Here is a 72089-nt window from a genome sequence, read left to right as displayed (position 1 = left end):
AATTCTTCTCTCACAATTTTATCTCATTGCTATTCATTTGACAAAATATTATAAGGTGAACAGTAAAATACACTTGAATTTGTATATTGATTTAAGAGATTAATTGTTATGCATTGTCAGTGTAAAAAAATTTACATTGTCAATGCATCACAATTATCTGTCTTTATTATTTTTTAAATGTTTAAAATAAAAGTCAAATTTTTTAAATAAATTAGTGGTTGTGATTAACTCACCGTATAAAAAATCTTTAATATATCAATTAAATTCTTGATTTAATGTATCCATCCACTTAAATAATATTACATCACTACTTATTCAAACAAAGGACAATGATCATTAATCAATTAATAATTTTATTTATATATTTTAAATAAAAATAAAAATATAATTTCTAATATAAAACATACTCAAACAATTGTGTGTTAAAAAATAACCACAATTATTATTTTTTAAATGTTTTGATATAAAAGCTATCAATTATGAAAATTTTATATTTCATTGTTTTCCATTGTTTTCCATTGTTTTTATGAAAATTAGTCACTAAAATATGAAGTTTGACGTACAATTCACACATGAAACAATTATTTATAATCAATTAATTAATTAATTAATTGAAGTTTATTATAACAATGATATAAAAAAATATTTTAAATTCATATTTTTTTTATATCTTCAATTTTAAAAGGAGAACATTTATAATACATTAGGTATAATTTTATCATTATATTTTGAAAATGAGTTAGCTTTTATTTGAATCGATGGAATATGATATAATGGAGTAGCAGACACAAAAAGTTCATACATAAGTTCGTATATGGGATAAATATTTATCTTTTAATTGTAAAATTTAATATTTGTTTTATGCCTTTTAAATAAAATTAAAATAATTATAATTTAATAATTTGAGTTTATTATAAGAAATTTACATAAACAAATGCTTTTGATAATTAATTAATTAGAATTGATATCTTTTTAATATTTTAAAAATAAAAATTCAAAAAATTACAATATATTAACTATAATTTTTTGTACATCAACTTCATTCAAATTATTTCTATATAGACAAATCTTTTAAATAGTCGGCGAAACACACATCATACATGAAATAAACAAATGTTTATCACTAATCAATTAATTTAACTTTTTTTTTGTCTTTTAAATAAAATAAAGATAATTATAATGTATTAACTAGATTTTATTTTAAATTTAACAAAAATAGATATCAATAATTCACAAATCAACTTTTTTATATTGTTTAAGTTATTGTCTCAAGTTATCGACATCAATTTGTACAAGTTATTGTCTCACTCAGTTGTATAGATTCATTAAAATAAGATATAAAACAAATATTTATTGTGATTAATTACTATACGCTGTCAGTGTAAAAAGTTTTACACCGTCGATTCATCACCATCATCCGTTTGTATTACTTTATAGATTTTTAAAATAAAAGTCAAACTTGTCTTAATATCCGACGTCTATGATTAACTGACGGTATAAAATTCGTTTACACTGTCAGTGTATTTCAATTAAACTATTGATTTATATTATAAAAAAACACCTGACATGTCGCTGAAACTCATATAAAAATATATATTGTGTTTTGTAATTGAGACATAGACAAAATTTAATAACTTATAAATATGTAAAAAGCCGTGAATAAATATATATTAGTAATAAAAATATAAAAAAATATGAGACAAAATATTTGGCACGAATTAATATAAAAATATGGGAAAAATATTTTATAGTAAATGAATATATTTTTTAATTATAAATGTGTATAAAAAATATAAGACTCATATTTATCATTAATATATAATACAATATATGATAACGATTTGTCATTGATTTATATTTTAAAAATGGGTCAAATTTGTAATTAATAAATATACAAAAATATACTGAATAAATATGTAAAATAAACACCAAAAAAACATTTTTCATAAAATATATAAAATTACAAGACAAATATCTAAACTAAGAAATTAAATCTGCCTCAATTTTGCAAAAGTTAATTCTATCGTGCACATAATAAAAAACTAAACCATAATGACCATATTCATTTTTATTCAAGTGCATAGTCGTTTGCATATAAAAATACATCTTTTGATATTAATGTTGATTAATTTTTTTTTTAACTATATAAGTTACAATCTATATTACATTATTTAATTAATTAAGTAAATTTTATATTTTGTATTTTAAAACACATAATATTACAACAATTTATATATAATCGCACTGGTATTTATCTAGTTAAAACGAAAAAAAGAAATTAAAAATTAGTCACACTAAATTATCTTGTTGAAAATCAATAATTTTCGACAACTGCGACCAAAATTTGATGACAAAATTAGCAAGTGTATTAGTAAGTATCAAAGTAATAATAAACAAAATTTCTCCACGAGGATTGATTTTAACGAGGAAAACGAGTCTGCGTTAACGTAATACGAGGGGGGATTGTTTGAAAATTGTTTGTTTGATCCAAAAACAAGAGAAAATTAACTTTGGAAAATATACGATGATAAAGGAGATTAGGTCTTTTGTTAGAATCCCTTACTTCTATTATATTGATGAAATACGCATTAACAAAAATGCAGAAACATAAGAGTTACGCGACATATTAACCCTACCACAACATCCAATCCCTTGGTGTGGAGCTCACTAGTCTAAGCATTAATTCTCCGATCCATCAGGCCAATTAGAACGTCTGACTAGGCACTAAAGTGCATTAATACATAAGTCACAATTCCTAATTATAATATCCCTACTTAATTAGAGACCAAACAATTATCCTATTTCCGAAATGAATACAATTGATAATTGAATAATAATAATATGTCCAAGCAATAACATTAACATCAACCACTCATATGTCCCAATAGAATTAAAGTAAGTTCAACATACAAAAGTACATAACCTATAAGAAATCAAGCTACTCATGATTTAAAATAAATATACCATGAAGTTAGATTCAGAGTACATAAAAAATCGCTAAAGAAAATGCTCTCCAGTGGCTCTAATGACATCCAAAAGAATCTAAAATCGTCCTTTGCCGTCACTCTCAGTCTTGAAATTTGAAACCCTTTAAAAGAGGAAAAAATGCTTTTAATAGAAAAATGTGTGTTAGCTGAAAATCTGTATCGCGTCCGATGTAACACTCAAATTCCCCGACTCAACATTTCGTAAAATAATTCAATTTTAACTCAACACTTAGCGAGTCATGCATATTTCATCAAACATAAAAGTCAACAAAATATAATATTGTGAATTAAGCAGCATAAACAAATAAAGTTTGACATATATAGTCTCAAACAACAAATGAATAACAAAGTGGTTCAACAACTCCAAAATGAATAAGACATGTAACAATGAAATATAGAATAACCTGTCCCCAATGCTACATATCAGAGCGACTCCACTAAAGACTAGAATGATAAATAACTAAATAATGAAAACTTCTCTGATCGCTTAAAATCGGCCACTAACGCTCATGACAGGCGGCCCATCACTAGGATGACGACCGTCACCTAACTCGTTGTCTCTCTCCTCACAAACCCATCATCAGGGTGACAACTGACAAGAATTTTGGGTCTCGGGGCCATGACAGTCTCCCTGTCACCCAGCTGACGACCGTCAACTCACCCAAATGCGTGACGGTCAGCCCTTCATGCCAGTGGCGTCCATCACCGCGTTGCAGAAAGTCCAGAATGTAATTTCTACCATGGGAGCTCATTCTAAGCTTCAATTTAAACACCCCCTAACCCAAATCGGTTAGAAAATGACAAATACATGTTATATTATAATTCAAACATCACATGTGCACTTATTAACATCCAATTTCATCAATTAATCATGAATCTAAGGTTATGTTCATGAGACTAAAAATACATCAATGGCAACTGTTAATACCTTAGGATTGACATTAATTTTGTAAAACAAATAATGTAATCATCTCTGTTGTTTTAATATGTTGGGTTGAAGAAGTTCAACATCTGGACCAACATGTCATGTACGATGTCACGACATCATGCCTGTGACATCGTACATGTGTAGAAAACTGAATTAATTAATTCAGTATGTATTCTGGGATTAGTGAGGATATTTGGTGAATATCCTAACTTCCTTGTGGAGGTCTTAAAGACTCAATTAGAATATATAGGCTCTAAATATGGAGATATATATGGAGATATTTTAGGAACTAAAAGATTGAAGACCTTATTTGTAGCAGAAATTTTCTGCTGACTTTGTAACAGCAAAGAAGAAGTTTGCTGCGATTTCTGAAGACCCAAATCCAGTTGGGTGCTTAGGTTATAAATAGCAAATTGTAACTTAGGATTCGTGTGCCTCAAATAATGAAAAATTAGGGGTATGTGTGAGGTAAACCTCCCAACCTGTGGGAAGGTTACCATGTGTTTCTCAGTGTTCAAAGCTGAGAGTATTTGTAACTCAAAGCCTGTAGGCAAGAGTTGTTATGGTCTTGAACGAAGCTGTGAAGCAAGTTCAAGTTGTTTAACATTACATTGTTTTTGTAGTGATAGGAATGGAAACTAGAGGTTTCTATCTAGGAGTTCCTAGGTATAGATTGCATTGGGTAGGGATTAAGTGAAGAGTTGTAAACGGGGGAGTTTAACTCTGAATTAATACTGCTGATAGTGGATCTTCTTCCTGGCTTGGTATGCCCCCAGAGTAGGTGATGTTGCACCGAACTGGGTTAACAATTTCCTGTGTATGTTTTCCTTCTGCATGTTATAATCATGTCTGCCTTAACTTAGCTTGTATTTCAGTCTGCTTATCAAGATAATATCAGACCTGGTACATAGCCTTCTGCTTGAATGTCAATCAGAATGTTTTGACATTCATCATTAACAGTACATACTGAATAATAGGCAAGTTGGTTTTTCTACTTCAGTTGAGTGTTTCAGTCTGGTCTCCAAGAGGATAACAGACCTGCCCAAAGGATCACTGTGAAATTGTCAAACTGGATGCTTTGACAGTTAGTCATGTATGCTGATACTGAAGTAGAGACTGGTTAGTCTTTTACAGTACAACAAATTTAGCACAGACTGTTTTTCTGGAACATAACTGAATCAGCATGAGGTATAAGTTTTGACTGTCAAAAGGAATGTCGTGACATTCATTCTTGACAGCATGTGATAATTGTAGGATGGTTAGTTTTTCTGTTTCAGCATTTTTTTAGGCTATTCTTCAGGAATCCAACAACTGAGCTAAAATCCAGAAAACTAACAACTGTACTACATTAAATGAACCTAACAAATAGCCTATTTGTTAGCACCCTACTAAGTGGAAATTAGATTAACTTGTTTAACCTTTATTTTAGGAAATACAAGTACAAGGCCAGCAGACTGGAATAATGTAACAAATGATGTTCAAATCACTATTGAGACATCTTGCTGATTACTGTGTAGGAAAACAACAGAAGTTAGTGCTATGGTTGATTTCTGCTGAGTCTTTCTACCAGATGCACAGAACTAGGTGTTCCTCCATTCTAGGGTGATATAGAAGCAGATGTCGTGACATCTGTGAACGTGAGCATATTAGTACAGGGTTTAATTTGTATAACTGTCTTGCTGTAGTAGTTACAATGTTGGATCAGATGTCATGACTTGGAGTAGAACATCTGAACTCTGACTACGCCAGAATTTCAAATGGTATCAGAGCAGGCATCCTGTTCTGGTTCTAGATGAGATCCATGGGTGATACTTTCTGGTATCTTGCAAGGAGTTATGTTAGTACTGAGGTTGGAACCTGTGGAAGGTTCTGTGATGTCCCTGAATGGTCCCTTGAAGTAGGTGGATGAACTATTCATGACAGGAACTGTGTGCACCTGCCTCTGGAGATTGGCAATTGGCCTGTGTGTGGGATAACTGTGCTAGTATTGAATCATATTCAAACTTGGTCTGCTCTTGGAAGCTAATCTGGTGAAGTGTGTGTTCATAGGTTGAGTTGTATTATGATTTCCGCTGCATAATACCTGGCAAAACTCAAACTCTGATGTAGTTTCCCCTCATGTGGATGAAAGGCTGTTGTACTCAAGATTTCATCACAACCTACTGAAGATGTCAAAGATACTTGAGTCTCCTCAAGTCCACTCATCATGACGTTCCCACTTCAGGATGGTATGAAACACCTGATCACTGATTCTTTTACTCTCTTGGGTAGTGTATATGAAGACCTTGAAGATTTTCAAGGAGGGTTTGTTCCAAGGAGGTGGAACTAATGTTCTATGTGATGTTAGAACATGTTGTTCAACAAGTATGCAGCTACTGGTTGAAGAGCAGATGTTTTTAGGTGTCAAACAAAGGGATATTTTTGTTTGGAACCTACTCCTGACCTGGAAGAGGAGACATCTGTGTGTGCTAAGTTGACAAGGGTAGGGTCAACTGTGTGTATGCTCAAGAAGGTCACTCTTAGAAATCTGCTCTCTAGAAGTGGAGCTGGTTGAGATGTGACATTGTGCAATTGCCTACTATTTGCCTTATTCCTGTGACTTGATCAGGATTGGATAGTTGTTCCCTGAAGTACTATGTTGTGCTGGAAGACAAGTCCCCTGGATGATGGAAGGCAATAATGGGGTAACCTGACTGCTAATTCATTTAAGAGGATTGGGACCATGAATCTTGTTATTCAAACACCACGATCAGAAGTGGCAGTTCTTTCAAGGAGTGAGAATATGAAGATTCAGAGGTTGGTTGAGGTAGTATGCTCTGGCAATGCATATCAACCATGGACTGGTGTTGTTGTCTTTCACTAGTACTTATGGTCAGCTGGGGTCTGATTGGTGTGATTGGAGTAAGTATAGGTATAACTCATAGAGTTAGTTGCCACTGGTAGGGTGGTGTATGTCATGGTGAGACATGTGTGTACAATGCATGGATAGTGGTGTGGAGTCTCCATGATTGTTAATTTGAGGGGGAGTTTTAGCTAACCTCCTCACGTTTGGTCAGCCTAGGGTCTGGTTGGCTGTTGACCTGTGTCACATGGGTTCTGGCTGTTGTGTGACACATATGCAAGGAAGGATTCATCTCTCTCATTCCTAAGGGTGAATCTAATCCGGAAAGATTCTCAAGACTGTTGAGGTGCTCGCAAGCAGATGATGTTGACACAAGAAGAGTATTTCCAAAGTATTCTTATGGTGGAAGTATCTGAAAGGATAATTGGGAAAGGATTTAAGATCCATGTCTACTTGTGCCAAGTACAAGTATTTAATTGATTATCCTTGGAGCTCAAGATAACTGATGTTCTTAAAGATGTTGGAACATCTCTTCTTCAAGACCCTGTGAAGAATCACAGGAAGGATAGTCCATTGGTTTATGATCTATATCATTGGTGGCAGCACAAACATATGATCTCTGAAAAGGTTTCCTGACAAGGAACTTGTTCAGCCTTGGTATGTACAAGAAGAAGAAGACATCATAGTCTTGATGATGGTTACTTGGATCAGTTTATGTCTGATCTAGGTAAGGAAGTGCATTGACTAATGCACACTGTGGAGTTAAGAACAAGTGGCAACATTCTTGACATCATGGAAACAGCCTTGCTTTAGGAAGTGGAATCCTAGGTATAGCTGAAGGGGTAGTTTCTAACTGGTCCTTCTGAAGACTCATGCATCAGAGTGTCTGATGTCTTTGGAGAAGAAGCAGGGATTCACCAAGGTGTGAGCTTGGATGACTTAACTACAAACCTGCAGGATGGAGGTTGTTTACTCAAACTTGGTTCCACAATCAAGTCTATGAGAGCATTGAACTCTTGTTCTGTGTAGGGAGGAAGTTCTTTCAAGTGGCAGAAGAAGGAGCTGAATTCAACAGCTAGATGTTAAAACACAATGTTGTGACATTTGGTTCAACATCAGAATCTTAGTTGGTGAAGTGGCACATCAACTTAAGATAGAAAGGTCTACAGAGTTGTAGATTGGGTACTTCAAAAAGATCGGTCTCATTGCAGTCCTTTGGAGTTGCTGGATGGAGAAGATGTTACATGTTCATGTCTTAGAGAATCTAAGTTTGGTTTAACATGTAGCTTGAAGTTCAAGTCTCACTTGGAAGGTCAGAATATCTTTGGGAGAAGTCTGATAAACTTGTTGAGGTCAAAAAGTAGCATTTGACTTTTTCATATGAGGATTCATGAAGGAGGTAATCAACCAGTGGCAGTTGGTCTATCTCAGAAGTGAGTTCGAAGAATCAAGATAATCAACATATGGCAGCTGATTATTCTTGAGGAAAGTCTGAGACAAATTACTTTTGAGCAGAAAAGTAGTAAGTTGAAGCCAAAAGGAGGTGTTCTCTATTCATCTCTTGGAGCTTGTGGTAGGAGTTCTGAGCTATCTATGGAAGATTATCTCGTGTAATGGGATGAGAATGTATATGTCCCAATTTGTGTCTAGTTTCTTTTGGATCAAGCTGGTGACTCAGTGATATCTGAAGATTATCAGATGGTGTTCTTTGTCATGTTGTGAAGGATGTCCTAAATAATGTTAGAACATTGTGTGAAGTGGTTTTCTGTTCTGGTTAGAAGAGAGATTGACACAGAGTGTGGATGTGTTCATCCAAGAGGGTTGAACAGAGGGTGTGCTCTTGAAGACATGAAGATGCGTCTTATGTTTTCCATACATCAAGCGGTCTGGGTTCTCTTTGAATCGGGAAGTATGTGAAGGTCCAACTTTGGGGTGTTGGATATGTTCATGTGTGATCTCCAAGTTGCAAGAGGAGAGTTAGTTGTTCATGACAGGGGGAGTTCTGTCTTTGCGCTGCAAGTAATCATCAAGCTTGTGGTCTATGAGTTCTCAGATAACAAGGTATGGCACCTTGTTAGTTATTGGGATGATGTGGTGTGTGTCAAGGCTGAGTGAGCAGAAGAATGTCTGACCGGATGTCATGACATTGCCTTGGACAATACTGTTATTTCCTTCTGAATCTAAAAGTCATGAGGAAATATGGATGTGGTGTGTCTAATTATGATAAATTAGAATAAGCCTGAGTGTTACAATTGTGTGGTACATGGGGAGTAACCATCTACTGGTGTTTGTGATTTTGGCTTTGGTGGTGCCAGATGTCAAGTATCTACTGGAGGTATGAAAGTGGTCTTAGGAAATGTTGTTAAGACATCGCGTGCAACGTGTCTGACTGCATATATGGAATAGTCTCCATGCACTGAAACTGTTGTTTTGGAAAAGAAACAGTCAAGAGCTATAAAAGGTATTCAAAGATAGTCTGAGATTTTGTTGGTGATTCTCTGACTGTTTCTCAGCAAATATTAATGAATCTTGACCAAGCATTTATTCCTACCGTTAATTCCTAAGCACGGGCTGGACTATTTAAAGGATGTAACAGCACTCCTCTTATCACAAGAGAAACATTCCATTCCCTCTAAACCATGGGGTATGTTAAGGTTTGGGCAAACTGCGCCTGGATCTGGTTCTGTGAAGGGTTCATTTACAAATGTTTAGCTAAAAAGGGGGAGAGAAATACTGTCCTGAGAATGTACCACAAGCAAGCAAAATGTGGTAGCAAGCAGAAGTTGTTTCAGGCACCAAAGTCACTAACTCATGTACTTCACTTGTGTCTTGTGATCTGAGTTAAGAGGACAGTTGTGTCTTGTGATCTGAGTTACATTATCTATGTACTCAACATTACATATTCTTCAGGAAGCTCTATTGTTGAGGGGAAGGATTTTGATGCAACTGATTCTTGTACCTCTACTTCCTCATGTACACCAACTTTGGTGTTTGTGGTGGTGAAGATAATGACAGAGGCTTATTTGTTTTAGCTAAAATTTGCCAAAGGGGGAGATTGTTAATACCTTAGGATTGGCATTAATTTTGTAAAACAAATAATGTAATCATCTCTGTTGTTTTAATATGTTGGGTTGAAGAAGTTCAACATCTGGACCAACATGTCATGTACGATGTCACGACATCATGCCTGTGACATCGTACATGTGTAGAAAACTGAATTAATTAATTCAGTATGTATTCTGGGATTAGTGAGGATATTTGATGAATATCCTAACTTCCTTGTGGAGGTCTTAAAGACTCAATCAGAATATATAGGCTCTAAATATGGAGATATATATGGAGAGATTTTAGGAACTAAAAGATTGAAGACCTTATTTGTAGCAGAAATTTTCTACTAACTTTGTAACAGCAAAGAAGAAGTTTGCTGCGATTTCTGAAGGCCCAAATCCAGTTGGGTGCTTAGGTTATAAATAGCAAATTGTAACCTAGGATTCGTGTGCCTCAAATAATGAAAAATTAGGGGTGTGTGTGAGGTAAACTTCCCAACCTGTGGGAAGGTTACCATGTGTTTCTCAGTGTTCAAAGTTGAGAGTATTTGTAACTCAAAGCCTGTAGGCAAGAGTTGTTATGGTCTTGAACGAAGCTGTGAAGCAAGTTCAAGTTGTTTAACATTACATTGTTTTTGTAGTGATAGGAATGGAAACTGGAGGTTTCTATCTAGGAGTTCCTAGGTATAGATTGCATTAGGTAGGGATTAAGTGAAGAGTTGTAAACGGGGGAGTTTAACTCTGAATTAATACTGCTGATAGTGGATCTTCTTTCTGGCTTGGTATGCCCCCAGAGTAGGTGATGTTGCACCGAACTGGGTTAACAATTTCCTGTGTTTGTTTTCCTTCTGCATGTTATAATCCTGTCTGCCTTAACTTAGCTTGTATTTCAGTCTGCTTATCAAGATAATATCAGACCTGGTACATAGCCTTCTGTTTGAATGTCAATCAGAATGTTTTAACATTCATCATTAACAGCACATACTGAATAATAGGCAAGTTGGTTTTTCTGCTTCAGTTTAGTGTTTCAGTCTGGTCTCCAAGAGGATAACAGACCTGCCCAAAGGATCACTGTGAAACTGTCAAACTGGACGCTTTGATAGTTAGTCATGTATGCTGATACTGAAGTAGAGACTGGTTAGTCTTTTACAGTACAATAAATTTAGCACAGACTGTTTTTCTGGAACATAACTGAATCAACATGAGGTATAAGTTCTGACTGTCAAAAGGAATATCGTGACATTCATTCCTGACAGCATGTGCTAAATTGTAGGATGATTAGTTTTTCTGTTTCAGCATTTTTTTAGGCTATTCTTCAGGAATCCAACAATTGAGCTAAAATCCAGGAAACTAACAACTATACTACATTAAATGAACCTAACAAATAGCCTATTTGTTAGCACCCTACTAAGTGGAAATTAGATTAACTTGTTTAACCTTTATTTTAGGAAATACAAGTACAAGGCCAGCAGACTGGAATAATGTAACAGATGATGTTCAAATCACTATTGAGACATCTTGCTGATTACTGTGTAGAAAAACAACAGAAGTTAGTGCTATGGTTGATTTCTGCTGAGTCTTTCTACCAGATGCACAGAACTAGGTGTTCCTCCATTCTAGGGTGATATAGAAACAGATGTCGTGACATCTATGAACGTGAGCATATTAGTACAGGGTTTAATTTGTATAACTGTCTTGCTGTAGTAGTTACAATGTTGGATCAGATGTCATGACTTGGAGTAGAACATCTGAACTCTGACTACGCCAGAATTTCAGCAACAACAACATTCAGATACATATGAATACAATATGCATAGTTTCCAGTAATACACAGAGCATGAAATTACACATCAACTGCCGCAATTATCATAGAAATTCATTCTTTTTCATCAAAAACCTATAAACATCATCAATGGTGAAAAGGGATGAAAAAACTAGAGGAGGACGAGGATCCCTCTCTATCCTTCATGCATTTGACACCAATATTAGACTAATCCCCCTACCTTGATTTTGTAGAAAAGTGATGAAATTTATGTGCTTTGTGATTCCTAGAGCTTGCCTTTTTTCTTCCAACTCTACCTCTTTTCTGTTTTCAAGTTTTACTCTCTTACTGCAAAATTTCTTTTTTTCTTCTTCCATTTTCTATTAATAAACACTATTTTTCTATTATTTTAAATAAATTTATTTTGCTACTCCACACTTTTGCCTTCTCTCTCCTTGTTCCACCATTTTACTCTTAATTATATTTTTACCCCAAAACTCTCTATTCTCTCTTATTTCTTTTATTCTCTTATTTCAATTCAATTTCTCATCATTTAAATTAAATAAAAATATTAGTAAAGTGCTAATTCTCCTCATCCACCAAAACTCCCACAAAAGCATATATTTCACATAATTACTCACATAATCACATATTGACTCGATTAACTAAAATAAATTAATTTAAATAAACTTGGGTGTTACATCCGCGATAGTAAGCATCACGTCGGGATGTAAGCATCATCGCACCATGATGGGATTCATAACATGTGCGAGAATTCAAGAGGCGAACCACTCATTTTCTCTCACTTTTCTTTCAAGTTTTCACTAAGTCTTTGTATATTCCTTGTATTGACTTTTTACTCAATTCTTCACACTTTAACATGATTTTTGATCATTCTTCGTCCAAATTTACCCGAATTCTGATTTTTTATCATTCTTCACCTTATAAGCTTATATACTTCATAAGGTGATTTCAATTTATATTCATTATTCTCATACTTTAATCAAGATTTGACTTTTGCATGAACTTTCAGATCCATGCATGAGATGTATGTTGAAAGGGAATTAATAAAGTATTGTTATTTAGACTCATACAATATTCAATTTCAATAAAAGAGAGCAAACACTATCGAAATGTACATAGAAGATAAGTTGATTGATGAGAACAAATAATGCTACATGAGACCGTTTTTCCATGTGTAAGCATATATTAATTTGTATTTTCTTTTATAAATCAATTTTATACACATTATTAATTATTCTAAATGTTTATGCAGTTCACATTAGCAACTAGTTATTATATGTCTGAAGTAAAATATTATAATTATGTTATGCTCGTTACACTATAATCTTGATGAAATGATGCATGACGTTTTGAGCGGATAAGTGGTATTATTTGTAATACTCAAATTTTACTTTTAGTTTTCAATAGTTTTTATTCATGTTTAATTTTTACCGACATGTAGGGCTATGAAGGGATACAATTTTGTGAAACGTAATATAAAAGGTAAAAGGAAAAAGTTCCTTTTCCCAAAAGTAAGTCTTGTACTTTTTGACATTCTTTTATTTTCGCTATTGTATTACTTGTACTTTGTGTGTATTAGTAACTATATGAAAGTTATTTTTAGTTGTGAAAATAACCTCACAACCATTTGTATGAATACTATGTTATGAAACATATATTTCATATTGTCTCCTGAGGCATTAGTAATTCATGGGCTAAGGTATTAAACACGTGCAATTTATTTATATTTGTTAAGTTAATGTTGTTGCTGTTAACTTATCATAATTTAAATTTTATACAAATTATATGTGTTTATCTACCGAACACTATTCCCAAAAGAAGATATAAATGACATTCAATCACATTAGGCCGGGTGCCTCTTATCTATTTATGAATCTCAACAACACTAGTTTTTCTTGGTTTTTGTAAACATTGTATATAGGCTTTCTGTTACACATGTATTTGGTTTTATATTCTATTTTTAAATATGTATATGTTCTCTTGGTGTACCATTTTGGATGTGTACATTTGATTTTGTAAACAATGTGTGTATATTTAGTTATGTTCAGTTATAAAAAAATGTTTTGATTTTGTCACAAAATGTTATGTTTTGATTATGATTCTCTGTAAAAAAAATTACAGGCTAGTCAAATTGAGATTTAAAACAAAATATAAATGACAAAGATTAGGTTTTACCCATCGTTTTAATTTCAAACAGACATAAATACTTTCTTTTTCCCTCGAATATTAACAGAAATGGAGAGGTATGTGGCGTGCGCTTTATAGTTTTGAAAATAAAAAATATATTATTGATGAGGATCTAACCAATGACCATTACACCTTACTCCTCGGTAGAACAACAACTGAGTGGCAAAGTGGCAAGGTTTCATTATGTCATTTATTACCTCACATGCAAAACCGAGATAAAATCTCTTTTTCAACCGAGGTGAAATGAGTTTCTTTGTAATAGTGAACCATCTAAAAGTACTATACCAAACAGAAAACACTACATCGCATGCCAAAAAAGTGAGCTGACGACTATAGATTTCTAGAGCAGAAAGGACGAAAGAGACCCTACGGAATAAAAAAAACATTTTTTTAGAAAATTATCTCTGGTATGAATCCAATATTAAAAAAGCTTATGGAAAAAAGTAATTACTTTAGAGGGGGCAAGCTACTGCAGATACTAGAAAGGATCCTCTCCACAAACAAAACCTAACGATCACTAGGAAACTCACGGGTGACAAGAAAAGAGTATGCAGAGGCAACCATGTAGGAGCCATATTTGGAATGGCGACACCACCACTTATAAGAATGGGAGGAAGGAGTAAATGTTAGACGATAATACCGATCTAGAAGGGGGGTTGAATAGATCAGTATTTAAAATTTAGCGCTTTTTAAAATTGTTTTTAAAGGTTGCGAAAACTCCCTAGACCACAATCGTCTAAATGATCCGTTAATGGAAATATCAGATATGCGTGAAACCTAATGGAATAATTAAGATAAAGATAATCAACAACTATCTTAATCAATAGATCAACTGCATAAATCCTTGATATAGTTACCGCTAATGATGAGTTAACACAATAAGAGAACAAACAAAATATAGATAACTTATGTGAAGTTAATTTTATCAAACACTTGGTGTGCATACTACACCAAGTCTCAATTTCACTAGAATTAATTATGCAGAATTTTCCTTAGTTGCAATAAAAGTGATTGCAACAATTTATCGAACAACTTTAATGCACAATAATTAAGCGAGATGATGTTTACAACTAATTTCACACAAGATTCAATTTGTGCAAAATTTAAAGAGTTAGAGAAAGAGAGAACAACACCAGATTTGTTTAAGCGGTTCCCCTTTCGTCCTCGCATAGGGTACGTCTGCCCCTAATTCTAAAACTAGAATTAGATATTTATTATCAAATTGCAAAATTTATACAAGAGAAGAAATGATCACCACCAAGCAAACCTAAGTATTGTTGCAGATCCTATTTACTTCTCTCCCCTTGATTCGAGTTGAACCAAGTGCTTCAAACGTTCCAAACAAACCTCTGATTGTAGCTACCTTATTGAAAGAACTCCACATTCTCCAAAACTCTAGCTCGACTGATTTTGATCACGACACGCTTGAACCCAAATCTTTCTTCACAATCCTCTGGTTACCGTTACTTGTTCGAACGAAACCACAGTTCTTCAAACCTTTCACTCAGCTGAATCTATGAAGCAAAAGTCTGTGCAAAAACCCCAAATTCTTGGAGGACAAAACTCTACGGTTTTATTCAAGAAAAACCCACTCAAAGCCTCTACTCAAACTAAGATTACACAATCCTATTTGGACGTTATCACCACAACAATGCACTATGATTAACAAAAATTATTATGTGTAGTTGTTGAAACATGCAATGAAGAATGAAGATGAAGAGGAACTTTAGTGTATATCTTTCACTTTTCTTGTTTACAGTTGAAAACGAAACTATAGAATATATATATATATGATGCATAGACCAAGTCACAAACACAACAAAACAGCGACTACTCGACCTGTTCACACAGGTCACTCGACCTGTTCAGACCCGCAGCAAAATAACTCAAGTAAAACAAGTGAAGAGTCGACTCAAATAGGAGATGAGTCGACTCAAACAGGTATTTCCAGAATTGAGTCGACCTATGACTCGACCTGTTCAGACCCGTAGCAACATGGTTCAAATGAAACAGGTCATGAGCCGATGCAACAGGTGGATGAGTCGACTCATATTGTTTTTCAAGGATTGAGTCGACCTATGACTCGACCTGTTCAGACCCGTGAGTTACAGAGAACGTGATATGCATGAATGAGTCGACCGCTTCAAGGCATGAGTCGACACAAAGTTCTTAAATGGTAAAAAATGAGTTTTTGAGATGTATTTTGGTCAATCCAAAGCATTCTCTTATGGACCTAAGGTACCAACAATGATCAAGTGCATTATTGACATATATGAGATGCTCCTATATGCATAGACACATTAAATTTATACTTTGAGCATGTTAGAGAATGAATGCACTCTACGATATGATGACACCATCCAAAGTATATGGTATGAGCTACTAAAAGGTTTGATATCATAAAACAAGGACTAAGAACCTTTGCCCTCACATACTCCCCCTTTTTGATGATGGCAAACCGTAGCACAATCTTTCATATTTCGCGTACTTTGATAAACATCCTCCCCCTGATTTTATGCATTCCTTTAAAAATATGCTATCATAAATATGCTATCGTAATCAAGTTGTGTGATTCCATTGCTTCTCCCCCTTTGACAACATCAAAAAGAGACAAGGACAAGGTCAACCGGAAACAAAATATATTCATAAGCATGTAATCAACCACTTTGCAACAGATTAACATCAACAACCATTCACATAAAATGAGGTTAATGTAAGAAATATAGTCATAAGTAAGACACAAAGCAAAAAAATTTTAGTAAATTACATAGCCAAATTTATTCAACATAAGCTTTAAGACATATAACTAAATACAATGACATGCAAACATGAAGAAGATGAAATGCACTACATGGAAGAAAGCTGAATGAATCAATCTTCTAAGGTCGTCTCTCCCATAATGGTTCATTTCTGCTTCTATAAACAGAGGGTTGATGTGGAGGTCTGTCTTGTTCATAGAGGTCAGTGAATTCAATGAAGTTGCGATTAAGAGTATTGAAAGATCTAGTTAGAGAGCGATGATTAGAACCCATAACATCAATCTGTTGCATAATTGTGGAGGCAAATGAATTGAAATTGTCACTTTGGCTTTGAATCTGACCCCTTAAAGCTAAGTACCGTTCCTCTTGGAGAGTTGCAAAGGAGGCAAAGTTGTCACTTTGAATTTGAAGCTGATCCTGCAAAGCCGTAAATCTCTCCACTTGAAGTGTGGAAAGTTTTTAATGATTAATTTGAATATTTCTCAACATTTACATTACTTCAGAATTATCGAATTGAGAAGGAGGTGGAGGCATATAGGAAGATCGTTGGCTGGTCCATCCGGTGTGTTGCCACTCTCCCCAACCTTGATTGTCAAATGGATTTTGTCCAGGTGTAACACCTAGCCAGTCACCATGGTCATCAACTTGTTGATCATCATCCATATGGTGAGTATCGTCATCATTATTCTCTTCTTCATTTTCTTCATCTTCATCATCATCATCATCATCATCATCATCTTCCAAATGCTGAATATTAGAACTTGAAGCTTGAGTATGGACCTTGTATACTCGCGCAGTAGGATCCCAAGTGTAGCCCATTAAACTAGAGATTTTTGCCAAAATTCTTGATTAGTAGTCACAGAGGTGTATTGAATTCCTGGAACAGAAACTTCAGCCCAATTAAGGATACTTTGAATAAATGAAGGATAGCAGAAAACGTTGCCTCGACCTGACTCTTTTAGGGCAAAGATCCTGCTTGCAATGTAGTGTGGCCAGTTAACCTTCAACTTATGTTTCAACATACAAACCAAGTGTGCTTCTGCCTTATCAACTATGAAGTAACCTCCCTGCTTATGACGGATAATATGCGTCACAACCCACTGTAAGATCCTGTCAACAGGCTTTAAGAGTCTAGTAGTCACATTAGTAGGGAACAAATTACTTTCAACAACATTGTCATAAAAAGGTCTTTTCAGCATTGAGTTTAAGGCAGACCTGAACTCATAGTTTGGAGCAAATACAATGTCGGTTATCTTAAGATCATTAGGAGATGACAATGGAGAAATTTCAAACAGAGATTTCTAAACATCATCATTAACTTCAAGAACCCTATTACCGATATTGCATTTAAACTCATAACCCTTGAATTTTCCAACAACACCAGTATAAAATAGTTTGACTAAATCTTCATTATAATTAGTAGTACAGTCTAAGATTAAGTCAATTCTTTGAGCATTTAACCGCTCAACAACTTCTGGAATGCGCATGCGTATAACCACTAATGGTGAGTATATGCACTGCTTTACAATTGTTCTCTTTTTGAACTTTTTTTCAAAGGATTCAGTAAGACCATCAGAGAGTAAGGAGAGAGCAGTTACCAACATATTTGAGCGAGGTTGTGCAGTACCAATGTGAGAAGAGGGTCCCATTTTAGTTCTTTTTCCAGAGGTTCTTGATGAAGCCATTTGAATATTGTTTTTGAAGAGGTTTGAGGTAATGGGGTTTTAGGGTTTGTGTGAGAAAGAGAGAGAGAGAGATGAGAGAAGAACTAGGTGATTGATTATGCAAGTGAAGAGAGATGAATTTGAAATGAGTCAACCTGTTAAAAACGCAGATGAGTGGACTCTGGGTAGCAAAGATTCGACTCATGGGTCGACCTGTTGGGACCCGAAGTTAATGCAAAGATGGAATTCACAGCGACGAGTCGACTCATGGGTCGACCTGTTGGGACCCGAAGTTAATGATTCGAAGACATGAAATTCAACAATGCTCCTAATGCTGAATGCATGTTAAATATGATTCCTAAGCAAGTTCAAGCATATTTCAAATATCGAAATGGATTAAGCTTAGACCAAACCATAAAATAGACATCAAGAAAGTGCATTATATAGAATAAGTACATACATACATAATTGATCAAGATAGTTCAGATAGATAGGAACGATATTACCTCCAATGACGATAGACGACGAATGCCCTCACATAGCTCGCACTTGTCAAAGTGATTCATCAAAGAATAGACAGGCATAGATATAGAGCAAGCATCATATATAAATTTAAAAGCGATCCGAGATATCGAGAACACCAAGTTCCCTACGAATGTGGAAGAAAGGCTCTGCCGCAAGTGGTTTTGTGAAAATATCGGCAAGTTGATTTTTTCTATCAACGTGCTCGAAGATGACATCACCTTTCTCAACATGATCCCTAAGGAAGTGATGCCGAATTTAAATATGTTTTGTGCGTGAATGTAGTATAAGATTTTTGGTTAAATTAATGACGCTTGTATTGTCACACAAAATGGGAATACGTTCAAGTTGAACATTGAAGTCGATTAATTGTTATTTGAGCCACAAGATTTGAGCATCACAATTATCGGCTGCAACATATTCCGCCTCGGTTGTTGACAAAGCAAATGAAACTTGGTTTTTGCTATGCCAACTCACTAAGGAATTTGAATAAAAATGACAAGTACCACTAGTGCTTTTCCTATCCGATTTGCAACCAGCAAAGTCAGAATCAGAGTAGCCAACCAAAGAGAAATCACTCCCTTTAGAAAACCAAAGCCCATACTTTGAAGTACCACATAGGTATCTAAGTATGCGCTTAAAGGCCTATAAATCTGATTCTTTGAGACATGATTGATACCTAGCACACATACATACACTAAACATAATATATGGACGACATTTGGTAAGATAGAGGAAGGAACCTATCATGCCTCTATACCTTTTTATATCTACGACCTTACCATTTTCATCCCGGTCCATATTTATTGCAGTAGGCATTGGAGTATCGATTACTATTGAGTTTGCCATATCGAAGAGCTTGAGTACTCATTGCAGTACTTTGTTTGGCTCACAAAAGTTCCTTCTCCAAGTTGCTTGATTTGAAGTCCGAGGAAGTAATTTAGCTCCCCTATCATGCTCATTTCAAATTCTCCCTGCATCAACTTAGAGAGTTCCTTGACCAAATTTATGGTAGTAGATCCAAAAATAATGTCATCTACATAAACTTGAACTAAAATAGAGTGTTTTCCTTGACGCTTAATAAAAAGGGTTGTATCAACCTTCCCTATTGAGAATCCTTGTTTTAGTAGAAATTTTCTAAGATGCTCATACCATGCCGTAGGGGCTTGTTTGAGACAGTACAAAGCACGCTTAAGCTTATAAACATAGTTAGGATGCTCACAGTTTTCAAAATCGGGAGGTTGAGATACATAGACCTCTTCATTAATGCATCTGTTTAGGAAAACACTCTTAACATCCATTTGAAATAATTTGAAGTTTTGAGAACAAGCCTAGGAAAGCAAAAGGCGTATAGCCTCGAGTCGGGCGACTAGAGCATAAGTCTCCTCATAGTCGACGCCTTCCTCTTGGTTATACCCTTGAGCGCCTTGTTGCGAGTTATAACTCTGTTTTCGTCTAACTTATTCCTAAACACCCATTTAGTACCAATTACTCGATGGCCTCGCAGAGGGGGGACAAGATCCCACACCTCATTTCTCTTGAAATGATTAAGTTCCTCTTGCATTGCTAAAAACCAATGTTCATCGAGTAATGCGCTTTTGGAGTTTTTAGGCTCAATTTGAGAGACAAAAGCGAAATGATAACAAATGTTACTTATCTTTGACCGTGTGGTGTCTCCCTTTGAGATATCTCCTAGAATATTATCGATGGGATGATCCTTAGAATATTTCCATTCTAAAGGAAGATCATTGTTATTAATCGGATGATCCTCCTCTTTATTTTCAGATACGTGATCCGACTCCTCCTCATCTTTTTCCGATTGGGGTTTAACACTCTTTTCTTCTTGATCTTTTATTATGTTTTTCGAAGGAACACCTGCACCATCAACAAGAATACCTTCTCCGACAATTTTTGGATAAGATTCATCAAAGGAAACATGCGCAGATTCTTCAACGATACGTAACCTTTTGTTGTATACCCTATATGCTTTAATAGATTGAGAGTATCCGAGAAAGATACCTTCATCGACTTTTGAGTCAAATTTACCAAGGTTTTCTTTACCATTATTTAACACAAAGCATTTACATCCAAAGACATGAAGATGTGAAACATTATGCTTCCTTACCTTTAGCAATTAATAAGGAGTTTTGTTTAGAATACGACGAATGAGTATTCTATTCAATACATAACAAACCGTGTTTATGGCATCAACCTAAAAATATTTAGGAAGGCCATTTTTATTGATCATAGTCCTTCCAAGCTCTTCTTAAACTTGGTTTTTACGTTCCACTACTCCATTTTGTTGTGGACTTCTTGGAGCAGAAAAACTATGACCAATGTCATTTGTTTCATAAAATTCCTCAAAGAGGTGGTTTTCAAATTCCCCTCCATGATCACTTCGGATAGTAACTATGCTAGTGTTCAATTTGTTTTGAGAAATCTTGGCAAACTTTTCAAAAGCTAAAAAAGTGTCACTTTTACTTGCTAAGAAAATGGTCCAACAAAATCTAGAGTAGTCATCTACTATAACAAAACCATAGTAGTTTCCGCCTAGACTTTTAATTCTAGATGGCCCAAAAAGGTCCATATGGAGAGGTTCAAGGGCTCTCGTTGTAGAAATAATGTTTTTAGATTTAAAAGAGATCCTTGTTTGCTTTCCCATTTGGCACGCATCACATAAGTGATCTTTTGAAATATTTATTTTGGGTAGACCAATTACTAGATCTTTTGCAATAACTTTATTTATCAAGTCAAAGTTGACATGCGCTAGTCACCTATGCCAAAGCCAAGAGTCTTCACTCATGGAGACGAGACATTTAGCACTAGTCAAAGACACTTCATTCAAGTCAAGCATGTATACATTATTTAACCTCAATCCCTTAAACACATCATTTTTTATCATTATGTTCAATCATGCAACAATCTTTTGAAAATGATACTTTATATCCTTTGTTGCATAATTGGCTAATGCTAATAAGATTGTGCTTAAGGCCTTCAATTAAAAGGACATCTGAGATAGTAGTAGATGAAGGATTACCTACACTACCTTTTCTAAGTATAGCTCCCTTGTTATTATCACCATAGGTTACAAATCCTTTCTTCTTAGCCACAAAGTCAAAGAATAAGGAAATGTCACCCGTCATATGTCTTGAGCATCCACTATCGAGAAACCATGTTCTCTCCGTAGCCTCAAGACATTCCACCTACAATATTAAATAGGGAAGGAGGTACCCATTTTTCATTGGATCCTTGTGTGTGAGTGAAACTTTGGTTGCATTTGGGAAACCATTGAAAAATGCCTTTAGGAACCAAAAATCTCCTAAATCGGCATTTAGCAATAGCGTGTCCCTCTTGCAACAATATAAACAATTTAATTTCGAATGAGAGTTGCTTTTGCTAACTTGATCCTTTACCACATAAGTGTATCTTTTATAAGGATTATTCATGTTACTTCTAAAATGTGATTGAGAAATAGCAAATGTAACTTTAGGTTGTAAAGCCTTGTCTAATTTAGCTTGAAGAGTTCTAACCTCTCTTTGCCAAATGTGACAAGTTTCACATCCATACCATCTAAACCAAAATCCCCCATCATCTTCAGTTTTGCCTTTAGTAGCCTCTATCATAGATTTCTTAAGAGTTTCTAATTCCTTTTCGGAATCAGAAACCTTCTTTTCTAAATACCAAAAAAAATATTATTTGAGGTTAAGTGTTTAAAAGCTTCCTTGGCCTCATTGTGTAGAGTACTAAAGGCTTTTTGCAAATCAAAATAAGACATTTTATCAACATGATCATATTTAGAATGACTCATATTCTTTTTCTTCTTTTGATGAGCCATAGAATACAAATTGACCTTTTCTTCTTCATCACTTGAGTTATCATCGCTTGAGGGCTCACTATCGCTCTCCCATGCAATGTATGCTCTTCTAGCTTTGCTAGATTTCTTGTGACGTTTGTCTCTTCCTTTGTCTTTCTTCAACAATGGACAGTCTGGCTTGTAGTGACCGACCTTTCCACAATTGTAACATGATCCTCTTGACTTAGTTGTCTTACTTTCTTCTTGATTTAGGAATTTTGATTGTCTTCTATAGTTGACTAGATTTTTATCCGAATGTTGAACTTCATTCTTTCTAAGGTATCAGTTATACCTCCTTACAAACAGCCCCATGTCTTTATTCAAATCTTTATCATCATGACTTGATTCATTCTCACACGTATCATTGGTGGGTGACTTAGAACTTGAAGCATTTAAAGCGATATACTTCTCCTTCTTTTCCTTCTTTTGACTCTTTTCATGTTTTTCAAGGTTCATGAGCTCTTGCTCATGCTCTTGAAGTTTACCAAACAATGTTGTCATGTCCAATGTTCTTAAATCATTGGCTTCCTTAATAGCTGTGACTTTTGGTTGTCATTCCCTATTAAGACATCTTAAGATTTTGTTAGTAGAAACATCATTAGGGGTAGTTCTATCAAGAGCATTTAACTGATTGATTAGATGAGAAAATTGCTTTTGCATATCAGCAATGGTTTCACCATTCTTCATATGAAAAAGGTCAAATTCTTGAGTCAAAGTGTTGATTCTAGCTAGTTTGACATCATTGGTTCCCTCATGGGTAATTTGCAATGAGTCCCGCATAGCTTTAGCACTAGTACAATGGGAAACCCTATAATACTCATCAACACCTAAGGCGGCAATGATCATATTTCTGGCTTTCCAATCATAGCTATATGTTTTCTCATCCTCTTCATTCCATTGTGCTTCAGGTTTAGGTATAACAACACCATCTGCATTGGTCATAATTATTTCCATAGGACCATCTTGGATGACTTTCCATACCTTTCTATCAATAGAGTTGATATGAATACGCATACAATCTTTCCAATAACTATAATTTTCACCAGTGAAAATAGGAGCTCTTTTATACGCCCCTTTAGGATCGTTACTCATTTTCTAAAAAGTTATATGCGAAGCACTAGATGAACCGGTGTTTGTGATACCACTTGTTAGACGATAGTACCGATCTAGAAGGGGGGTTCAATATATCAGTATTTAAAATTTAGCGCTTTTTAAAATTGTTTTTAAAGGTTGCGAAAGCTCCCTAGACCAAGACCGTCTAAATGATCCGTTAATGGAAAGATCAGATATACGTGAAACCTAATGGAATGATTAAGATAAATATAATCAACAACTATCTTAATCAATAGATAAGATGCATAAATCCTTGATATAGTTACCGCTAATGATGAGTTAACACAATAAGAGAACAAGAAAAATATTGATAACTTATGTGAAGTTAATTTTATCAAACACTTGGTGTGCACACTACTCCAAGTCTCAATTTCACTAGAATTAATTGTGTATAATTTTCCTTAGTTGCAATCAAAGTGATACAACAATTTACCGAACAACTTTAATGCACAACAATTAAGCGAGATGATGTTTACAATTAATTTCACACAAGATTCAATTTATGCAGAATTTAAAGAGTTAGAGAAAGAGAGAACAACACTAAATTTGTTTAGGCAGTTCCCATTTCGTCCTCGCTTAGGGTACATCTGCCCCTAATTCTAAAACTAGAATTGAGATATTTATTATAAAATTGCAAAGTTTATACAAGAGAAAAAATAATCACCACCAAGCAAACCTAAGTATTGTTGCAGATCCTATTTACTTCTCTCCCCTTGATTCGAGTTGAACCAAGTGCTTCAAACGTTCCGAATAAACCTTTGATTGTAGCTACCTTATTGCAACAACTCCATGTTCTCCAAAACTCTAGCTCAGCTGATTTCGATCGCGACACACTTGAACCCAAATCTTTCTTCATAATCCTCCAGTTACCGTTACTTGTTCGAACGAACCCACTGTTCTTCAAACCTTTCACTCGGTTGGATCTATGAAGCAAATATTTATGCAAAAAACCCCAATTCTTGGAGGACAAAACTCTACGATTTTATTCAAGAAAAACCCACTCAAAGCCTCTATCCAAACTAAAATTACACAATCCTATTTGGATGTTATCACCACAACAATGCACTATGATCAACAAAAATTGTTATGTGTAGTTGTTGAAACATACAATGAAGAATGAAGATGAAGAGGAACTTTAGTGTATATCTTTCACTTTTCTTGTTTACAGTTGAAAACATAACTATAGTGTGTGTGTATATATATATATATATATATATATATATATATATATATATATATATATATATATATATATATATATATATATATATATATATATATATATATATATATATATATATAATGCATAGACCAAGTCACAAACACCAGATTTGTTTAGACAGTTTCCCTTTCGTCCTCGCTTAGGGTACGTCTTCCCCCAATTCTAAAACTAGAATTGAGATATTTATTATAAAATTGCAAAGTTTATACAAGAGAATAAATAATCACCACCAAGCAAACCTAAGTATTGTTGCAGATCCTATTTACTTCTCTCCCCTTGATTCGAGTTGAACCAAGTGCTTCAAACGTTCCGAACAAACCTCAGATTGTAGCTACCTTATTGTAGGAACTCCATGTTCTCCAAAACTCTAGCTCGGCTGATTTCGATCGCGACACACTTGAACCCAAATCTTTCTTCATAATCCTCCAGTTACCGTTACTTATTCGAACGAACCCACCGTTCTTCAAACCTTTCACTCGGTTGAATCTATGAAGCAAAGATTTGTGCAAAAACCCCCCAATTCTTGGAGGACAAAACTCTACGATTTTATTCAAGAAAAACCCACTCAAAGCCTCTACCCAAACTAAAATTACACAATCATATTTGAACGTTATCACCACAACAATGCACTATGATCAACAAAATTGTTATGTGTAGTTGTTGAAACATGCAATGAAGAATGAAGATGAAGATGAACTTTAGTGTATATCTTTCACTTTTCTTGTTTACAGTTGAAAACAAAACTATAGAATATATATATATATATATGATGCATAGACCAAGTCACAAACACAACAAAATATTTTTTCAAAAATACACAACAGAAAATTGAGTAATAACAACGACCACTCGACCTGTTCACACAGGTCACTCGACCTGTTCACACAGGTCACTCGACCTGTTCAGACCCGCAGCAAAATAACTCAAGTAAAACTGGCAAAGAGTCGACTCAAACAGGTTTTTTCAGAATTGTGTCGACCTATGACTCGACCTTTTCAGACCCGTAGCAACATGATTCAAATGAAACAGGTAATGAGTCGACGCAACAGGTGGATGAGTCGACTCATCTTATTTTTCCAGGATTGAGTCGACCTATGACTCGACCTGTTAAGACCCATGAGTTACACAGAATGTGATATGCATGAATGAGTCGACCGCTTCAAGGCATGAGTTGACTCAAAGTTCTTAAATGGTAAAAAAATGAGTTTTTGAGATGTATTTTGGTCAATCCAAACCATTCTCTTATGGACCTAAGGTACCAACAATGATCAAGTGCATTATTGACATATATGAGATGCTTCTATATGCATAGACACATTAAATTTATACTTTGAGCATGTTAGAGAATAAATGCACTCTACGATATGATGACACCGTCCAAAGTACATGGTACGAGCTACTAAAAGGTTTGACATCATTAAAATAAGGACTAAGAACCCTTGCCCTCACAGTAAAGTCCACGAAGGCTAGGAGAAGATAAACTATCAACACATGCCCACGCTAAAATATACGAACTCTCCTCCATTTAAAATCTTAAACCCAAGATTTATCCTTTCATCTACAAACCTCTCCCATAGAGAAATTTTTCTGCTCAGAGATAGAAAAAAAACGAAAGAGCCTAGCTCTATGAAGAGTATTCTCCATCCAAACATCACTCTAAAACATAGTAAAAAGACCATATCTAACCTTCTTGACAACATTATCCTGAAACGAGATTATCCCTAAGAGAGATGTCCCTCTCCACCAAGAAGACGCTTAACAGAGATATGAAGTTCTACCATCCAAGACAAAAGAAGTCGGAATAATTCCCTATCTAACAATATCACGCCAAATACCCTTTTCCTATAAAATAAAAGATCAAGTATTATTAAAAATTGTAGTGATGGAAAAACAAATACATTTGCTTATAAAAAAACAAATTAAAAAAAATCATGTAAAATTCTACAACGTGTCATGAGAATGAATTATGTTATAATATAGTAATAAATATTTCATCAATTACATAATTGTCACTTGTATAGAAGAATTTGTTCCAACAAAAATGTCTTCTTCTTTTTTCAAGTAGCCTCTTTCAGCTTTTTAACATTTTATTAATTGTATTTTACTTGTATAATTTAATTAATATTATAAACACTATTAATTCATATGCATTTATTACTATAAAATCTTAATAATAATTAAGATAAATAATTCTATAAAATTGCAATTCTCTTTTTTCATTATTTTAGAATATTTTTGCAAATAACGGAATGCTAATTTATTGTATAGTAAGGAGAAATTAAATTTTATGATGAAATACATAGTTGTGGTTCTCCTAAAGATAAGATAACCATATAAATCTGTGAACCAAATTATTAAGATCAATTATTTTTCTACATATTATTTTTCTACATATAGCATAAACTATATCACCACTCTCTCATAATAACTTGAAAGAGGAAGCTCCAATATTTCTAAAAATGGAAGAAACCAAATGGATGATAGTGATAACCACTTCACTCTTCCTCCTAACTTTCCTCATCCTTTTGAAACTCACTCAAAAGAAACAATCTAACCACAAAAACCTCCCTCCATCCCCACCATCTTTACCACTCATAGGCCATCTCCACCTCATCAAACAACCCTTACATAGAAGTCTCCACAACCTCACAAATACCTACGGCCATGTCTTCTTCCTCCGATTCGGAACACGCAACGTCCTCGTCGTCTCTTCACCATCCGCAGTAGAAGAATGTTTGTCAAATAATGACATAACATTCGCAAATCGCTCTGTAACACTTGCCGGAAAATATCTCAACTACAATAATACAACATTAGGGTTTTCTTCTTACGGTGAACTATGGCGCAAGCTACGTCGTTTAACAACTATGGAGCTTTTCTCCACCAATCGTGTTGCCATGTTCGCAAAAGTTCGAGAAGAAGAGGTGAAATTTTTGATTAAGCAAATATTTGAAGGGTGCAAAGGAGAAATAATGTCAAAGGTTGATCTCAAAACAAAAACTTTGGAGCTTTCTTTCAACACCATGTTGAGAGTGATATCTGGGAAACGATACTATGGTGAAGATGATGATGATGCCTTAGAAGGAAAAGAGTTTCAAGTTTTAATAAATGAATATATAGAGCTTCTTGGAAGTGGAAGTTTGAATGATTATTTTCCAATACTGAAATGGATTGATTTTCAAGGGATGAAAAAGAAGATGGTGAAGTTTATGAAAAAGATGGATAGCTTTCTTCAGAAGCTAGTTGATGAGAAACGGAGAAATTGGAGCAATGAACAAAGAAATATGACGTTGATTGATGTTATGTTAGACTTGCAACAAAAGGAGCCAGAATTCTACACGGAGGAAATTGTGAAAGGTGTTATTCTGGTGAGAATTATTATCTATATAGTACTTTCTTTCTTGTACACTGATTATAAATCTAGTTGAAAATTTCATATATTAAAAATAATTAATAGTATAGTTATAATATGATATGTGAAAACAATTATGCAGGTTATGCTTGTGGCTGGCTCTGAAACTTCAGCTAGAACCATGGAATGGGCATTCTCACTTCTCCTCAACCATCCAGAAATAATGAGTAAGGTTACGGAAGAGATAAACACTTGTATGGATAAAGATCATCTTATGAATGAATCAGACGCTTCAAAACTTAAATACTTACAAAATGTAATTACGGAGACACTTCGTTTATACCCGGTGACTCCATTATTGATACCACATGAGTCCTCAAATGATTGTAAGGTTTGTGGTTATGATATTCCCAGAGGGACAATACTTCTTGTGAATCTTTGGACCTTACATAGGGACCCTAACTTATGGGTGGATCCAACAAGCTTTGTGCCTGAAAGATTTGAAGAAATAGAGTTAGTTAGTGAGATTTATTATAATATGATTCCGTTTGGTGCGGGAAGGAGAGCTTGTCCTGGATCTGTTTTAGCAAAACGTTTTATGGCGAATGCAATAGCGTCTTTGATTCAATGTTTTGAGTGGGAGAGGATTGGGAATGAAGAACTTGACATGACTGAAGGAGTAGGTATTACAATGCCTAAACTTGAACCTTTGATTGCTTTATGCAGACCACGCCAAGATATGGTAAGAGTTCTCTCAAATATATGAATCATATATTATGCAGGTTGTTATGTGTAAGTAAATAATTAAATAAAAGTATGTGTAAAAAAACTTAGCATATCAATTTGCTAGCATAAAGACTATAGTGTTGTGGGAATATATTTGAAGTTGGCCTTCTATTTTAGTAAATTGCTAGCAAGTACTATTAATCTGAACATATATTTATTCAAATTTAACATAGATGTATTTATAGAAGTCGTGGAAATGTGAAAATCAATAAAAGGCGAGATAGAGGGAGAATAATGAGACGAATCCAATGCAAAATTTTGTAGGATATTAGAGAATTAAAATTAACCGAATGATTGGAAAAGTATTTCTCATTTAAATGAAATGAAAAAAAATACCACTTTGAAGTTGTTGACAAACAATGTGGCATTCAATATCCAAATATTTAGTGCATCCGTGGAAGGTAGGATTCATTACAATCAGTCTTGCAAAGTTGCTATCACGTTAGAGAAGAGAAGGTTTAATGAAAGTAATGGGTAGATATTGGAATAAGAATGGAATTCACTGAATTTCAGAAGTAGTAGAGACTAGAGTCTTGTATTCAACTTCTAGCGAGGAACACGGGACATTACTTTGTTTCTTAGATTTCTATGATAGTAATGAAGATCCCATAAAAATTGAAAAATATGTTGTTGAGTAATGAGACACGTGATATGTAGTCCCTTCAGAGTCGGTAAAAGCCTTGATATGAATAGGAGAATCAGATGACAAAAAATGACCATTGCATGAAGTATTTTTTAAGTATCGGTCAATTCTAACAACAATATCACAGTGATTTGTTGTTGGATGTTGCATAAATTAGCTAAGATGTTGGACCAAAAAATGATGTTAAGATGTGTGTTTGTTAAGTAAAGAAGACAACCAATGAGGCGACAAGAGACAATAGGATCGTGAAAAGGATAAATTGTATCGTATAAAGGTTAGGAACCTTTAATCATTAGAGTTGGAGCATGTATAGGTGTCAAAAGATCTCTATCGGCTAAAATATCTGAGTATTTGCATTGACATAAATAAATTTCTTTGGTGGTGCATGAAACTTCGAGACCAAGAAAGGGTTTAATACTATTCAAGTATTTGATGTGAAAAGTAGAATAAACAAAGTCTTTGACAAAAGTAATTTTAGAGGGAGAATTATCTTGAGAACGATATCATCAACATAAATGAGCAGAATAGTGAAGTAAATTGGAAAGAACTTATAAACAATTAGTGATCATATTAAAGAGTTTATTAAACCACTGCCTACTAACTTGACGAAGACCATATATATTTTCGTAAACAACACAATTTATTTGTAGAGGTAGGTTGAAAACTCGATGATAATTCCATTTAAAATCTTCATATAAATCATGGTGAAGAAAAAAGTTTTCGACATCTAATTGTTGAACAATCCAAGCATTAGTGGCTGAAATAGAAAGTAAAAGGCGAACAAAAGTTAGTTAGAAACAAATTAAAAAGTATCAATAAAATCCCACTCCTTCTTGTTGGGTATAACCTTTGGCGATGATGCAAGCTTTTAGTGTTCAATTGTGCCATCAGCTCTATGTTTATGTTTGATGCTATAAACCCATTTGCGACTAATGTCAAAAAAATTCTTATGTAAGGTGGTTAAGGACCACGTTTTGTGAGTGTCAAGGGCGTGTAGTTCGGTGTTCACGGCAATAATCCAACATTGGTGTTTGATAGCTTTTTTGTATTTTTTAAAAGGAAAATATAATATATTAAATAACAGAAAAAAGTAAAATAGGAGACCAAAAAGGGGCAAGCCAAAGGGTATCTCACATGCACGAGAAATAACAAGATACACATTTAAAAGAACAATAAAAGCGATAGAACAACCAAAGATAACCAACCAAAAGGAGAACAAAAGAACCAAAAGCCTTGAAAAAACCTACAGAAGCAGGAAACACCATAAGGGGAAAGCCCAGCTATAACCACCACACCAGAGATGGAAATACAATTATAGTACACCACCAAGAACCACCATCAATAGAAGCATATGCCTCCAACAACTTACATAATACTTCATCAAAGAAGAAAGGACAGAGACTCTCCATTCGATAATGGATCATGAACAAAATAGGATTGAAAAGACAGTCAAATAAAGGACAATAATAGGTTTCAGACTTACCAAGATACATCTTCCATGACGAGAAGATAATTATATCCCCCAAATCCTTCATGTCAAAAGGCTTTACTTAAAAAACAACACCATTTCAAGATTTCCAAACAGATCACATAATTGAATTCCATATCGTAATAAGCCCGCTGCTGACCCTAAACGGTCCACCCAAATTAGTGAACATCTAAAAAAGTGTAAGAATCTCCCTTGGGAGAACGAGAGTCCACATCAATGACCTGAAAATCTTATACCAAATCACAACCACAAACCAACAAGTAATAAAAAAATGTGAGACCAACTCAATAAGGCCACCATATAAACAATAGAAAGCAGCTGATGGATCAAGTAAAACACATCGCTTAAGCAACTTATTTCTCGAAGATAACTTATCCAATAGGAGTTCAAAATAAAATAAAAACAACCACTTTTGAAGGATCCCAACAAGCCCGAATCAAAGGCATATACAACTTCATCGTAGACGGGGACAAACCTAAACCCATATTAGACTTAAGGGTAGTCTTATTAGAAGAATTGATAGAGTAAACACCATCCAAACCATATTACCACCTCCATCGATCACTAATAGAGGAGAGATTAGTTCCCTTAATAACCTGAATGGATTAGAGACTAACTCCGCCTCCACTCAAAACCCCATACCTACCTACCTTCTACATGGAACATATCTCATTGACACTCATCTCTTTCTAATATAAAATAAGGCACATTCTATCAAAACTAACCTTCAAATAAATATCCCCCCACCCAAGGATCATCCTAAAAAGAGGTGAAGATGACATACCCATATTTATTAGACATGCCTTCCACAAACCTATCAGAGGATTCCCCAAATTAGAACTTAAAAGAGATATTATTTTCCATCAAGAAGAAGAAAAATGGGCACTTAGGTTTACAAACAACAGACCATTTAAACCAAGAGGTCTTCATCTCTACTTTACATGTGAAAGATGTATTTAAATGTAGAAAACAAAGCCATTTGTGCTTTTTGGGTTATCTACGTCTCTTCCCCAGTCGCTATCGATATATTCAAGGAGCTTGTAACCATAAAAAACTGAGCAGTACAAGCCTAAGTTTGTTGTATATTTGTTGTAGCTAAGAATCCTCTTTGTCACCTTCAAATGAGTTATTGTTGGATGCTACGTGTATTGACTGGAAACTTTAACCGCATACAAGATGTCAGGCCTCATGCATGTTAAATATCGTAAGCTTCCAACCAAGCTCTTAAAGAGTGATGTATCCATATTTCTCCTTCCTCGTGCTTTGACGGCTTGATTCCATATTCCATTAGCGTGCTGACTGGGTTTGCATCATCCATTTTGAACTTTTAGCGAAGCATTCCTGAGTGATTAGGATCCCCTAATCTTTTTATTTCACTTCAATGCTGAGGTGGTAAGACATGAATCCAATGTCGGTCATCTAAAAATCCTTGTCATCTCTTTCTTAAACTCTTCAAACAATGTTAGATTATTCCCCGTAAAGCTCAAGTCATCTACATACAAGTACATAAACAAAATATCTCCACTTTACATTATGTTATAGAGTGCATGATCATATGGACACTTGATGAAGTTCTTCTTTTGGAAATACTTATCAATTAGAGAAGAACTTTTCTTCTTCTCCATTGACTTCGTATCCTTGTGGTTTCTCAATGTATAGTTCTTCGTCAAAGACATCATTTAAGAAGGTTGACTTGACATCCATTTGAAGTATCTTCCACTTATTTTTAGCTGAAAATGAAATGATTAGTCTAATAGTTTCTAATCGAGCAACTGAGGCGAATACCTCATCATGGTCGATGCTGGATCTTTGACTATATCCTTTTTCCACCAAACTTGCCTTGAATCTTTTAACTTCTCCTTTGGAGTTCCTCTTTGCTTTAATACACCCATTTCACATTGATCACCTTGTGCCCTTTTAGAAGTGAGGATAACTCTCATGTGTAATTCTTCTTTATCGCCTTGATCTCTTAGTCCATAGCAGTTCTCCAAGTCTTCTTATCTAATGCTTCTTGCAAGTTCATGGCTAGCAATTTGCAAATAAACAAAAAAGAACAATATTGTCTTGATTTTTTGTTACCTCGCAAATCTCTTGCAAACTTCTAAAGTGAGGAGTCCTTTCACTTGGGCTTTCTCCTTATTCATAACTTAGAGTTTTGATCCATGATAGTGTTCCTTTTCAAGCCTAGCAAGTTTATTTTTTCCGTTTCATCAGGTGTTGCTTGAATCACAAGTTAGAACACTTAAACCAAGGTGCCTAGTAATTTGATTTAAATCACATACAATGTATGACTCAAATCAAGCTTATTATGAAAATTGGATTTAGCCTCTAGATGATTTGATTCGAATCGTGGTTTGAACCTGACTCAAATCATAACTCTCCATGAAAGCTTTGATTGGGCTCTGCCTAATGTTACTTAAATCATGAGTTAAACTCGACTCGAATCACAACACCTTGTGACTCAAATCATGACTTCTTCTTGAATCGAATCATAGTATCAAATACTCAATTTTCCATCTTAGATTTAAATGGTTGTTTCTTTGATCCAAAAACAAGTGCAATGAAATAATGTAGGAACACCCCATTAAGACAAAAATGTCAAATTGTCTCTTCTCCAGTGTGTCTATTCCTAGCACCTTTGATTCTTTCTCTTGTTTAAATAACAACTTCTTGAGTGTTAATCCATGTCAGATTCACTTCTTTTTGTTACACATTGTTCTTGTGTAATTTGTTGTTTGTTTGAGGGAAACTAGAAAAAAAGAGTTTTATCAATCTTGTAGTGATTCATGGTTGATCAAGCTCATGAGAACCATTAAGAACCAAGAGACATTTACCCATAAATTTGAGAGAAACTTGTGTGTTTTTTATTCATTCGCCTATAATTAGAGTGTGTGTGAGATTCCTTTGGAATTGTTCATCATCTTCAACCTTAGTCATTTTCCATTTTTGTGTACCTTCATCTCTAAATATTGAGTGTTTGAGAGAGACTAGTGGTAGATTATGGTATCTAATGTTTTTGTGTGAAGTTTGTTGCTTGTAACATGGTCATGGATCATTTCTTTAATACAATTTTGTTTGTATTGATATCTATCAAGAAGAGAGTTTCAATATACTCTACTGAAGACTTTTGTGAGGTCGAGTACAAACTGTTCGTAAGTCAGAGCTGGAAGTTGTCCAACTATGATGAAATTGTGTAAAGACTGTTCATAAACAAAGTTGGGAGTTGTTCAATCAACTCTTAGTTAATGGAAAATGCTCAGACAAAAAATCGGTGGCATCAAGGAGGTTTTCCACACACGAAGACTTGGAGCAGTTTATTGTGGATAACAAGGTTATTAGATCAAAGTATTTTGGGATCTTTTTTTTGTTAGAAATTTGAGTGTCTGCATCAACGGAGGGAATTATCATGCAATATTTTGTTGTAATCAAAATGTCTGCATCAAACTTATCAAAATAGTGGAAGATCGTGATTATATCCCGATGGTTTTTTAACACCACTAAAGAGTGGAATAGGCAAATCGAGGAAGAACATCGAGCCATTATATATATATATATATATATATATATATATATATATATATATATATATATATATATATATATATATATATATATATCTTTTCTCTCTTCCCCCACCTCCTTAATTTTCTAGTATCCATTGTGAGTGCAACTCCCATTAGATGTGTTTTGTATGATGTCAAAACTAGGATACTTTGGCGTTAATGTATATTGTACGGTATCCTCTGATTCTCTATGTGAATCCTAGCATTAGGAAACATAAAAGCATTTGGAAAATATCTCATGCATCAAACATGCATGAAAAATCAATTTTTTTGAAAAATGGCATTATAGGTCGACACATGCAATTACAGGTCGACCTATGGAAACATTTTCTTGGTTATAGGTAGACACATGTGTTCTATAGGTCGACACATATGCTACAGTATTAAATCTTATAGCTTATGTTTCATGTGCCGACTCTTCGGGTCGACATATAGGGAGCGTATATCATTCATAGGTCGACACATGGCTTTTATAAGTCGACACATGACTTTTATAAGTCGACTTATGCAATGTATTTTTTCAAAAATTCATATTTTTCTTAAGTAATTTGCATTCCTTTTTCCCCCTAAATCACCCATGCGTATAAATACTTCATACATGCATCATTCTCTAGAAATGTTTCTAGAGTGAGTAAAACCTACATGAATCCAGGATTTCAAAGCATTCTCATCATCTTTATCTCCATATATGCATACACACAATCAAACTACGCATAATCATTTTTTGATTGGGTGTCATCTAGATTAGGGTTAATAATGTCCAATTAGATTTTTTGTATCGAGAATATTGGGTTGAGAACTTTGAGGGATTCAAATCAGAAAGCCGAGTTTGGGTTTTCCTTCAAGAACGCTTAAGGTTTGAATGTTTTTGACAAGATTGTGCAATTCAGATCTGATCGAGTGAAAGCCTTGGGACAAGGGGTGCCTTGCAAGGGAGTAGCGTGAGACAGTGAATCGTGTTGGAAAATATTGGGTTTCAACAAGTGTGCGCTTGGGATTAATTCAACTGGGTGAAAGCCTTGGGAGAAGAAGCACCTTGCAAAAAAGTAGCAAGAACAAGTGAATTGAAGCAGCATTATTAGTTACTTGATCAATCTTCGATCAAGGGTTTCGAAGGTGGTATAGTCAACATCAAACTTAAGGTTTGTAGAGTTCAATTTCTTTGTCTCTTGTATACACACATTTGCAAAGTAATACTTATTATAATATCTCAATTTGAATTCAAATTCGACAAATTGCTTGACTTAATTTTTTTTGTGTTTTGATCATTGGAGATAAACTTTTCCTATTGTATGGTATTCAATTAGTTGTGATTAATTGTTGTTGATTTACTTATGGATTATTATCATTGCATTGACACCTCTACGTATATCTGAACTTTTTGATAATAGGTTCAGTTAGACGATTTTTGATCCAGGAAATCTTTGAAACTTGCTTATATGCTATAAACATTTTCAAAACGAATTTTGGTTCAAGTTTTAAACTTGTGATCTATTCACCCCCTCTAGATCTAGGTCGGTCGTCGAATAAGTGGTATCACAAGCTCTGGTTTATTCCGTGCTTAAGATTTGCTTATTAAATAATGGCTACCGAACCTAAAGGGGCGTATAACAGAGCACCTATTTTTATCGATAAGAATTATGTCTATTGGAAAGATTATATGTGTATCCATATGAACTCCATTGACAAGGGTGTTTGAGGTGCCATCGTCAATGGTCCTAACGAAATTACAATGACCAATGGTGAAGGCTTCATCGTACGAAAATTGAAAGATCAATGGAATGATAATGATAGAAAGTTATGGTGACATGATTGGAAGGCACAAAATATTCTCATATCTGCTTTAGGTGTTGAAGAAAGGGATGACAAGAACCCTGATGATGATGATTTTGGGTTATTTGTTAAGAAATACCAAAGGTATATAAGGAAGAACTGAGTCAAGCACTCCAAAACAAACTTAGCCAAATTTAGAAAGGAATTCAAGTCCTCAAAAGATGATGAGATTAGGAAAGGTAAATTTAGAAGCTCTTGTTATAATTATGGTGAAGTTGGTCACTATAGACCAGAATGTCCCATGATTAAGAAATACAAGGAGAAATGGCATCATAAGAAGTCTAGCAATTCTAGAAGTGCATATGTTGCTTGTGAGAGTGTAAGTGATTTCTCAAGCGATGAAAGCTCTACTTCGAGAGTAGAATCGGCCCGGATATGTCTTATGGAAAATGGAATGAAGAAGAAAAATGTAAGTCCTTCTAAAATTGAGATCACTAGTGATTTATCTTTTATTCTCAATTACAATATGCTTTTGATAATCTTCATAGAGAGGCATTGAATTATTTTAAGAAGTTAGCTTCACATGAGAAGATATTTGTACAATTAGAAACTAAGGTCTTAGAATTGGAAAAGAAATTGTAAGCAATTAAGCTATTTATGCTAGATGTTCAAAAGGACAAGATTGAGGAAGAAAAACCTTCTAGGTTTGGTTGTGAATTTTGTCATGATTGGCAAGAAGAAATTAATATTCTTCGAGTAAAATTAGCCAATGCCTTACAACCAAATATTGCATTTGCCATTGATCCATCTACATTTGGAAGGTATTTAAACCATTCACACACAAAAAATATATTCAAAAAGGGTTCAAATGGTAAAAGCACACCTCATCACGACTTATCTTGTAATTATTGTTGCAAGAAGGGTCATACTATTTAAAAGTGTAAATTTGGGAAAGTTTTTGTTCCTAAAGGAGCTTACCAATGGTTGCCTAAATGCAACTTTGATTTCACTTACTCCTAAGGACCCAATAAAAATTGGATACCTATTTCCTTTGTTTAATTCTACAGGTTGAATGTCTTGACTCTACGAAAAAGATGTGGTATCTTGATAATGGATGTTCGAGACATATGACGGGTGATATATCTCAATTCATTAACTTTGTGTCAAAGAAGAAGGGGTTCGTCACTTATGGAGATAACAACAAAGGATATATACTTGGAAAAGGTAATGTAAGTAATCCATTTTCTACTACTATCTATGATGTCATGCTAGTTGATGGTCTTGAACATAACTTTCTTAGCATTAGTCAACTTTGCGACAAGGGATTTAAAGTTACTTTTACAAAAACTTGTTGCTTATTGAACATAATGAGAAGATGTATTATATGTTTATAGGCTTGAGGGTTAATAATACCTATATGCTTAACTAAGATTATGTATCCTTGGTTGGAACTAAGTTTTTTGCTACCATGAGTGAAAACTCTTGGTTATGGCATAAATGCTTAGCTCACATCAACTTTTATTTACTAAATAAAGTAACCTCAAAAGATTTAGTAATCGGTTTATCAAAAATGAAGTTCACAAAAGACAATCTATGTGAAGTGTGTCATATGAGGAATCAAACGGGGGTCTCATTTAAATCGAAAAATATAGTTTAAACCTCGAGACCGCTTGAGCTTCTTCATATGGACCTTTTTGGTCCCTCAAGGAGCAAAAGCATAGGTGGTAACTATCATGGCTTTGTGATTGTTGATGATTACTCTAGATTTTGTTAGGTTATGTTTTTGTATAGTAAAGATGAGAGCAATCCGGCTTTCAAAAAATTGCTAGATTATTTCAAAATAAGATGACTTTGAATTTTTCTTTTCCATCCGAAGTGATCATGGAGGAGAATTTGAAAACCTCTTATTTGAGAAGTATTGTAAAAATATGGCATTGAGCATAACTTCTCCGCTCCTAGAACTCCATAACAAAATGGGGTTGTGGAGCGCAAAAACCGTATTTTAGAAGAATTGGCAAGGACTATGCTTAATGAAGGTAATTTGCCAAAGTATTTATGGGTCGATGTCATTAGCGCAACGTGTTATGTCTTGAATAAGATTCCAATAAATCCTATTTTAGATATAAAAAACACCCTATGAAGTAGTTAGAGGTAGAAAACCTAATGTTTATCATCTTTGCGTTTTTGGATGTAAATGTTTCATTTTGAATAATGGAAAGGATAATCTTGACAAGTTTGATGCTCTCGCGGCTAGAAAAATGACAGAGTCTCCACCATCCTTTATTTGTTCCTAAGGAACATGAAAATAATGATAAAACCTATAAACTAAGGGTGATATGCTAGGTTCGGGAGTCAGTTAATTAAGGGGAAGATACTAGGCACCCTTCACCTTTATTGTACTCAATGGGATCCTCCTTAAGTTCCAGTGTTAGTATGGGCTTACAGAGGTTTTCTTGATTATCAATCAATTGTTAATTATTTATCATACTTACAGAGAAAATATTTTAATTAAAACAGATGGGAGACCAAAAAAGATTTTTTATTATCGTACTCGCTAGAGTTTACAACTATAAGCCTATGTACCTTCACATTAGGCAATGGATTAAAGTACCGTAGTTCTTGTAGAAAATAATTGTTTGTTTTGTCGTTTTTATCCCTTGAAAATTTTCACGCATCGAGGGAGGAGAGATGATTGATTTTTAAAATGTCGCAATACTCTAGGGTATAGGACTTACAGTTTGAAGTGGGTTGAATTTGATTCTATCCCTTGATGGTTTGTGAAAATAATATTTAATTTATTTTTTTAAGAAAATAAATTAGTGATTGCATTAGAATATTAAATATAACCCTTATCCCGATTTTATCCCTTGAAAAAAACCTAGAATTTTATCCCAAGTTTTATCCCATATTTATCTCATTTGTTTTTATTGCAAAAATATAATTTAATTTGATTAAAATAAATAAATTAAATAAGATGTCATACAGTATATCCCTTATCCTGAATTTATCCCTAATTTATATCCCCTAAAACCCTAACAATTATCCCATGTTTCTCGATTTAATTAATCCTAATTTTATCCCTTATTAATTAAACATGACTATTATAAATAATTAATCGTAATAATCTCGATTTAAATAACCAAACCCCAAATAAATAAAATAACTTATGATATAAATTAAATCATGAATTTAGAAATTTAGAAAACTCTTATTATTAATTTAAATGAAATTAATCCTAAACGTTAAATAAATAAATTCCCGAATTAATAGTTAATTAAGTAATTAATTAACTAATTAAAATTAAAAACAGGGGGTGTACTTTAAATAGAATTAGTAATGAACTATTGAGGAGGGTGTTAATAGTAATGGAAGGGATAACCCAACAATCATGAGGCCCACGCATGAGAGAGGGTTCACACTGAGAGAGTCAAAGTTTGACTCTCTCTTGGCCCTTTGATCTGGATCATACATGTCTGATTGGATCAGATTGTGGCCTTGGATTTAGATTACCAGTCAATGTATGCAAGAGGATTGGGGAAGTCAACCGATCTGAAATATCCAGGGGACGCCACTTGGATGGCATCAGAGGAGTCACGGAGGGAGTACTTAAACTTCCTCCCTTCAGACTCATCTCATTTCTCTTTTCCCACTCTCTCCCTTCACTTACTATCTCTCTCAAACCTCTTTCTACTCTCTCTCTCTCTCTCTCTCTCTCTCTCTCTCTAACAACCTCTTCTTCCGTTATGACTCACCTCTTGGAGCACAACCTTCAATCAGGATCTTCATGTTCATCATGAACATTAAGAACACCCAACCCAGAAATCCCCCCCCCCCCCCTCACATACACACACATTGTGAACCACCATATCCCCTAGATCTTCGGTTGAAGCTCAACCAGAATATACAACTGATGTTCATCTGGGTGATGAATATCAACCCATAAACTCATCCTTACCCAGAAACTCTAATCCTAACAACTTATGGGTTCTGAAATGAACACTAAGTTTAAACCCTAAGAACCCTAACCCCTTCACCTTACCCAGATGAACCCTAGGGTTCATCATATGAACCCTAACCCTAAATCATACACATATCTTCATCGTGTTCGTCATGATGAAGATGAACCCTCATCCTCAACCTATGACCTTTGCTCCTCCAAAACCTAAACCTACCCAAAATTACCTTGATTAATCCCAAATCTTCCCCAAACCATGGATCTTGAATCCCCGAACCTTAATCAAACATAAAAACAACCATTTCAACCCTCTAAATCGTAAACTGTAACTCAACTTATCCGAACCCTAATCCCCAATTTAAACCCCAATCATCATACAAGCAGCAACGTCAAGTAATCGATAAATCAACAAGCAAGCAAAATTCCACCAACCTACAGAATTGAGGAGTGTTCTGATTAAGAGGTAAATTCAGAATCCTTGCTTTTCCTTTTTCGATTTGGTTGCCTCCCCTTCTCCCTTTAACTTCTTCTTTCTGTTTCTTTGATGTGAGGTCCTATGGAATCTAAGCTCAGATGCTTAGGTTTTCGGTGTAAAACCATAAGTATCAAGAAAATTGGAGCTTTGGTGAGGGTTTGGTTGTAGCAACAGTAGATTCAAGATCCTTCTTTCAATTTTAGTTTATCCTTTTATAGATTATTTTTAGCTTTAGGATTTTAATTAGATTGATCGATTAAGGAAATTTAGAATCTAATTGTAATTAAATTGATTTAGGTTAGAAATAGATTTAAGGTATTCAATTTCTATGATTTATTTGGTAAGCTTTTAGTTGTAATATGTAATTCCAAATGTATATAAATAAAAATGGAAATGTTTGATTGAATTCGTGACTTGCAGGTTTATTTATTTATTTTGATTTGCTCTGATTTTAGCGTGAATTAGGGTTTGAGATTTAGGTGACTTGGATGAAGGACTTGGGTCACAACTTGGACCTGGTTTTGGGTCTTGCTCGACCCGACTGGATTGTGGGCTTGGATTACTTGCATGACCCTACTGAATTTAGAGTTTGGACTGGGCTTTATCAAAACCCAAACAAAATAAATCATCACAAAAAGGCCTTAACCTAATTAAAAATCTAATCTAAAATGAACACTTAATTAATTTAATCTTATTAAATTAAATAATCTAATTAATAAAATCTAACTAACTTAATTAAATTGATAAAATAATTATACATTTAGAAAAAAAAAATCCAATTAACCTAAGTATACCAATAATTCAATTGTATATAAAAACAAAGCTAAAATACCTAATTAATATCATGAATCAATTTAATTAATTAATCAATTCGTTTGATAATATTAATCTAATTAATTTTAAAAAAAAAAGATGTTTGTCGCACCTCGAAAAATGCGATCCCTCGCGATGGACGCGGAAAAATGTTGTTCGAACAGAGCCGCCACCAAACTTTATTCATTCCAATGAAGGAATAAGAAAATATCGATAAAACCTTTAAGAGAAATAGAATAATGGTCATCGCAACCATATTCGGGTTCGGGAGTCGATTACGCGAGGGGAAGGTATTAGCACCCCTCACGTCCGACGTACTCAACGGGAACCTTTTAGTTCAAATTGCGATTTGAGTGTTAACTTACGTTGTTTGTTTTCTTCGAGTGAATAAAGGTTGAAAATAGAGATGAATGGTAACCTCGGAAAGGGGAAAAAGGAAGGTTTTTTATTAGTATGCTCACGAAGATACAACAATCTCCTGCCTACGTATCCTTATGGTGCGATAAGGAAATCAGAGCATTCGTAGTTCAGGGAACTATGATTAATTGGTGTGTTTTGTTTTATGAACGACTGTGTAGGTCGGCGTTCTAAAGGCTAAACGTTGGCTTGTCTACTCTCGGCAGAGGCTTAAGCACTGGTTTGTCGTGCGCACTAGAAAGGATTAATAGTGTTCTTTCTGAAAAGAGTTTTGGTCACACGAGGGTGACAAATTGGATTAATATGTTTGACGCTTTGTTTGATTGGTTTTGATCGCACGAGAGCGAGAAAAAGATTTGTTATGTTAAGATATTTTTGGTTGGATAACGATTACTCGGATAGTCGAGTAAGACAACTCGTATCCTAATAGTCGAGAAAGGGAATGGAAGACTCTAGACCACTTTCTTTTTCATCCTTAATTATAAAAGGATTTAATGATGATTAAGGTGTTTTGAATGGATGACGAATACTCGGATAGCCGCGTAAGACAACTCGTATCCTAATAATCGGGAAAGGGAATAGAAGACTCTAGACCACTTTCTTTTTCATCTGAGTGATTACGAAAATAAGTTTATGTAGGGTTCATGTATTTTCGAATAAACGACAAGTGCTCGAACGGCTGAGTAAGACAACTCATATCCAAGCATTTGAGAAGAGGAATTGAAGAATCAAGACCATCTCCCTTTTCGTAAAGTTTATTATGAAATGATTTGATTAATTTATTAATTTGTGGAAGAATGACAATTATTCGACTAACCGAGTAAGAGAACTCGTATTCAAACAATTGAGAAGAGAAGTTGAAGGCTCAAAGTCATCTCCCTTTTCATTTAGCTCATTATAAAAGTGTTTTGATTTAGACGGGTTAGAGGTTTGTAAAGAAACGATGAGTGTCTAACTGACCGAGTAAGAAAACTCGTATTCAAACAATCGAGGGGAGGAGTTAAAGGCTTAAAAACCATCCCTTTTTTCATTTCATTCATTGTGAGAACATTTTGATTTAATTGCGTTTAGGTGATTTAGCAAATGACGATTATTTGACTAACCGAGTAAGAGAACTCGTATTCAAACAATCGAGAGGAGGAATCGAAAACTCAAAACCATCCCCTTTTTTCATTTCCAAACGAAATGGTATTTAATTGTGATTAGGTACTTTAATTTAATTTAAATAAAAAAATACTCGATGTTGGATCGAGGTTTTAAATTTGTGTTTACGAATGAAGTGGGTTTTATTTAGTGAATCGGTCATCTAATCGATCAATTAACAATCGACTAGGTCTCATTGTAAGAAAGCCCAAGAGTAAGCTATGTGAGGTTGATGGCGATGCTAAAAGCTATCGACTTACGAAGGTGTTTGAAAATGGGGCTCGACTTTGAATCGAGAGGTTTGTGGTTTGTCCATGAAATTGAGCGGGATGGTTTTAAATTGGTGAAATTGAAATAACTTGTCATGATCGTAGCACATCATACATACGAACTCGAGAATTTGCACAAACGAACAAATAAACACAAAATAATAATGCACACAAATTCCACAAAAATGAGTAATTATCTAAATTATAAATGATGGTAATAATAATATAATTTATTAATTAAATAATTAATAGATTATTTGATTACTATTAGCTATTAATAATAACAATATATATATATATATATATATATATATATATATATATATATATATATATATATATATATATATATATATATATATATATATATATATATATATATATTTGAAAGAAAACAAATGAAAGAAAATAAAAAGGTAAGAATAAATGGGGCTTGGACAAAAAGAGAGCCTACTATAGGCGCTTCCCATTCAAACCCAGAGGGGTGTTAATAGAGAAACAAAATAATAAAGACCAAAAAGAGACATGGGCCCTGACTGAGGCGGCCCAATCCAAACCAGAGAAGGTCCAAGGAGACCCGATCAACCGTGTTGACCAAGAGGTGTCCTCCGGACCGTTAGATCTGGAGATCTGACTTGGTCTTCAAAACAGATGAACACCATGGAGGGTCGTGCCGTATTATGATGTACCTTCGTGCATGGGAACAAACGACCCCCTCCATTCCCACCGGTGACAAGTGTCCAAAGTCGGTGACACTTGTCATCGCCACTCACCCCAAACCCTTTCCATTTAACCACTCGTTTAAAACAAAAAAAATCCATTTTACCAAAAGTCTTCTCTCTTTTCCTCTCAGAGCAAACACATGCTCTGCAAATCCTATCATCACTTTCGATTGCAACCTGCCGGAGAAAGCGGTATTTGCCGACCAACGGCGGCGGCGCCACCTTCTTCTCCGGCCAAACACCACCCCAAATTACCACAACTCAAACACCAACCCCACCTCAAATTGGCCGATGACCACGAATCCGGCTTCGGATTTAACAAAACGATCTGCCTTTGACCGGATCGACACCCCCAAAAGACAAGAATGCTAAACTCCACAAACCTAACTCACGATATCGAAGCTATCCTCCTTCTCCTCCTAAACACGAAGCCGGAATCAAAAACCACATTAAACGCAAACCAAGGGTAAAACCCTAAATCTAAAATTAAATCAACAACAACAAAGATTTCAAGCGATTATTAAGGGGATTTTGCTTGGTTCGTCAAAGAGAACACGAAGGTACCATGATTTTGAGCAAAATGTGAAGAGATATACCTAAACGGAGATGATCCGACGACGTTCTCTCTGACGACCTTTAGATAAGTCTACTTCCTTCTACTTTACGACGTCCTCTTCCTTCTTCTCTCTCAACACCTTCTGATACCTATTTTCTTTGTTTTTGTATGTATCCCTATCGAGGTGAGGGGTTTAGCTCCCTTTCATTGGGTTTGTTTGGGGAGAGATAACCAAGCACTTTGTGATTATATCGTACTTGTATTATATCATTTTACTAACCAAAATACCAAAAATATGTCTTTGCATTTGCCTAACTCTTTTGTAGGTAGGGCATGATCTTTATTGATCTATCAAGTTCACATCTAGGGTTTGAGACCCTCATGACAAAGAGCACAACCATCAATTGATGCAAGAATGGTTATGAGCATCATATATGAGTTCCAATGGTTATATTGATCAAGTTTTCTTCAAGAGTTTGAGGGTGATTTGCCTTGGAAACCCTAGTTTTACTGAGTATCTTGAGTAACTTCTCCAACAAGCTATCTCACCAATTGATCAAATTTCTCAAGGGACACTTCAAATTTCATCATATTATGCATATATTATCTACCATGAGCCTATAAAGTCAAGATATTTGAAGGTTAGCAAGTTGGTTGATGGTGGTTGGCTAGATGAATTCATCTGATCAAAACTGGGTCTCCCTAGACCCTATATCCTACAATTTTCACCATATGAAAATTATTCCAAGAGAAAACTTACTCTAAATGACATTCCAAACAACTTTCATATTAAGAACTAGATCTAGTTTTGCATGGAAAATCATTTTCTATGTTGAAACATTATAGGTCATTTGTCTAAACCCTAATTTGAAAGTCAACTTCCCAAGGTCATAACTTGCTCAATTTTTATGAGATGAAATATTTCTAAGTTTCAAAATCAAATTCAAGATGCCTAATTCAACTTTGGTGTTTGGAGTGAGGGCTAATTCAATTTTTATGAGCATGTGATATAAGGCCACATTATAGGTCACTTTTGACCTATACCATTGATCAAGTGATTTTTCCAAACTTCAAAAATGAATAACTCTATCATTTCAAATCTAAATGACATGAAATTGGTGATCATTTTGAAGGTATTTGAGAGAGATACAACTTTGATAAAGATATTTTTCTCATTTGAGGCTCACATAAAAAGTTAAGCAATGTGGAATATTAAGACATATGGCTTGACACTTAAAAAAATTTGTGATATGTTAAAATTTCCAAACTTCCACCTCAAAATTCATCATGATACAAGCTCCAAATGGAAACGTGTTGAACATGAAAGTTGTTCCTCTTGATATAACCTTTCCAAAAAGTCCAAGTTCATCCATTTTGGACAAGAATTACTAGGGTTGCGCATGGCATGAACATGGTATCATCATTTGGCAAGATTGAACTCCAAACATCCATGCATAATTGCCTAGCATTCCAACATGACTTCAACCTTGCTTGGACTCAATTATGGATTAGATGGAGTGATTTCATTGGCCTTTGCACACCCATACACTCATGCATCACACATTGCTAATTTTGGAAGTTCACTTCAAGTGTGCAAATATCAATTGAATTGGCTATAAATAGAGCTCCATTTGCTCAGAATTTCACACACATCCGCGCTAGCTTTGATCCCAAACCTCTAACCCTCTCACTCCAAAGGATAATCCTGAGAATTTCACTTGAAATTGAGTTTAAATTCTCACTGTTTTGAGATTCAAAACTCCAGGGATCCAAGACCTTTTGAGCATTCATTTCTTCTTCTGCAAGCATTTGGAGTGAGATCAAGCACGAGCCAAGGCAAGAACAGCTGAATCCAGACCTACATTGAAGGTATTTTCCAGAAATTTTAATCTCTTAGATTCTTTCTAAATCTTGCCCAATTCTCTTGTTTCTTTGGTTGTCTGAAGTCCTACCAATGTAGGCAAGAAGATTGAGTTGCTTTGAGGTCAAATCAAAGCAACTCAGTTCATGTACCTTAAATTTCAACTCCATGTATCTCTCAATATATTTGGAGTTAGGATAAATTGAGGTCAGATTCGTGCTCATTGCCATTTTTACTTTGAAATCATTTCCTTCTTTTTAATTTTGGTGATGGTTATGACTGAACCAGTCCGGCGAGGCTCGCCTGAGAAGGAGGGGTTAAACACTTTAAAAAATCAAAATGGTCCCCTTTGACTTTTTAGGTCATTGGGGTTGACTAAATGTCTCATACGATCTATGGGCATGTTAGTGATATGAACCTTAAGTTAGGACAAAGGTGGTCAAAATTTGGGGTACGACAGATGCGAAAGCCGGTGAGGGTATCTTCCTCAGATACTCACAATCTAGTAAAGCTTATAGGGTTTATAACAAAAGGATACTTATTATTGAAGAGTCGGTTCACGTTACTTTTGATGAGTCTCTTTTCGAAAAATGTTGGGAAAGGTGTTTCATTTCATGATGTAGGTGTATCTTCACAAGATATTCTCAAGGAACCCGGTGATGGAATTGATCAACCTAAAGCGGTGGAAAATGAGAAAGTTGAAGATGGTGATTGTGAAAAGAAAAAGAGGAAAAGTCCAACTGCAGTGGATGACCTTCCTTTGACTTGGAGAACATCCAAAAATCACCCTATTAACAACATACTTGGAGACATAACCAAAGGCGTGGCAACATGCTCCAAGATAAATAACTTTTGTTATCACTTTGCGTTCGTTTCACAGGCTGAACCTAAAAACGCTAAAGATTCATTACTTGATAATCATTGACTTATGGCCATGCAAGATGAACTAAACCAATTTAAAAGGAGTGATGTTTGGGACATTGTCTCTCGTCCAAAACATCATCAAGTAATTGGCACAATATGGAGTAATAACCCAAAATAAAGCCTGACTAGTGGGTTAAGGTTATAACCAAGAGGGGGGCATTGACTATGAGGAGGCTTATACTTTGGTTGCTCGCCTCATGGTTATACTCCTTCTACTAGCCTATGCTTGCTCCAAGAATTTTAAGTTATTTCAAATGGACGTGAAAAGTGTGTTGCTAAATGGTTATTGAAGAAGTGTATGTAGCTCAACCTCCCGATTTTGAAAATTATGAGTATCCCAATCATGTTTTCAAATTAAAACGCACTTTGTATGGTCTCAAACATGCACCTATGACTTGGTATGAGCGACTTAGTAAGTTTTTTTTATTAATAAAGGGTACTCAAGGGGGAACATAGATACTACCCTTTTTATTAAACGCCATGGAAATGATACTCTTGTTGTTCAAGTTTATGTCAATGATATCATTTTTGGATCAACTAATATACAACATGTCAAAGAGTTTTCTAAGCTTATGTAGGGTGAGTTTGAGATGAGCCTAATGGGGGAGTTGATTTACTTCCTAGGACTTCAAATCAAGCAACTCAATGAAGAGACATTTGTTTGTCAAACCAAATATTGTAATGACTTGCTAAAGAGATTTGGCATGGAATATGCAAAATCGATTGACACTCCGATGCCTACAAATGGTAACTTGGAGTAGAATGAAAATGATAAGGATGTTGATGTAAAAAAGTATAGAGGTATGATTGGTTCTCTTCTATATCTCATTGCATCTAGGCCGAATATTATGTTTAGCGTCTGTATGTGTGTCTGTTATCAATCAACTCCTAAGGAATCACATTTAAAAGTTGTTAAACACATTCTTAGGTATCTTCATGGTACTTCTAGGTACAAGCTTTGGTATTCCAAGGAAAGTGATTGTAATTTGGTTGGTTAATACCGATTTTGATTCCGATTGAGAAATTTATTCATAAAATATTGTGTAAATTGCAAGTACAATTATCTTGTTCTCTTTCATGTAAATGCATTTGCCATGAAAATATTTTCTCAAGATAATGAAATCTCTCTAGGATGGATTGCAAGTGCAGAAAAAAATTCTCTTGGTAGGAACAGATAAGTTATCAGAAATTTAAAAAGATTTGTTATTCTCCAAGAATCCATTGTCAAAATCTAGATTTGTTTAAACAATTTATTTTAATATTCTGTGTAAACAATGTAATTTAAAAAAAAAATTCTCCTCGTTTTTTTTATAGAAACCAAAAGGTGTATGGCACTTGGGATGAAACATATTTTATTATATTTTCTACTTTTAATATATAAAAGTTAATTACCACCATAATTACTTAATTACCCTAATTACAATCCATAATACAACTACTTTCATGTTCCTATAAGTAATTTCGTACTAAACTCTATTTATACTACTAAAAAATATTACCGTTATTTTATTGTTGTTGCAATCTTATCATTCAAAAATGAAATCAATATTCTGAAATTAAATTAATTATTATTGTAGTTTTTTTGCCAAATATTATCGTTACTTGATTTTCTTTAAATGACAAAATGAATATTTAATTGTATAATTATATGTTATTAAATTATAACTTTAAAATTAAAAATAACTATTTAATATAGTTGATTAATATTAATTGAGTAATTTAATATTATTGTTAATTTACCTACCAATTAATTATTATTATTGTTATTATTATTATTATTGATATTTACCCGCCATATATGATAAGAATATTTTTAAAATTTAAATAGTATATTTATTATTTGATTTGATTTGATTTAATTGAGATCCAAACTCTATAAATTAAAATCGGTTACTTATTATGAACAATAATATAGGGTCATTCCAATGTCAATCTATTATTAATTGAATTTTACATAGATGTAATTTTGCAATAACACGCTGGCATATTGAATCTTATACCGTTGTTATCTTTGCACTAACATATTTTATCCTTTCAACAGAATAATTATAGTAAATACGTACATTCTGTATACCGAATTATAATAAAAATGTATTAAAATCAAAAGCAATAAAACTGTTTAAAGTAAATAATATATAAAAGTTAATTACCACCATAATTACTTAATTACCCTAATTACAATCCATAATACAACTACTTTCATGTTCCTATAAGTAATTTCATACTAAACTCTATTTATACTACTAAAAAATATTACCGTTATTTTATTGTTGTTGCAATCTTATCATTCCAAAATGAAATCAATATTCTGAAATCAAATTAATTATTATTGTAGTTTTTTTGCCAAATATTATCGTTACTTGATTTTCTTTAAATGACAAAATGAATATTTAATTGTATAATTATATGTTATTAAATTATAACTTTAAAATTAAAAATAACTATTTAATATAGTTGATTAATATTAATTGAGTAATTTAATATTATTATTAATTTACCTACCAATTAATTATTATTATTGTTATTATTATTATTGATATTTACCCGCCATATATGATAAGAATATTTTTAAAATTTAAATAATATATTTATTATTTGATTTGATTTAATTGAGATCCAAACTCTATAAATTAAAATCGGTTACTTATTATGAACAATAATAGAGTCATTCCAATGTCAATCTATTATTAATTGAATTTTACATAGATGTAATTTTGCAATAACACGCTGGCATATTGAATCTTATACCGCTGTTATCTTTGCACTAACATATTTTATCCTTTCAACAGAATAATTATAGTAAATACGTACATTCTGTATACTGAATTATAATAAAAATGTATTAAAATCAAAAACAATAAAATTGTTTACAGTAAATAAAAATATAGAATAACATCTTAAAATTCTATTCTATTTGATTATTCATTTACTTATTACTAATTTATTTATTATATAAAAATATATCAAATAAAATTTTAAATATATGTTGTGTCATTAACATTTATTTCAACTTTTGATTTATTATTGATTTTTTATTTCAATAAATTTTTCTTTAAATATTTATGATCATGAAGAAATTAGACTATATTTTATTTACTGTAAACAGTTCTATTGCTTTTGATTTTAATACATTTTTATTATAATTCGGTATACAGAATGTACGTATTTACTATAATTATTCTGTTGAAAAGATAAAATATGTTAGTGCAAAGATAACAGCGGTATAAGATTCAATATGCCAGCGTGTTATTCCAAAATTACATCTATGTAAAATTCAATTAATAATAGATTGACATTGGAATGACCCTATATTATTGTTCATAATAAGTAACCGATTTTAATTTATAGAGTTTGGATCTCAATTAAATTAAATCAAATCAAATAATAAATATACTATTTAAATTTTAAAAATATTCTTATCATATATGGCGGGTAAATATCAATAATAATAATAACAATAATAATAATTAATTGGTAGGTAAATTAACAATAATATTAAATTACTTAATTAATATTAATCAACTATATTAAATAGTTATTTTTAATTTAAAGTTATAATTTAATAACATATAATTATACAATCAAAACGATGTTATATATATGTAACATCAAAGGTTGGATCCTTTTCAGCATTTTGCCACACACCTCTATCAAATTTATATACTCTTTTTTTTTCCAGGTTATTAGGTTTGTAATTTTATAGTCATCTAAATTTGCAGTTACATTAATTTTTGAAATTTTTTTCAGTGAAAATGAGTAGAAAGGTTGATTCTGTGAAAGACATCAATGACCCAAAAGAAACTTGACGTCTTGCTGTTCGAATAATGGATGTTTGGAGTGTTGTGAATAATAAGGGTATTGAACATTTGGAGATGATTGTTATGGATTCCTTGGTAAATTGATTTTCTTTTTTTAAGTATATATTTTTGTATGATAGTTAGTAATTACAACAAAATGCTTTTTTGTATAACATATAAAAAGAAGATTATTTTCATTTTGTTAGGGTGATCGGATTCAGGTCCTTATTCGTCATGACCATTTACTGAAATGGAAAGAGGTCATTAAGGAGAATATGACCTGCATTATAAACAATGGCAGTGTCTATAACAATGATTTTCAGTGGAAGGTATGTGATCATTCAAAAAAATTGTGTTTCTTGGTGGTACCACAATGAAGGCAATCGAACTTCAAAATATTCCACCTAAAGGATATTTCTTTAAAGATTTTGGTGAGATACTTCAAGGCAAATGCAAAACCGATAGACTGGAAGGTAATTTAAATTCTATTATAACTTATATAACTTATATATTTGCAAACACATTCAATAATGAACCTTACTTTAATGTAGATATTATTGGTGCTGTTAGTGAGATAAACCATATCCAATCCAACACTCCGGGGAAGAAAGTTGTTATTTCTGTTGTGCTGAAAGATTTGAAGTAATGCGCATTGTTTTCATAACTTATGTGTTTGATAAATTTATATATTTTGCATCACTGAATCCCATCATATAATATTGTTTATTTATATTGCAAAATAGGAGTAATTGCATAAATTGCAATTTATGGGAAATCTATGGATCAAAATTTTTGGCTTACTACAATGATCCTAAAAACAATGGAGCTATTGTAATTTTGCTCACTCATGCAATGGTAAAAGATGGTCAAGGTGTTACACTATCAGACTTTATAAATACATAGCTGATTTGTATTTTTCATTATACGCTCAATAATTTTTATATTAATTATACAATTTACAGTGTCAAATGCATGGAGTGGTTCCAAATTGTTGATAAATGAAGACATCCCTGAAATTCAAGATTTTATGTCTAAGTATGGATTTTATTTATTTATTTATATTCAGATTATTATACATAATTTTTAATTTCAAAAACAATCTTATTTCTATAGGGTGCCTACTAATGAACAGAAGGAGAAGCCTACTCAATCTGCAAAATCTCTTTCTAATTGGTCTGGTGGTTCTCAGTATTCGCCAGTAGAAAAGTTTGTTCATAATGCGAAATGTATGTCCTTAAGTCAGTTCTGCAAAATCAAACATGTAAGTTGAATACTATAGAGCCGAATTTATCTTTACTATTACAATTATATTGTTTGCTTTTTGAAATTAATATCATTTTTGATTTGTTTTTAGGAAACTTTATGTGTTACTGTAGCAACCACATTGAAATTTGCTGTCTCAAAGTATGGATGGTTTTATTATGGCTGCACAAGGTGTTCTTCGAAGGCACCTAATCCTGAAAAAGCTTATGAATGTTCATGTGGGCAAAAAGTCGAACAGCCTATACCAAGGTACATATAATCTAGATGAATTGCAAATAAATTTGGTAATGGATTTGTTATTAATCATATTATTTTCTTCGTTTAAAATACTATAGGTACAAGATTGAGATATATGTTAGCAATGGTGAATCAAAATATCGATTTGTATTCTGGGATTCCGAATGTGTTGCTATACTTGGAATGACTGCTGAATTTATGCATAACTCTATGGTGGAGGTACATTGTTATACAAAGTTAAAATGTTAATAGTTTATCGAGTTGTAAAGTTCAGATTATCAGTCATGGTTGATATTTTATTTTTCCATTAGAATGGAGAAGATGATCCAATGGTTATCCTGATGAGCTTGAAATGCTGTTGAATAAGAAAATGGCTTTAGAGTTAAGGTGCAGCCAACGTTTTCCCAAGCGTTTGTTTGGAAGCTTTGTGATGATGAAGCCTTTGTTAAAGAGATTGAAAATGACTACATAGTAGAAGACGTATAATATTCACTTAATTCATGTATTATTTAAACATTTAACAAGTATAATAAATATTCGATGTTTCAATGTGCAGAATCAGTCTAAAACTGAATATGCAAAGTTGGTCCCTAACAAAGAAAATTTGGAAACTTCCGCAGTAAGTATCTTCATTTGTTAACATAATAATTTTCTATGATAAATATTGTATTATTATAATTCATTTTATATCTGACAATTAATTTTTTATATTGCAAGCAAACATTATCTGCATCTGGTGAAAATGATCCAGAATCAATCATTCTAATGACTCCGGTTAAGGATGTTGTAATTGCTGACAAGGGTGAAGAAGTTGATTTTGAAGCGTCTGGCGCTACGCAATTATCAGGCACCAAACCATCCAAGAAATTAAAGATAGAACCATCTTCTTAATTAGAATTTTCGGAAATTTGATATTGAAATATATTTTATGAACTTTTTAGCACCAGAATGAGTTTAAGTATGAAGTTGTTAAGAACATGATATGTTTTGGTTGTAGGATGTGTTCTTACTTTTTTGAAGTGTTTATTTTGTGGGATTACAATTGACATTTATATTTCATGTATGGTTTAAAGGATGATAATGAGTATTTAATTCATGTGTGTGAAATTATTCAAAATCCTATGTTGTTATGTTGAACATTGTGTTTTGTGTGTTCTTTCAACTACAAAATTTATATGAGTATCATATCTTCAAATGTTAATAAGTATTTTAGATTGATAACAAAATACGTTGTTATCTTATGAAATATGTGTATACGACTAAATTATAAATAGATTATTGCATGTCATGTTTGGTTTCAGCATGCCTAATGGTGTTAGAAATTAAAAAAACAATTACATAAAAATTTATTATGAAATCCTTCAAAACTAATTATAGAAAACATATAGAAACACATTTTTTTACAATTTTTTTCAAAGTCTAATACATATGTTAAAATTGCAGGTAGTTCAGAAATGTTGGAGCAATGTTTGAATCTTGCATTCAACTGAATTAAGGATTTATAAAAAAAACAAGGTATAATTATCATATACAGTGAATTATCTTTTGATTGGTAATGAAAAATCTACACTGTTTGTTTGAAATGATTAAGTTAAGCATGCAACTATACTTTTTACCAATCTCACGTCATCATATATAGTATTATAACTCAACATATTTAAATTATTTATTTTCCAAAATATAGTTGGGGGTTGAAATGAATAATTATGTCCACTGCCTCCTTTCTATTGGCTAGGTCAGTGGAGTATTAAAATAATTCAGCCGTAAGATAATTAATATTATGCATGATTTGTAATAACTCAATAAGAATATCAATTCTTTATACATTTAGTTGTACAAGAAAATGATTGTAAATAATTAAAGTGGGCTAAGAAAATGGGCCCCACTAAATCCCACTATATATTATATAAAATATAATTAAAAAATTGATTCAAATATATCAAAATACATTAAAAGAGAGTTTTTCATTGGGTAAGGTGATGTATGATATGAGTAATTTTCAATGGGTGAATTATTTTATGGATTTGAGATAAAAAGAGAATTTTGAAATCTTGAATTATGGTGTGGATTTGGAATAAGAGGTGGATTTCCAAAATATGGGGTGTTTTGTTGATTTGGGATACAAAGAGGACTTCCATCATTTTGCATAAAATTAGAGCATGTGTTATGTTGATTGAGGTTCATTTTCAAATGAAATGTGTACACACAAAAATTAAAATAAAATAAAATAAATTGGTCAAATTTAGACTAGATATGAGTGAAAAATGTGATAAAATAAATTACATATTTATACTACTAAAAAATATTACCGTTATTTTATTGTTGTTGCAATCTTATCATTCCAAAATAAAATCAATATCCTGAAATCAAATTAGTTATTATTGTAGTTTTTTAAGGTTGCGGGCAGGTTTTTAATCATCACTTCCTAAAAGGTTGCGGGCAGGTTTTGTATAAACCCAGTTTTTTAAGGACCAAAGAATTGTATGAAGTTAAATCATTTTTGTTGCTGGACTTATTTCTCACAATTTTAACTAAAATTGTGAACCTTTTGTTTCAATATCTTTTGTTGCATTAAACCTTACTGTATCAATTGCAATTAATTTCAATATTTGGTAATATTCATTACTATATTTTAAAACAAATGAAGTTCTGGTATTTCTTTTACATGGTTTATGTATTTTGGTTAAATAATCATTTATTATGAAGGTTAATATTTGCGCTTTTATATCTCAAATTAGTAACAGATTGGAAAATTTCATCTATTACTAAATAAATATATTTTTATTTCTTATGTCCAAAATCTCAATGATAAATGGAATATTTATTCATAACATTAACAATGGAATGATTATTATATATCAATATATCAATAAATTGTAAAAATATTTTTGTATTATATTTTTTGATTATTTCCTTAATATAGTATAAAAAAAATTAAGCAAATTATATTACTATAAATTAATAATTTTTACTTTATTATGTCCCAAACTAGAAAAAGTTATTTGTGGAAATTTTTTGAACCCATTTATTAATCATTTAACATCCATTACATTAAAAAAACTCTTATGCAATAAATTTGTGTACGTTGATCCAACCATATATATATATATATATATATATATATATATATATATATATATATATATATATATAAACAAAAAAATATATTATATTTTAATTTTTTTAAAATAAATTATTGCACTTGCGCGACCCGTGCAAACGCACGGGTCCTTTACTAGTTTATTTAAAAAGAAAAACATTTAACTCGATTTTGAGTAATAATCAGGGGAAAATATATGTGTGTTTATTAAGTTTATTCACCGTGGTTGAACAAATCTTTGTCGTCCAATTAATGAGTATCAATGCTCAAGACATTGTCATTAGTGATCCGCGTGAAACATTCAACCATCATTATAAAAACATTCTGAATATTAAAAATTGATAATGAAACATTTGACATGAAAACTTTAAAACTTTAAAACGTGTTTATTTTATTTGGGAAAATTTCTCTAGGATGGATACAAGAGCAAAAAAGTATTTAGATTCAAGGTTTGTGTTTTTAAATAATCATATAATTAAATATTTATATATTTCGTTGACATATCAAATAATTTTAAATTGATATTAAATTTTATAGAAATGATCTATATGTGTTGAAGAGTTATGAAATATGTCATATTATTAAATTTGATATGTTGTTGTCATTTAATCTTAACTATATATATATATATATATATATATATATATATATATCAACCCAACTGCTACTAAGATCAATTATTATCAAGAGTTCAGTGGTTCTCCTCAAGATAACCATATAAGTAGGTCAACCCTATCAGATATTTATCTATATATAAAACAAACTACATCACCACTCTCTCATAATAACTTGAAAGAGGAAACTCCAAGCACTATTGTTTTATGAAAATGGAAGAAACAAAATGGATGATACCCACTTCACTCTTCCTCCTAACTTTCCTCATCCTTTTGAAATTGACTCAAAAGAAACAATCCAACAACAAAAAACTCCCTCCATCCCCACCATCTTTACCACTCATAGGCCATCTCCACCTCATCAAACAACCCTTACATCGAAGTCTCCACAACCTCACAAATACCTACGGCCACATCTTCTTCCTCCAATTCGGAACACGCAACGTCCTCGTCGTCTCTTCACCATCCGCAGTAGAAGAATGTTTGTCAAATAATGACATAACATTCGCAAATCGCTCCGTAACACTTGCCGGAAAATATCTCAACTATAATAATACAACATTAGGGTTTTCTTCTTACGGTGAACTTTGGCGCAAACTACGCCGTTTAACAACTATGGAGCTTTTCTCCAACAACCGTCTTGCCATGTTCACGAAAGTTCGAGAAGATGAAGTGAAATTTTTGATTAAGCAAATATTTGAAGGGTGCAAAGGAGAAATAATGTCAAAAGTTGATCTCAAAACAAAAACTTTGGAGCTTTCTTTCAATACCATGTTGAGAGTGATATCTGGGAAACGATACTATGGTGAAGATGATGATGCTGCCTTAGAAGGAAAAGAGTTTCAAATTTTAATGAATGAATATATAGAGCTTCTTGGAAGTGGGAATTTGAATGATTTTTTTGCAATACTAGAATGGATTGATTTTCAAGGGAAGAAAAAGAAGATGGTGAAGTTGATGAAAAAGATGGATAGCTTTCTTCAGAAGCTAGTTGATGAGAAACGGAGAAATTGGAGCAACGACCAAAGAAATATGACGTTGATTGATGTTATGTTAGACTTGCAACAAAAGGAGCCAGAATTCTACACTGAGGAAATTGTGAAAGGTGTTGTTCTGGTGAGAATTATTAACTATACTACTTTCTTTCTTGCACACTAAATCTAGTTGAAAATTTCATATACAGTATTAAAAATAACTTATAGAATAATTAATGTGTTTATTTTGTGTATGATCAATATTATTAGAGTCATAAGGACAACTTGTTATTAATTTGATATGATTTGCTTGACCCTACAAAAGACAATCGTATCTTTCAAAACGCGTAATTATTGTGAATGAATAGGACTAGTAAACAATGCAATTATAGACCGACACTCGTCATTTACAAAATCAATATCTATAGTCATTTTTATATAAAGAACCACCTTAATTAATAAGTCAATAAGTGTCATGCTATCCTTATTCTCCTTCCATCTTTTTTTTTTTTAAGCATCACTCTTGATTCTCCACATGACTTTCAATATTAAAATATGAGGTCTGGTATTCTTACAAAATTGACTTGTAGGGTGATAATTGTCTCCACTTATAAGGATATGCCCAGATTATATATTATCTGATGCGAAACTCTTAACACATTCCTTCACGCACAAAACTTGACATTTAGAGCCTAAAAATAAATGATGGATAATCCAATTACGAAAACCTGATAGCATGTGTCATACTGGATCTTAAACCAGTCTCTTTATACCATTTTAAAAAATATGGTTGACCTAACTCAATCTTATAAAATCGGCTTGTAGGATGAGGATTGCTCCGACTTATAAACACATATTCACCCTTGTGTTGAAATCTAAGATCTAGTAGGCAAGATGAATCATGATATTAGTGTCAAACCATAAGTTAGAGCCCAAACAGGTACTAGCGTTGACGTGATCATCATTAAACCAAAATGGATAATTTAGAAATTCAAAAGTCAACTAGATCATAAGTTCTAGTAATCAAATCGAGAACAATACTATAACAATGAAACTTGAGATAATGGAAAGCAAGGTTACAACCTATGATCACATACATATGATAATTGTGTCTCAGTTGGTGATCAAACAGGTTGTTGGACAAAACTCCAAAGAAGTTGTGAAATGAGTATGTGGTCATAGATGTGGACTTGTATAATAAAGGAGTTAGTGGTATCCTCGTAAGATGAGTGAGAAGGTTGATTCTTTCAAGGTCATGGGTGAGGTCTATGGGGGATTTGTTTATCCCAACATGCATAATCCTAGGGATGAATTTCCAATCTATTTCCATGGATACTTTAACAATTTATTATTTTCAATATGCTAAAGGATATGAAGCATGTTAACTACATTGTTTAATTCGAATAGAGCTAACTGAAAGGTTTAGGAAGAAGGTGAGAAAGTGTTTCGTCTAATTTCATGATGTTGAGAACTCTTCAATGGGAACAAGTTATATTCATCCTCGACTAAGATAAAAATAGGTGGGAGTGGGATGCAACGACCAAAATTATTTTTCTTCCAAAGTAGTATAAACATAAAGAATATCTCATGGAAGAATGTGAAGAATGTTAGTGTGTGAGGCATTTTTAATGAAGAGAAAAAGAGAGAGAGAGATTATAAAATAAGGATTGATATTATTGAATTATGATTGTGATACAAAACTAAATTATAAAGTATCTATTTATATACAACAAAGTGACTTGACTACTAAGTAAATATAATAAACCTTAAACCCTAATTAACTTTGGGCTTGGGCTACACACAACTTAGATTATATTGCATATATCTCAACCTACCCCCCTATAATCTAAGTTGGCGAACACACACTAATCATAGTCGATATGAACTATTCCTAATTTCTTTCTTAAATTCAGGAATCTGTCGATCTTCAATTCTTTGGTGAAAATGTCGGTCAATTGTGTTTCACTTGAGCAATGTCTTACTTTAAGTTCACCTCGATTTACCTTTTCCCTTAAGAAGTGAAATCTAATGTTGATGTGCTTACTCATTCCATGAAAAACTGGATTCTTCGTAAGATTTATGGCTGACTTATTGTCGATTTATAACACCAGAGGTTTCTTCACTTCGACCTCAATATCTTCCAGCACAAATCTGATCCAAATTACTTGATACACAACATATGATCCTGGTATATATTCATCCTCACATGATGACAATGCCACCGCATGTTACTTTTTCGAGCACCATGAGATTGGTGCACCAAATACTTGAAATAAATAACCAGCTGTGCCTCTTCGATCTTTCTTATCTCCACACCAAACAACATTTGAATAACAAGTAACCATAACTTCTTTGCTTTCAGAGTCTCGTCGAAATAGAATTTCATAGTTTATCGAACCTTTTAAGTATCTTAGGATTCTTCTTATGTATGACACCCTTGGTTCACTCATGTATTTGCTCACTATTCGGACTAAGAAATCTATATCAGCTCGACTGTTGCACACATATCTCAGAGATCCAACAATTTGTTTGAACAAAGTTGCATCGACTACGTCTTCCTCTCCATGCTTTTCCAACTTCAAATTTGGTTTGACATGCGAAGATGTAGGAGTCGAGTCATCCATCTTGAATCTCTTGAGAATATCTTTGACATACTTTATTTGATGTAGCATCATACCTTGCTTTGACATTTGAAATTTCATGCCTAGGAAATAAGACAAGTTTCTCATATCTGACATTTCAAATTCCTTCTTCATCAGCTCTTTGAACTTCGACAAGTTCTCCAAGCTATTTCCAATTACTAACAAGTCATCGACATATAAGCAGATAATTGTTATATTTGTGCTACAACCTGAACATAAACACCATACTCATATTTTCATTTGATGAATCCCAATTCGACTAAGTATGCGTCGATTTTCTTGTTCCATTCCCTAGGTGCCTGTTTGAGGCCATATAGCACTTTGTGAAACTTATAAACTTTTCTTGATTCCTCTTGTATCACAAACACAGGAGGTTGTGTGACATAGACTTCTTCGTCTAAGGGACCATTGAAAAATGATGATTTCACATCTAAGTGAAATGTTGACCAGCCTTGCTTGCATGCCAAGGCGACTACTAGTCGAACAGTCTCCAATCTTGCTACTTGATATATACTTTAGAGTAGTCGACTCCTGCTTTCTAAAGAAAACCTCAAGCTACCAAGCTTGCCTTATGTTTGGCTATAGACCTATCAGTATTGTGCTTCAACTTGAACACCCGCTTCACTTTGATAGCTTTTGTATGTGTTGGCAATTCGACTAACTCTCATGCGTTGTTTCTTTCGATTGCTTGTAAATATTCGACAATAATTGACTTCCACTATTTATTGTTTAAATATTCTCTATAGCTGATTGGTTCAGCACAAGCAAGTAAGTAAAAATGAACTAATTCTCCATCTGGTGTGACTTCATTATCACTAGTCATTTCATAGTCTTGAAGTCTTGATGGACGAGCTATAGTTCTTTGAGGTCTTTTACTAGCTACACCATCTTTAAGTTCGACTGTGTTGGGCATGTCAGCAACTTCTTTGACTTCGACTAGAATATCAACAATATATTCGACTTCGTCATCATTACTCGCTTCGTCAAAATCATAGCTCATCAATTGCTTTTTATTTACATCACTAGAATTCCAATCCCATGCAGAAATGTTTCCAATCACAATATCTCGACTCATCGCGATCTTCTTATTAATTGGATTGAACAACCTATATGCATCAATTTTATGATATCCTACCAGAATCATAAGTTCACTCTTGTCACCAAGCTTCCTTCTTCTAGCATCGGGAACAAGCTTATAACAAATAGATCCAAACACCTTTAGATAACTCACTGATGGTTGTTTGACACTCCAAACTTCTTTAATAACCTTGTTCTTCAGCTTCTTGTTAGGGAACATGTTTAGTATATAGACAGTAGTGGTGACTACTTCTCCCTATAAGGATTTTGGCAGATTCTTTTGCTTCATCATGCATCTCGCCATTTCCAATATGGTCATGTTTCTTCTCTCTGCAATTACATTATGTTAAGTCATGTAAGAAGTTGTTACCTTATGATCGACAACATGTTTTGCATAAAACTCTTCAAACATCTTGAATGTGTATTTGACACCTCCATCTATTCACAGAACTTTGATCTTCTTCTCACTCTGGTTTTCAACAAGCATCTTGAATCTCTTAAAGAATTATTGAATGATAAGTTGACCGAGTGATTGAAAGTTCAGATGTCCAAACCTCAAATGCCACAACCAACTATTCTTGTGGCCGACAACTAATTTTAAACATTTTACTTCAGTCAAACTGATTATGATCTTGAATGTCCTATTATACGACAAAGGAGATTTCAAGACCAAATTATTCTGAGTGTCGAACAGTTCCAAGGCTCCATCTTTCATAATCATTGAGAAACCTTTTTCGACCAGTTATCCAACACTTAGCAGTTTTCACTTTATTCCAGATATATAGTGTACATCTTTTATCATAACTTTTCCTCCATTTCTCCTTTAAATAACCTTCAATACCTTCTGCTTGCAACGAGCTACTATCAGCAAGTTTGACATTGCTCTTCTTCGATGAGTCGATATCTGCTAACCACACTTTTGGACCAGTCATGTGATTCGATCAGCCGGAGTCGAGGAACCAGATCTTGGAGTCGACATGGTCATCTACAATTGCAGCCATAACCACCATATCTTCATAATCATTTGAATCTTAGTGTGCAAGGTTCGCTCCTTCCTCTTAGCCTTTTTTCACTCCCTTGTCGGTATTGTACCAATAATTCTTGGCCAAATGACCCCATTTTTCACAGTTATAGCATTGCACATCTTTTTCTCTTTGTCTTTCTGATAGGAGTTTCCTTCTCCTCTTTTCGAGGATTCAAAAACCATATCATCGACCTTATGCTTTTGAGGGTTCGACCAAGACTTCTTGCGCTGAGTCTTGTCTCATTTGCCTTTGAATTTTTTGGAACCACCATACTTCTTCCATGTCTGAGCATGCAGTGCTTGTATTGAATCTTGAACCTTTTTTCCTTTCGACAATCCTAATCATGTGCCTCCAACGAACCAACCAAATCTTCCAGTTTCATGGTTTCAAGATTATTGGATTCTTGAATAGCTACGATAATGTGATCAAAGTGAGAGGTCAACGCACGCATTACCTTCTCAACTATCACCTTATCAGTTAGGGTTTCACCAAAATCCTTCGTGAGATGGACAAGATTTTGCACCTTAGACACATAGCCTGCAATCTTTTCATCTTCTCCCATATACATCAATTCATATTATCGTCACAAAGTCTTCAATTTGACAATTTTGACTTTCTCACCTCCTTCATAGTACTTGACAGGAATATTCCATGTCTCCTTCGCCGATTCAGCATGAGATATCTTGTCAAAATTCCTCGAATCTACCATTGATTGAATGCAATGCACAACCTTGTGAGCTTTCTACTTCGCCTCCTTATTCACGACTCTCTGAGCATCAATTGCATTCTCAGCAAGCTCAAGGACGCCATTAGTAACCATTTCTAGGGTTTCATGAAAGCCGGAAAAGGACTTCATATGCTTGGTCCATCGGTTCCAATTTTTGTCGTCAAGAATTGGAAGAGAATTCGGAACTCCATTAGTACCATTCATCTTTGTAGTGATTGATTATCAACCCACATTCCCGAAAACACGATCACCGACGTGTGATTCTTGAAAACACAATCAAGAATCTAACTTTGAGCTCTAATACCAGTTTGTTAGTGCGTGGGGCACTTTTAGTGAGGAGAGAAAGAGAGAGAATATAAAATAAGGATTGATATTATTGAATTATATTTGTGTTAGAAAACGGAACTATAAAGTACTAGTATCTATTTATATACAACTAAGTGACTTGACTACTAAGTAATAAATATAACAAAAGATTAATTATTATACATTGTTAGTGTAAAAATTTAGACTGTCAATTCATCATCATCTATTTGCATTACTTTATTTATGGTTAAAATAAAAATTCAAACTTCTCCCAACATCCAACGTTTATGATTTACTGACTTCTCCCAACATCCAACGTCTATGATTTACTGACTGTGTAAAATTATTTTACACTGTCAATGTATTTCAATTAAATTCATATAACAAACTCTAAATCCTAATTAACTTTAGGTTTGAACCACACACAATTTGTTATTGCATATATCTCAACAAACAATGGTTGGCCGTTTGGATCAAAGAGTTAGTTCACTACTAGCAAAATCTATTTTTCTCATTATACTTAATACTCAAATAGAAAGTGTTAATTAAAAATTGTAATGGCTATTTCGAATTATCATGTTGACTTTATATGCATTTTAATTAACAATTGTGACAATACTTAATTGATTTTTCTTCTTCTAAAGTTAGTTTTTGGATGATAAAAAAACTTAAATTAAAATTTCACGTGATATGTCAAAATAATTATGTAGGTAATGCTTGTAGCTGGCTCTGAAACTTCAGCTACAGCCATGGAATGGGCATTCTCACTTCTCCTCAGCCATCCAGAAATAATGAAAAAGGTTAGGGAAGAGATAAACACCATCATCCATCAAAATCAACTTATGAATGAATCAGACGCTTCAAAACTAAAATACTTACAAAATGTAATTATGGAAACACTTCGTTTATACCCTGTGGCTCCATTATTGATACCACACGAGTCCTCAAATAATTGCAATGTTTGTGGGTTTGATATACCAAAAGGCACAATGCTTCTTGTGAATCTTTGGACCTTACATAGGGACCCTAACTTATGGGTGGATCCAACAAGGTTTGTGCCAGAAAGATTTAAAGAAAGGGAATTAGATAGTGAGATTTATACTATGATTCCATTTGGCGTTGGAAGGAGAGCTTGTCCTGGATCTGTTTTAGCAAAACGTTTTATGGCAAATGCAATAGCGTCTTTGATTCAATGTTTTGAGTGGGAGAGGATTGGTAATGAAGAAATTGATATGGCTGAGGGAATAGGTCTTACAATGCCTAAAGTTGAACCTTTGGTTGCTTTATGCAAGCCACGTCAAGCTATGGTAAAAGTTCTCTCGAATATATAATTTACTATGTATTCTACATATTGGATTATGTGTAATTAAATTAATAAAAGTATGTGTAAAAACATAAATAAAAGTGTTGTAAGATAAACTGAATAAACAAGGACAACCAAAATATTTGGTGTCGTATTTTCTACATGTAGTCCTACTTCGCATATGAATTTGCTAGCATAAAGACAACGATAATACTATGGAGATATGTTTGAAATTGCCCTTCTCTCTCTTTATATATATACTACGAATCAGGATTTGATGACACCAACTGTAAGTTTAAAAGACTTACACCAAATTTCAACCGTTAATATGATTGAATAAAACAGTTATATTAAATGAAAAAAAAAGACATTGTTATTTCTTTTTCCTAAAAAATAGACTATTTATATGATCGTTTGATTTATTCATATTAACAGTTGAGATTTGATTTGTGACGTTTAAATTTAGACTGGATGTCAATGGATCCTCTCTCTCTCTCTCTCTCTCTCTCTCTCTCTCTATATATATATATATATATATATATATCTATATATATATATATATATATATATATATATATATATATATATATATATGAGTTCAAGTTACTTCAAGAGTAAGTTTTTTAACTTACTCCAAATCACATCCTGTAAATTGTTTCTAATCTAAAGTGCAGCAATAGAATCGTACATGTTTTATACCACCAATGCACAATAGAATACAAAAGTGCAGTTAACGAACGTCAATGAGATGTCAGAATAACTTCTCCTTTTTTAAACTAATAAGCATCAATGAATCAAAGTGAAAAACGTGAAAGGTCTCCTTTTTTTCAAGAGTGTGAAACGAAGAAGAAATGCACAATTTTAATTTTTAGGGTTTATGTTCTTTAAAATACCTTTACAATATTAGATTTGCTTTAGGGTAATTTGATCATTAGCCTTATCGGTTTACGCACGTGGAAATAATTTTAAATAAAATTTGCATACATATCAATGTCACATCATCTTTTAAGCTGATCGGGTTTAATGAGGGGGAATATAAAGGAATCTTGAAATATTAGAAGGAGCCAAACTTTTTTTTTACCGTGAGGTTTTTCAAAATGGCCCAAATGGTAGGGGAAAAAGATGTATTAACCCTTTATTTAATGAGATTAATTGAAATACACTGTCAGTGTAAAAGAGTTTTACACCATCGGTTATTTATAGACGTTGGATATTAAAAGAAGTTTGACTTTTATTTTAAAAATCTATAAAGTAATACAAACGGGTGATGGTGATGAACCGACAGTGTAAAACATTTTACACTGACAGTGTATAGTAATTAATCTCTTATTTAATTATAATTAGTATTTTTACTCAATTTGCCATTAAATTAAATATAAATTAAAGATTATGATTTGGAGTAAATTTAAAAAATTTACTTTTTGAGTAAGTTGAACTCACTCATATATATATATATATATATATATATATATATATATATATATATATATATATATATATATATATATATATATATATATATATATATTCAAATTTAACTTGCGTGTATTTTATAAAATTTAAGTTTAGTCAAATATCTAGTAGTATAAAATCAAATCAAATAAAACTAAAATTAGTTGAATGTGAGTAATATAAGTCTCTTTCAAGTCTATTAAGATTCATAAAGGTTGTGAAAGTATAATATGGTATTTGAATCGAACTCTAGTCTCGACAGAGATAGTTTGATATTTTGACAGTAGTTATCCATGTAGTCGAAGTTTGTTCAAGCATGCAGGAATCAAAGATATGCGCGTTGTAGTCGAAGTTTGTTCTAGCACGATGTCAAAATATGCTAACTTGTAGTCTAAGTTAGTATGTCGAATTGGGTCAGTCTATTAGCTCAATTGTTAAAGTTTGTTTGTTGCTTAAGTTAGTTTACTAGTCTATAAATAGATTGTTTCTCTCAGGTTGTTGGGAGAGAGTTTTGGTTGTTCATATTCACTTGTAATCTTTGAATCTTAATTGAGAAAGTGAATAGTAAATGGGGGGCTCTTAAATCACCCCCTCATGCTTAGGACTAGACATTTGGAGTGTGGAAATAAATGGTGGGTGGCCCGATAGCGGAAACCATAATAGGTGGCCCACCAGATCTTAAAAGAGGCTCTGATATCATGTTAAGAAATGTGGTTTGACCTAACTCAATCCTACAAAACCGGTTGGTAGAGTTAGGATTATCCCCACTTATAAACACATGTTTAGGCCATATATTATCCAATGTGAGGCTCTTAACAATAACTAATTATGATTCTTATTCTTCCTTTTTCTCTTCTCTCTCTTTCGTAAAACCTAATAGGGTTTCTTGTGTTTGTTCAAGAAACTCAATCTTTCTCATATTTTGGTTTGTTCTTGACGATATCGATTCATAACAAACTAGTGTGGTGAGCATGGAGAAGAAGATATCGCTAACAAAGTATGAGATTGAGAAATTCACTTGTGTGAATGATTTCAGTTTGTGGCGCTTGAAGATGCAAGCCCTTCTTGTTCAACAGGTTTTGTTAGAAGTGTTTAAAGGATCGGAGAAGATGGATGATGTCCTAACGGATAAGGGGAAGACGAAGATGATTGAGAAAGCCCATAACATCATTGTATTGAGCCTTGGTGATAAGGTTCTCCGGCAGGTTTCGAAGGAGAAATGTGCAGCTGGTGTATGGACGAAACCTGAAGGTTTGTACATGAAGAAATCGTTGGTCAATTGTCTTTACCTGAAGCAAGTGTTGTATTCATTCAAGATGAGTGAAGACAAAGCCTCGGCTGAGCAGCTGGATATGTTCAACAAATTGATTCTTGATGTTGAGAGTATCGAGGTCAAGATTAATGATAAAGATCAAACATTGTTGATATTGTGATTTACCGAAGTCTCATGCTCATTTCAAAGAAACTCTCTTGTATGGAAGAGACATGTTAACCTTTGAAGATGTTCAATCAGCCTTGTACTATAAGGATTTGAACAAACGAAATGAGCACAAGCCATCAATAATTGGTGAAGGATTGCCTATAAAAGGAAAATTCACAAATAAAGATGGTAGGTTTGAGAAGAAGAAGGGTAAAGTTCTACAAAATTCTTATGGTGGTGATGCTCCTGCTATTAGGTGTTACCAATGTAAGAATCAGGGTGACACAAGAAAGGTGTGCCCTGATCGACTGGGTAATCATAGTGGAAAGGATAATGGTAATGCAACCATTGTGCAAGAAGATTATGATTCATCTGATGTCCAAGTGGTTTCAAGCAGCGAATCTAGCAATGAGTGGATTATGGATTTATGCTGTACTTGAAACATGAATCCAAACAAAGACGTGTTTGAGGAATTATGTGACTAAGATGGTAGACTAGTGATGATGGGAAACAACAAAGCCTGTAAGATTACAGTAATTTGATCTATGAGATTGAAGCTCCATGATGAGCCAATAAGGTTATTGACTGATGTCAAGTATGTACTTGATATTAAGAGGAATTTGATTTCTCTTGGTGAATTCGACAAGAAAGGATATGTTTTCAGATGAGAGCAAAGTATCTTAACGGTAATGAAAGGTTAGTAGGAAGTCTTGAGAGGTGTGAATAAATAAGGCTTATATACCTTTAAGGTTGAGGTTATAAGTGGTTCAGCAAATGTGGTATCCATAAAACTTGTGTCGAAAACTGAGTTGTGGCACAAGCGACTTGGCCATGTTAGTGAAAGAGGCCTGGTTTAATTGTCGAAACAAAGTTTGTTGTGTGGAGACAAGGTCAAAAAATTGGAGTTTTATAAACCTTGTGTATTTGGTAAATCCTGTAGGGTGAATTTTAGCAATGGTAAACAAAGAACACATGGATCCATTTATTACATTCATTTTGATCTTTGGGGTCTACAAGGTATCCTTCACACTCAAGTGCAAAGTATTTCCTATCCATAGTTAATGATTGTCGTGGCGAGAAAAATGACAGAGTCGCCACCATTCTTTATTCATTTCTAAGTAACAAGGAAATAATGAGAATACCTTATAACTAAGGGTGAGATGTTAGGTTCGGGGGTCAGTTAAGTAAGGGGAAGGTACTAGGTACCTCTTACCTCTATTGTACTCAATAGGATCCTCCTTCAATTCTAGGGTTAGTGTGGGCTTACAACTGTTTTCTTGATTATTGATTCATTATTAATTATTCATCATATTTATATTGAGTAAATATTTTAATTAAATAAATGGGAGACCCAAAAAAGATTTTTTATTATCGTACTCGCTAGAGTTTACATCTCTATGCCTATGTGGTTTCGCATTAGGCGAGGGATCAAAGTACCATAGTTCTTATATAAAAAGGTTGTTTGTTGATTATTTTTATCCATTGAAAATTCTCACACATCGGGGGCGAAGAAGTGATTGATTTTAAGAAAATGCCTCAATACACTAGGGTAGAGGAATTATAGTTTGAAGTGTGTTGAATTGATTTTATCCCTTAATTGTTTTGCAAAAATATAGTATTTGATTTATTTAAAAAATTAATTAGTGATTATACTCAAATATTAGACATAACCCTTATCCCTATTTTATCCCCGATTTTATCCCTTGGACAACCCTAGAATTTTATTCCATGTTCTTATCCCTTTGATTATTATCCCATTTGATTGTAAAAATATAATAATTAATTTATTTAACAAAATAAATAAATGATAATATTAAATATTAAATGATAAAAATGATATATCCCTAATCCCTGGTTTTATCCCTGATTTTTCATCCTTAAAACCCTAGACATTTATCCCTAAAACTTTATCCCATATTATCCCTAAAATTATCCCAAATTTAACCCTAAATTCTTGATTAAATTATATTCTCTAATTATTTTTATTTTTATTTTTGTTCTTTTTTATTATTTGTATTAAAGGGAAAATATTCATCATTTAAAAATAACCACTAATTTAATTATGCTTGATTTCAAAATTAATCTTAACCTTAATTTAAATCCTTAATTATATATATTTGTATTCTTTTTTTTTTGGACTAGAAGGAAATAAGAAAGAGTATTTTTATATTTTGTTATTTTTGTTTTTGTGACTAATAATAAAAATGAAAGAAACAAAATTATATATTTTTAAACAAAACAAAATAACCTGGGCTAAAAGAGAAAGATCCAACAATATTAAAAAAAAATTAAATGAGCTTATTTTTTTATTTTTTGTATTTTTGCAAATTAACTAAATATTAGTGAAAATGATGAAAGAAATAAAAAAATTATATTAATGATTAAAAAAATTATCCTAAATAAAATTAATAAAAAGAGAAAACGTCTGACAATTAAAAAAACAAATAAATATAAAATTGATACTTTTATATTTTTTGAACTTTATTATTTTTGAAACGTTAGAGACCAATTAAAATAAGATATGAATGTCTTTCTATTTTAAAGTTTTTAAGATTGGGGTAACATGTAAGTATTCCCTAATTGGATAGGCTTCTTATGATTAGGTCGGATCTAAAATTAGACTACTCAATCCCCTCACTTGTAGGATGTAAAGTTTTGGGTAAGATGATAACCCTAGAGTCATGGACTATACCCTTATTTTACCCTGAGAAGGAGCAAGCCTTCTTGTGGTAATCCTTCGGGATAGGTCTCGTCTAGGTGGGACCTTAGTAACGACCCTTACGGGTTGATAATATAAGGTCACCCTGATTTAAAGGTGTTTTAGAATAGGTCCCTAGAGTCATGAACCAAATTCAAAGTTCCATTATGAAGAAGTGACAACCTTCTTATGACAAATTTTTGAATTGATTTACTCTAGGCGGAATCGTCATCAAAGACCCCATGAGATAAAAACCTCAATGGCCAAAACAGGATGACCCATTTCTTAAGCTTATATCTTTTTCCTCAAGCCTGGGTTTTGGCTTCACACATATAACAATCCTTTCCACGTGATGACAATATAATGAAATATATAATAAAAATATATATGGAAGAAATAGAAAATATAAAAAAGAATAAGCAAATAAATAATCAGAAAATAAACAAGCAAACAAAAAACACATAACCCTAAAAACCAAAGGTTAGGACGGACTCTCTTTAGGGAAAGTATTAGAACTCCCTAGTAGAGTCGCCAGCTGTCATGACTGGAAAAATGAAAGAGTCGCCACCATCCTTTATTCGTTCCTAAGGAACGGGAAAATTATGAGAATACCTAATAACTAAGTGTGAGATGCTAGGTTCGGGAGTCAGTTAAGTAAAGAGAAAATATTAGGTAAATCTTACCTCCATTGTACTCAATGGGACCCTCCTTCAATTCTAGAGTTAATATGGGCTTACAAATGTTTCCTTGATTATTGATTAATTATTAATTATTTATCATATTTTTATTGAGTAAATATTTTAATTAAACAAATGGGAGACCCAAAAAAGATTTATCATTATCGTACTCGCTAGAGTTTACAGCTCTATACCTATGTACCTTCGCATTAGGTGAGAGATCAGAGTACCGTAGTTTTTATATAAAAGAGTTGTTTGTTGATTGTTTTTATCCCTTGAAAATTCCCACGCATCACGGGCGGAGAAGTGATTGATTTTAAGAAAATGACTCAATACAATAGGGTAGAGGGCTTATAGGGCTATGTCTAGGGATTATGGATATGTAATGATTAATTTATTTAACAAAATAAATAAATGATAATACTAAATATTAAATGATAAATGATATATCCATAATCCCTAGTTTTATCCCTGATTTTTCATCCTTAAAACCCTAGACATTTATCCCTAGAATTTCATCTCATATTATCCTTAAAATTATCTCAAATTTAACTCTAAATTTTTTATTAATTAATATTCTCTAATTAATTTTATTTTTATTTTTGTTCTTTTTTATTATTTGTATTAAAGGCGAAATATTCATCATTTAAAAATAACCACTAATTTAATTATGCTTGATTTCAAAATTAATCTTAACCTTAATTTAAATCCCTAATTATATATTTTTTGTATTCTTTTTTTGGACTAGAAGGAAATAGGAAAGAGTATTTTTATATTTTGTTATTTTTATTTTTGTGACTAATAATAAAAATGAAAGAAATAAAATTGTATATTTTTAAACAAAACAAAATATCCTGGGCTAAAAGAGAAAGATCCAACAATATTTAAAAAATATAATTAAATGAACTTATTTTTTATTTTATTTTTATTTTTACAATTAACTAAATATTAGTGAAAATGGTGAAAGAAATAAAAAAAATTATATTAATGATTAAAAAAAATAAACCAAAATTAAATTAATAAAAAGAGAAAAGGTTTAACAATTAAAAAAACCAAATAAATATGAAATTGATATTTTTTTTTTTGTATTTTTTGAACTTTATTATTTTGAAATGTTAAAGACCAA

General features: G+C 33.1%; 2 protein-coding genes across 2 annotated transcripts; both read left to right on the top strand.

The window, feature by feature from the left end:
• Nucleotides 1-27308: 27308 nt before the first annotated feature.
• LOC127100747 (cytochrome P450 81Q32) lies at nucleotides 27309-29159 on the top strand. The gene is made up of 2 exons (XM_051038017.1): nucleotides 27309-28278; nucleotides 28405-29159. The coding sequence occupies exons 1-2, from the start codon at nucleotides 27370-27372 to the stop codon at nucleotides 29026-29028; spliced, it is 1533 nt and encodes a 510-aa protein (XP_050893974.1). The 5' UTR covers nucleotides 27309-27369; the 3' UTR covers nucleotides 29029-29159.
• A 27563-nt stretch (nucleotides 29160-56722) lies between these two features.
• Nucleotides 56723-64877, top strand: LOC127100746 (cytochrome P450 81Q32). Its single transcript, XM_051038016.1, has 2 exons — nucleotides 56723-57778; nucleotides 64124-64877. Exons 1-2 carry the CDS (start codon nucleotides 56870-56872, stop codon nucleotides 64742-64744), a joined length of 1530 nt encoding a protein of 509 aa, XP_050893973.1. The 5' UTR covers nucleotides 56723-56869; the 3' UTR covers nucleotides 64745-64877.
• The last annotated feature ends 7212 nt before the right edge of the window (nucleotides 64878-72089 follow it).

This window comes from Lathyrus oleraceus, chromosome 7 (assembly GCF_024323335.1).
Source record: "Lathyrus oleraceus cultivar Zhongwan6 chromosome 7, CAAS_Psat_ZW6_1.0, whole genome shotgun sequence".
Taxonomy (NCBI): domain Eukaryota; kingdom Viridiplantae; phylum Streptophyta; class Magnoliopsida; order Fabales; family Fabaceae; genus Lathyrus; species Lathyrus oleraceus.
Note: the sequence above shows the minus strand (reverse complement) of the source record. Positions and strands in the feature narration are given on the sequence as shown.

Bases quoted from the DNA above. Each gene is read 5' to 3' on its own strand.
- LOC127100747 (XM_051038017.1), top strand. From the start codon at position 27,370: ATGGAAGAAACCAAATGGATGATAGTGATAACCACTTCACTCTTCCTC. The intron at 28,279-28,404 runs GTGAGAATTATT...ACAATTATGCAG, and splicing joins TTGTGAAAGGTGTTATTCTG to GTTATGCTTGTGGCTGGCTC.
- LOC127100746 (XM_051038016.1), top strand. From the start codon at position 56,870: ATGAAAATGGAAGAAACAAAATGGATGATACCCACTTCACTCTTCCTC. The intron at 57,779-64,123 runs GTGAGAATTATT...ATAATTATGTAG, and splicing joins TTGTGAAAGGTGTTGTTCTG to GTAATGCTTGTAGCTGGCTC.